General features: G+C 35.8%; 1 protein-coding gene across 1 annotated transcript; it reads right to left on the bottom strand.

Moving 5' to 3' along the window:
- Positions 1 to 1,628: 1,628 nt before the first annotated feature.
- On the bottom strand, positions 1,629 to 39,558 carry LOC115447281. The gene is made up of 7 exons (XM_037436561.1): positions 38,925 to 39,558; positions 17,624 to 17,772; positions 13,924 to 14,134; positions 6,809 to 6,850; positions 2,536 to 2,653; positions 2,126 to 2,313; positions 1,629 to 1,738 (listed from the first exon to the last, which is right to left on the bottom strand). Exons 1-7 carry the CDS (start codon positions 39,556 to 39,558, stop codon positions 1,629 to 1,631), a joined length of 1,452 nt encoding a protein of 483 aa, XP_037292458.1.
- Positions 39,559 to 72,089: the final 32,531 nt, after the last annotated feature.

Here is a 72,089-nt window from a genome sequence, read left to right on the forward strand (position 1 = left end):
GAAATATACATACCTTTTTTCAGTCATTATATATATTTTTCATCCATGTTCAGAAGTACTTTAGCTAGTCCATTTCTATGTTTAATAAATCTCTTCTTGTAACGTTTATTACTCTTGGTAATTTCCTCTTTGACTGTAGGCATCTCTAAGTAACTAGAAAAAGAGGTATTACAATAGATTACACTATAAAACTTGACTAACGTTCATAGACTCTTGACGAGCCATTACGCATAAATGAATAAAAAGTCTCCCCTTAGGTAAAACTGAGTCAAAATTTTTACGAAGTTAGGGCAGTCCGTAGACGTATTTTTTAGACTCTTCAAACTTTTAATTACGTTTAGGCCCAGGCAATCGTCTCTTTTTTATATTCAAAATTGGTTTATAGTATAATTAAATTATATTTTTATGTTAATTTTATGATTGGCTGTTTTTATGCGGTATAGTTTTGAGAAGATTACAGGTACGTAATTATCGTCTTCGGCTCGAAACAAATATGTCCATTTTTTTTTAAGTTCGAGAATTAAACTAACGACTATTCTTCACGGGTCCATCACCCACTGCGTTACAGCGGCCGTCAAAAACATCAAGGAAACTACGTAGTATTCCTTTAGCATGTTGCATAACATGTTACTATTAAACGCGCAACAATATCGGAATATAATACCTTTTTATAATAACTTAATAACTTTAGACGATAGTTCCGTGTAAATATAAACGTTCTATGAACAGAAATAGTTTTTCACCACACAAATGGTGGACGCTACGTGATAAAACAACGAGTTATTTACATCAATAAGAAATATTTACAACGCGTTTGATATAAACTTTATTCTACTTTACGTATTTTATTTATTTACAAAAATGACAATTTACAATTGGTTTATTCTTAAGCGGAATTAAAAAGCGCTGTAAGCGATTCAGCGACTTAGGTTTTGTGCTGGAATGTTAGGAATAAATCAAGGAATAGGCGTATGAGAAAAACAACAACAGAAGCATTATTTCATCGCTTACAGCTCTTTCTTATTAATCTAAAATAGTAACGGCCATTAGATAAATTATAAAATATCACAATAATTAATTTTTATTAAATTAACTCGGTAATTGTTTATTTAAAAACTTTATTATAATCGACCAGTTAAACGTCGTACATATTATTTTCGTTTGTGAAATTGATTTTTATAACATTTTACTAATCCTTCATCTTAATATATTTATTAATAACTTAAATTATATTAAAATCTACAACATTAGTATCGGAGGGAGCTTTTGTGATGTAAAATATTTTTGTTCGGTGTCAAACATTTATAATGCAATGAAATATGCATTTTATTTCTTTAACAATTGATTCGTTATTATTTATTTTAATTTAATTAAACGTCCCATTCCATGCATTCATCTCACAACCCATCACAAATTCTTCCATTAAAAATCTAATTTGCAATCGGAATGTATTATAAAAATTAAAAAAACGTATATTAAACCATAAAATATGAAATAAAAAATACATATAATTTAATTAATGTATTTTGCATAATTTTAACATTCGTGGAAACATTCCAAACTCACACATAATAACGTCGTGCTATGAAACAAAATGCTCCCTCCCGCTCGGCGTGGACTCAAGCCGATCATCTGCAGACGGCAGAGGAGAGCAAGTACGTGACGAGCGCACAGCTGAGCTGCGACGTCAAGTAGGACGACGCTCGGTTGCTCGTCTGCATCGCTGCTGGATGCTCACCTAGGAGAGATAATGGAGTTAGTTTTGGTATCTATTATAGGTCAGTCTAGATAAACTGTTGACTTTACAGCAGTTTGTTAGTACGCATTAGTTACAATTAAGTGGTAACGTCCAGTGGATACATCGCACATTAGAGTACTTAAAACTTTTTTATTACCATGTCTAGTGTTTTTTTTTAATATGTGCTCAGCAATGTAACTCGAATCCACCTGATGGTAAGTGTAGTGGGGTTTAATAGAATGTCGACTGACGAGAAATGATTACCCCTCGACGGTCGACACAATTGTGCAGGCCTTGACGTCATCTAATTTATTAAACACGAAATGTAAGTAATATCTTTATTGGTTGAGAAGTCAGAGTATATAAAGTGTCAAAGAGAAAACAAACCATTGAGCACGTGCACGGACACTGAAGCGGGGTGCGCATTGTTGGGCACGCATGTGTAGTTGCCGGAGTCGGTGAGCGCGGCCTTAGTGACCAGCAGCTTGCTGGTGGTGCCTCCTTCAGTCTTCTCTGTCTCGAGGCTGATGCCACCGCGGGGTGAGTCGAAGTCCACCACTGCGTTACCGTGGTACCTGATTGGTGACATATATTTAGAAAGAGGAGTAAAAATTGGTTGATAAGAAAGAAAAAGAACGAAGAAGAAACTCAGTACTACGCAGGAACTAATTAACTGAGTTTAAATTTGAAATAAAATTCTATAAAAATTGAAACCATTGGTAGCATTCATACTCATATCAAAATAATATACCTTAAGACAAATAAAAATAAATTAACAAATATAGCAAATGACTTACCACAACACCGACGCGCTGGAGGGTGGTGAGGAATGGACGTTAACAGAACACGTGAGAGATATGGTGCTGCCCTTCTTGACGTACACGTCTTGCGAGCCCCATATGGACGCCGCGGCGGCTGCAACAAAACAAACGAAGTTTTCACAAATGAAAATTAAAAGCGCCCTTATCACCTACCGTGATATCGAGGCGATCAAATTAAATTAAATTTATTACCTTATCCTAAATAATAAATTATATGTCTAGATAGAGACAGAGAGAGAGTGGCGTGCTATAATGACACTAAAACAAATAGGCCAACTATTATAAGCTAGAGCGCGTAACAGCTGCATCATAAGCTGTCCTTATGTAATTCTGCTCAAACTATTCGTTGTTTTAGATCGACCTTTGTAGATTCAGCATAATTTAAAGACACAAAGTGACATTTTTAAACATAATTCTAGTTGCAACAGGTGTGAATGCAGTGGTAGCTCGAAGCGCACTGGGCGCGGGAAGAGGGTGAACAGTTCACCTCCATTTTTTTCGACGCATTTGAAGCTATCATTGTCTATCTAGACATATTCTTATAGTAGTTTATCTTATAAACATAAAAAAATATTATGATTATACAATGCCGGTCAGTTGGCAAGAGCGGGTTATGAAAAAGAAACATATAAAAAGACATAGATACTTAAAACACAAATATACAGATAGGTAAAATCGTCATTCGTATAACGTAATAAAAATCATGAAAATGAAATTAATACACATATATTACGATTATATATACTCTTTATTTAATCAATATGAAATCTTTGTTATTGAAAACAGACGAACGCTCTGTAACAGAAACTTTATTTTTTATTGTATTGTGTACCTAAGGTTACTTCCGTAAATATTATAATATTATGCAGAAATCTGACGGTAAAGTTGCATATTTTCAAAGAATTTAATTATGTTTATGGCTGTAGGAGCGATACCTTTGCGTGTTATGGTCTTTGCGAAAGTTAAAAGTCAACATTGACAGATAAATGTCAGTTTTCGCGGTATTATTATTATTTTACCCTTAGATTTTACCTAATTTTCTGAGAATCCGGCATATGGTATATGCATAATTTAACCTTGGAAATGGTTTCGTTATAAGTGAAGACATTAAACCAATTAAATCCATTTATGTACCCAAAATCTAGTTATAAGACATTAAATTGTAACCAAATCATCGCCTATACAGTTGACAGGTCTAAGATTTGATTTCCATACTGGGCTATTAAATAACATAAACCATTTTAACATGCACTCAAAAACAGATATTCACATTAAATAGGTCATAAAGTAGTTATGTAACATGACTTGATACAAGCGAGAGAACAGATACCACTCAATGTGCTGGTGGAATACAACACGGATTAAGTATAGTGCAATTAAATATCACCGTCGCGAATATAACACCGCTGTATGGGGTTAGTTCAATTTGAATCTGATTTACGTGTATACATGTCCAGAATTTAGATTAATATGTATTACAATGACTGTCGGAGCTAGGATATATTTTATATTCGCACGGATAGCTACCATCATACACATGGTGTTAAAACCTACCGTAGTGCCTCACGTAAGTGTGTCGCGTTCCGAGATTGACCTGTGTATATCCGATTCTAATAGGCCGGCATAATTGTGACGACTGCCGAGGGGTATTCTCTCGTCAGTCGACATTCTATTGGACCCCACTCCACTTACCATCAGGTGCAGTGGAATCATTATAGGCACGTATAAAAAAAATGTGTATTCGCTTAAATTGCAAATTTTGGTGTTGATTCTTATTACAAATTTTTCCTTTTATCTCCATTAACGTTCTAAGTTAACATCATAGTAAAACATGCCTGCACGGGTACATAGTATCCGCCTTATTGCCTTTTCAAAGGTAGCAAGCAGAGGAAGGTATCACTCACATTTCGTCAGCTTTTGGGTGCCATGTAAAGTAGTGAGTGGTTAATACTATTTACCGGGCATAATTCTAGGCTCCGGAGCAAATGAGCAAACCTATCGCCAAAGATACATTTTATTTATTTTTATACAAATAAAAGGCGAGATGAGAAAGTTGGCCGTTTGATAAATTCCACTGTCCACACTTCACATAAGCTGCAGCAACGTAAATTATTGAAATACAGTATCTCGCATTGCTATCGTCGTTTAACACATTAGATCACTTTTAATTTGTTCAGTAACTCCGCTATCTACAATATTTACTTTTTATTTAAGAACTCTTTTATTCAAACGTCTAAAATCAACAAGATGGAGTTTTAAATAATACCTTGGCAGTCAGGACCCGTAGAGTCGCCCCACTCGTTTGATTTTATTTCGCATTTGATATGAAATGTAAAATTTTATCGTCTGTCGCAGATTTTTGTCATCACCGACATCTGAGTGCGTAAACTTTGCCACTTTGTTCGTTTGTTTTTCAATTTATACTTGTTTTGTTTTGGATATTTTGTTGAACTTTGTGTAATTGTGTAGGGAAGAGATGCTCGGGTTGCGATGTAGTTGTAAACTTGAGTTATTTGAATCGGAATCGGAGTTGTCCGTGATTGGAATTTGAAACCTATATGACGATACGCTATTATACGCCCGCTGTCCTATCATGGGGCGGAAATAAGTTCAGCGAGGAATCATTGAACTAGTTAACATAGCCACAAATCTACTCTAATATATTTAGAATATTACTCCCTATAACAAGGTAATACATAGGACTTCTAAGGCTATAAAACCATGATAACCGGTTTGAAGAAAATGTTTTATGCTGGACTAATACCGTAAGCTTTAGTTTACAAACATCATGTTCCGGTATAAACCAGTTTAATTCTGGGTAATCATTTTGACATCTAATTGTGTACACTCAGTATCCAGAACGTTACAACCTGAAGTTTAATGGACGTCGTTGCAATTGTTGGCACGTATGTCGGTTATCACAAAACGAACGACATACTCGCCATTATATGTTAATATACAAAAAACGTAATATAAAATAATTAAATTCATGTCAGTCCAAATTGACATGATGATAATCTATATATATAAAAATGAATTGCTGTTCGTTAGTCTCGCTAAAACTCGAGAACGGCTAAATGGATTTATCTTATCTTGGTCTTGAATTATTCGTGGAGGTCTAGGGAAGGTTTAAAAGGTGAGAAAAATTCGAATAATTGCCGGGAAAATCCTCAAAACAGCATTTTTCTATTTCCCATACAAACGTTTTCTAACTAATACGTAGAGTCAATTTGAGCTTTATTGCTATTGTATAAAGTTCACTGTTGTCTAAGCAATGTAGGTGTGTTCCTAACATCAAAGCAGTGTGCGTTGGAGCACAGAATATAATAATGTAATGTCGCGTTCTGAAACTCAACAAAAGTGATATCGCGGACCCGACTAAATTGAACAGTCACAAAATTTAATATATCATTAGTTATTTGGTTGGCTTCACGATATTATTTCTTTTGTTTTACTTTAAAATGCATGTTTTCGTTATGGACAATTTTTGAGCTACTTTTGCATATCTATACTTATAATAAATCTGTAGAGAGGTCAATTCTGTACATGAAATATATTTCCAAAATAACTGGGGGTGATTAGGGATCGATACTGATTTGCCAAAAATGCAATTAGTAAAATTTTTGTCTGTCTGTCTGTCTGTATAACCGTTATAGAAACAAAAACTACTCGACGGATTTTAACTTAACTTGGTACAATTATTTTTCATACTCCTGAGCTGGTTATAGTATACTTTTCATCACGCTACAATGAATAGGAGCATAGCAGTGATGGAAAATGTTGGGAAAACGGGAGAAGTTACTCGATTTCTTAAGCTTCCGTCATTTCGTGTGCAACCTTAATGGTTAAAAGTTCCTTCGATTTCACCAGGATCCCATCATCAGACCCTGACCGGACAATCGGACCACCTGCATACCACCATAAATTAAAAAAACATCCCGACAAATTGAGCACCTTCTCCATTTTTGAAACCCGAAATCCACGCGGGCGAAGCTGCGGGCGGAAGCTAGTATATTAATAAAACATAAACCTTTCAAAACAAACAATGATCATCTACCGTGCAATGAGCCTACACATGCCACAATGGCTATATGAATGATGAACTAAACCCTCGTATACACTAGGCAACATTTGACGCGCGTCACGAGGTAACGGTGCGCGATGTTGATCAGCATGACGCGCAACATAAGATGTCGTGCGTAGTGAATACGAGTCTTACTTAATTATAAAGAGGAGACGAAATCGGTACCTGAGGAACGGGGCGGGGCCGAGGTCGCGGGAAGGGACTCATCTGGAATTCAGAAGACAACATCTTAGGAGGGGCGAGGAATACAAAACAGTATGCCTTATGTATCGAAAGAGTTTAATTCCTTTAGTGGGGTAGTTCCAGTCTGAATTAGTTGGGCCGAATATCAACATGGCTAATAATTATTATCGGAGTTGCCAATACAAAAATTATTAACCTGCTTAAGTTTACATCTAAGTCATGGATTTGGTTACAAAGGTGATTTGAATCATCACTACTTCGGCACATTGGAAATGGTAATTGTTTCGTAATATTAAAAGTTCATTCCGTAAAGTGCAGGTTTACGGAATTAGGTACCTCTTTTGCGTATATTGGACCATCAAGACCAAATAAAAATTTATATAATTGTAACATGTAGGTAGATATTGTAACTTTTACTTTTTGGACGAACACCTCAGTCACCCCCGTAACAATGAAGGCTGAAAGTCTTCGAAATGTCGGGAGAAAATTATTACATAAAAACTGTGATGAAATTCGAAAACTAGTTTTAATTCAATTTCTAATATTGACGTAAACATAAAAAATGATTACACCTCTTTTATTAAAAATTATATCAATGAAAAATTATCATTAGATATATATACAACTACAATCTTAGTGAAAGAGAAGAAATGGAGAGTGAAATTAATTTTACTTTTCAATAGAACGTGCATGTGGGGTCGTAATTTACGTGTATTCAATTTGTGAGTACTTTATCTCTTTCATACTCTTATTAATATTATAAATACGAAAGTGTAAAAATGTTTCGATGTTTGCATATTTGGATATTTGCTAGTAGTAAAATTAATGAATTTACAAATATTGGTAAAGAAACATTTAAAGAAAAAAATCAGACCTTATTAATCAACTATGTACTTACAATAAAAAAAAAACTTGAAACAATTTAGGAATGACATGTATTTCATCTTGTAACTTACATCTACTGCTGAATTTGATACTTTTTTTGATTACATCGACCCAACGTGACGGCCGACTCAATAAGTGATACACAGACTAATTATACATATTATAAGTTCTCAAAAGCTGTCTGTATGTATGTGATTGATTTTCTTAAAATCTACTGAACGGATTTTTGTACGATTATTTACTAAAAGATAGTTCAATTTTTAGGGAAGGTTTAATTTGATAGTCCATTACGGTTTTATGTTAATTGACGGAAATATAACGATTGCTGTTGAAGAGGTCGCGTGGTTGTATAAAATCTCGTGTGTCGGGATTTAAGTGGGAAAAACTTTGTGGTACATTAGTTTCTCCGCGGGCGAAGCCGCGGGCACATATCATATGTAAATTATTGTAATCCACCCCGTACACAACAATCACACAGAAAACTGAGTGAGTTTATGTTCGCATTAGTAAGAATAAGCTGTGTATGTTAAATATAATATTGTAAATAAATAAACGCAGAAACAGCTAAATTAATTTTGGCAAGTTTGACGCAAAGATAGAACATGTCCTGAATTAACAGAAAATACTGTTTTCTTTAAATAAGATGGCGTCGTTTTGATGGCACTGTGAATCACTCATGTTTTAGGGGAAAGGTTTTTCTTTTGGTCAAAGCCGCGAACAAAACCAAACCTTAACTCTTTCTTTCTCTTTTGGGTGAAGGCCTGAGTGGAAATAATACGTTAGGTGCAAATTCAATCTCGTTAGTATAACTTTGAGAATATCCAACTTATGTCCCCGCTAATATCAAGATACTACATAAAATATCTTGATATTTGAACGAAAATACAATGAACAAGTGTCGGATATTTTTCAAATATAACGAGCGGTGTAATTGGCTCAGTGAATTTGAGAGGCAAGCTTGATGTATCCGAGCGTGTACTGACAAATGGGGTACCGAGAGAGCGGCTAAAAAATAGTCGCTCGTTTACTATAACGCTAACAAAGTATCAAGATATTGCAGTTTTACTAGCGTAATTGATTCTGGATTTTGGTTGATTAATAGGTAAATTTGTATTGGGTATTTATTCTGACTTGGCCCTACTTCATTGCAATTTAAACTATTTGTATAATCAACTCGTATCTACAGTAAATTGCGGCCATTACAATTATATAATTTTGTCGTAAGTAAATAATATTAAAGATTAAACCTGAATAGAAACTCTCGACCAGGGGGTAGCAATTGGTCACAATCAGACGTAACTCCGTTTGAATTTTATTACAAATTACTGCATTTAAGTTCACTGCGATCATGATCAATCACACTATGACCTTTATGCGTGATTATGGTCAGCAATATTGTGTATCGCATTTTATTCGACACCAACATCTAAATAGCATAGTGGTAGTATATCTCAGGTAGAAGATTGCGCGGTCGTATACCATCGAGATGGACCGACCAAGTAAAAGACTCAGAGTCCTCTAAATTCTACGTAAATGTTAGAGACTTGCTGGTCAGAAACGGGTGGAGGCAGATCATCCGCTCTAGATGCAACTCTGATACTGACCACAATTCTCAGATATGAGGGACCGACTAGAGAGAGTATATCTCAGGTGTAACAACTAGACTTGATCAGACAACTCGCATACCAGCCTACAATAACTTAACAAAGAATTTCATCAAAACAAAAACAAAGCCATATCACAATTCAAGTGAAAATAAAGCATTCGCTTAACATTTTTTCTCCATTTGGAAAGACAAGAGCTCTTTCTAATTATATAATTTAATTAGCTGAGACCTAATGAGATCCGATGCGACGTCTGCACGACAAAGACTTCCGTGGAATAATTTCTGAACTTAAGGAGCAAGCATGAGGAGATTGTGGAGATAGTTTCCTTATTATGAATAATTAAAATAAGTGAGTCTTCTGATGTAAATCAATTGCTTTTCATTGAACATGTCAGTATCTAACCGTCAATCTTAATAAATGACTTCATTCGCCTTTTTCAAACTATCTGAAAATGGACCAATCAGAACAAAGTGTTTTTTGACATGCGTATGAATGACTTTGATTGCTTCATCCTCGGATTTGGATTGAAGATTGAGATCGAGATCGTTTATTGAAAACCGCTGTGAATCGATCGTAATCTTGTTTTTACCTTTGCCTTCAAACAATATTTTTATACAAATTTTATATTTATGGCTTGTGTGAAATTTATCGTTGTTTTAATCTACAGAGCAAAATAACGGAATAATATTTGAAAATCAAAATTGTGGATTCACTTAAGATTAGCTTGACGATTGTCAGAATTGTGACGGCTTTTATAACTGAATGTATATTGGTCATGTGTTTTAATCACCTATTTATGCAATCGCGTATAAAATATTATATGAGGTGACTTCCCATTAAGTTTTGTGAAATGGTCTAAGAGCATAATTAATAAAATTTTATAATATTCAAATGTTTCAACGACATGATAATGGAAGCTATTGTATTATCTTTATATATAAAATACGTTACGTATCAAAGGAAAAAATTGAATATGTGAGCCATTTCCGGGAACATTAATATTGTTTTATTATTACAAGAGGAAGAGAAAATAAACAACAAAACACATGATTCATATCAATCAAATATTTTTTATACGTAGGAAGTTATATACTTCATATTAACCTTCTGAGAGCAAATGTGATGAAAATAAGAATATTACTTATGAAATACAATTTATTGTTAATGAAATACAATTAGTGACCAAGTCTAGTAAAGCAATGGCAGCCGGTATGAAAGAGAAGCGAGTTAAGTGACAGGACATAAAAAATAAATACTTCGTAGATGCCAGTTCGCTGTTCCAAGCAGGAGCGCCTTATTCATTTGCGTCCTTACTTCCAACAAAAGGTATTCCTAACTTCTCGAGATTAATGTTTGGACCACACCGTTGTTACCAATGCTAGTTGGTATTCCGCCAGACTCCTGTTAATCAGCATGGTGCAAAAGATAAGCTTACATTGTGTTTATAATATGCTCCAAATTTCGATCCATGCAATTTTGAATTTGGTGTCCAGGACTGAAGATTTATTTTTAAGGGTAGTTGACTTATTACCAATGATGTCACAATTAGTTGATCTTAATTAAGTCTGTATTTTTACGAAATTATAATGTCTGGTATGTAAATAACGGTTGGAAGTACTAATTTCCTACCTCCAGCGCATTTTTGCTTCTGTTTTATTAAAAGGGGTAAAAAGATGAGCTGCAAAATATTTTAAATACCTAAATTCTCGTATACCTTCAAAGTAATCAGCGATCTAAATTATATTCTAGATGTTTGTATTCTGTTATCATAATATTTTAGTAAATTTAATGTCAGTAAATATTCCTCTTTGAAATATAGGTAAACTGTTATATTCAGATAGCTGTTCCAAATATCTTCCCCTCCTATTAGTAAACAAAACAAAATTAACATTAATATATTCGATCGCACTCTCCGCCCGTTTTGATTTTACATTAAATTATTCACCGATGGTTGATGGACCCTCTGTATCATTGGAAATGTATGGGTGTCTAATTCTTTGATCGTTCATTACCGGGAGGCATCTCTTTGATTTCGTTGTAATGAAATTCTATTAATATTGGAACAGTTTAACGGGTTTTTGTTTATGTGCTGATTGGGGCTGTGAACTTTGATGGGATTTAGAGCATGAATGGGGTTGAGTTGGATGGGGTATCTTACTAATATTGCATATGCGAAAGTTTGTGTAAATTTTTGAGGGATTGGAAGTTTGTTAGAAGCAATCTCAAAAACAGTTGAACGGATTTGGATGAAATTTGGTACAGTACACCTGATAGGAAGTAGAGTGGGGTCTAGTAGAATTTCGACTGACGCGAGTTGATTACCCTTCGGCAATCGACACAATTATGCCGGCCTGTTGGAACCGAATATACACAGATTTAAATAATAATTATGATTAGAATTCCAAGTACTTCTTGTACTTTTTTCAACTTTGTTTCGATAGTATAGTTACTAGTTAACTCTTCCAGTTATTAAGTTTTCTTAATAAGCAAGCTTAACAAATAGACTACACTCCACTAGATGGTAAGCGTGATGTCGTCGAGATAGATCATCAAATGGCAACAGATGGCTATCTCATGCCATTCGACACAATAATGCCGAGCTACTAAGATCTCTCTTCAAGCTACGGCGGAAAGACCCAGGATTATAGGAAGCAACACGCGCCCAGGCAAAATATTCCAAAGGCTAATGGCGCGGCAAAAAAAAGATGCAGTTATAAAAAAAATGCCGGACATAATATCATGTACATACATTCGGCAAATTATGAAAATATAGTCAAATTTCAATAAAATGTACATTTCCAATAATTGACATTTACATGGGTCGGTTCGAATAAGGTTACCCCACTCATCCTCAAGGGAAACTACTCGAAATAAAAGTTACATATTTTGTTTTAGCTTGAGTGATGGTTCCCCTTTGTTACTGGGTATTAGCCTCCCTCTAATATGACGCGAGATGAATGCGAGATTACTGCGCGTTTTTCACACGTCGGGAACGAAATGGAAGGTTTAGTACAGTAGTAAAATTCGCTTAATTAAGCTGTTCGAAGTTATTTTGTAAATAACGTTTAAAAGACATTTTTGGATTCTAGTAAAACCGGAATAATGCATGTTAATGATGTATTTTAAATTATATTGAACACTAAACAGAACGTTCCAGAACGCAAGTACACTACCGCTAGATCGACGGGGCTATGACATAATATTTTATATTTTATAATTCTTATGAAACTCCTCTGAACAGTATGAAGTATTTTCTTAATTCTTATTCACTTTATTTCTAGCATTTTTCTAGCATATAAATGTAGTCTACAAAGTTGATTTTTACAATTATTTGTTTTCGTCGAATGAACTAAAATGCAAATGCTACGGTAACATTACGTGTGTTGAAGTTTAAAAAATCTGCTATTTTTTGCCTTTCAGTACATTTGAATATATATACTTAATAATTTCGTATTACACTAGTAACTCAACCCGACTACATGCAGTTAATTTGCTGTACATGAGGAGAGAAATGAACAATAATTACTCACAGTGCCACGCATATCGTACCCCCGGCCTCTTCTAAATCATTCTATGTACTCTCTGCTGTAAAACTAGATAATAGTTGTTTCATATGCGAGGTTCTCCGGATAGCTACCACTGCATTGTTTATTTAAACCAGTAGCATTGAAGTGTACTAGTTTGAAGGATGTGGCAGCCAGCATTTATGTTGAAAATGCAATTTAACCTTGTATGTATCAATATAATGAACACATTACTGTCACGCATATAATCCCATTCGCTAGGCTGCTGTTACCGTGCATATCTCATCATTCAGTGCCATAAAAAATAGTAAAACTTCTCTGACATTGACTTTATAGCCCTCTTCCTCTTACTCTTTAAACCGCTAACCTAACGTAATACTAAAACAATCTCCGCGAAGCACGTGGAATATGGGAAACAGAATTTATAATGCCCCATTCAAATGGCACATACATATTTCATGAAGACGAACCTTTTTAAGGCGTACCAAAAATTTTCATACTCAAACTTTTCGCGAGTTCCAACATTATTATATGAAGGACCTTTTTATTAAAATTGTATATGAATAAAAAAGCTATCATAATAGTGTGTTTGCGATGTTTTTTATATATTGTAGTAAAACCTATTTTGCTATTTAACATTTAAGGGTGATAAAGCAATGTTGTATCTCCTAGTACTGGCGTTGTTACTGTTTATGGTGATGCTCACCGTGATGCCATCTGCCCCCTCGCCTTTAAGTCGTATAAAAAATTATATATAATAGTAAATATATTAACTATATCCACCTATGAGGACATTAATATCGGGAAATATCTCTTCAACGTAAAATGATAAATGAATTTAAGGACAAAATTAATTCATGCTTTTTTAATTAGGATAAATCCGAAGGAAAAGTTGCAATTTGCGTAAACGATTACAACTCGTATGACCTCTCTCAAGACATCATTCATAGAAAACACTTTTATCTATCAGTGGAAAGTTATTAGTCTACCTCTTATTCATATTGACTTATGCGAATTCACCTCCATGATTTCACATAATTAAATTAGCACAAAAATATAACCAGATGCACACTGCTTTCACCTTCAACATTCAACACGACGGCCATGTTGATTTTGGGTTCAGTGTTGATCTGGCACTCGTACACTCCTGCGTCTCTGGGTTGCACGTAGTCCACCTTCAAATCCCAATCGTCTGACGGCTCTGGGTGGAGCACGCTGAACCTTGCGTCTCCAGTGTACGTGAAGATGTGAGAAGTTAGGATGTGCAGGTCCCGCTTCCGCATCCAGGATACCTAGGCAAAAAAAAATATATAGGTTATTATTTTTCAAGCCGATATTTTAATAATTTTAAAAACTATCTGTGGTGGCTCGTAATTGGCTTATCTATTGTATTCGTTTCGTCATATATTTGTTGGTTATTGATAGCTGTGAGCCATCCAAATAAAATAAAATTAAAAAATTAAGGTGGTCTAAAATCAATTATTGAGTGAGAAGGACATGCATTATATTATATTTAATAGTTCATTATGTTTCATATATTATTTGGCCTTTCTACAACTGACGTAAACAGGCGGGACATAAATGAGATGTTTAAAGTGTAACCTCTTCAAGTCCACAAACTTATTTGCCTAACATTTGACCAAACACATGCGCTATAATAACTTGAAGCGAACATCTCCAGGGAAGCTAAAAACATAAAGTTCTCATTCCCAGATGGAAATTTTGATGTTAAATTACACGGGGAAGTTCGCCCAACTTGCAGAATGGAGTCGAGATGTGGATCGGTTTTTGGAAAAATCATCTTGTTAGATCTCGTACAAAGTTCTGGAAGGTAGACGTCAAGACTATTTGAGATTCGTTTTACGCAGTTGTTATCTTTGAATTTATTGTGTGGTAGATACACAATGCAGAGTGTAGTTTTGTATTTGGCGATTTGGCGTGTAAAAATCGATTCATTTGAGGTCCCCTTGTTTTAAAGAAAACTAATTTGAAGACAAGTTGATAATGGATTCAAATGAATTGATTACTTTAACAATTAGTCCATGCAAATTTGTTCATTGATAGTACTTTTATAATAAAAAATTTACTAGGTTTAAATATTATTAAATCGACTACAATCCAAATTCTTTTTTTTTTACTAATTTTTCTTCAAGCTTAAGATATCTCTGGAATAAATTAATTTTATATTCAAATTTCATTAGGCTAGCAACGGGGCATCATGTCAAAACATGCCCTCAAAAAGGTTAAAAACCACATTCTGTGTTTCTCCTTGTGACAGAAACATTTAAGTCGATGACTAAGCTTGTTTCGATGGTTCCACTTTTGATAAGGAGAATATTTCATAGATTAAAGATGGACTTAATGTCCTTCTGAAATCTTCCGCATTCTGAATAAAAAGATGAGCGCCGCTCTCTCATAGCCCGGTTGAGCATAATCTGTGATTAATATTACAAGGATAATAAAGCTGTACATTTTTAATTTGACGCTCAGAACAATGAGAAATTACAAAATAAATTTCACCCAACGTTGGGTTTTTGTTTTTGCGCGTAATTAGAGTGAGCGCACTAATTATACGGGACCCTGGGTGCTGCCTGCGCTAATAATAACTTTCTGGGTCGACTATTTGATGAATTAGTCTGATGTGGAGATGGTTAGAATTTTAAGTATTTTGTAAAACAAATGTTTCATGAAGAGACGAGCAACGCCTGCCCAATATTGACACCGTCTCCTAAAGTTTGGGATACATGAAGGCAAATATTTTTCATGGCTTAGATGTCACATGTTGTTGAATTTTTGGATCATACAATGACTTTATCGGTCATTTTGTTTATTACAGTATTATTATCCAGAATAGAGGCGGTCATGTGTAAGGTGTCAATATATCAAAAACATCATGGCGCTAGTATAGCTACATACCTTGGTGGCAAGAAAGTCCGACAAATCTCATTTACAAGGTACTTTTTTACATTGGTTTGCATCACATATTGCCAGCTGTTTGTAACTAAAACCGTTCTAAATGCAAAATGTACCATACATCAAAGAGAATATTTCAAGAAAATTCCCAATTAATTCTAAAAACCTACAAGAACGCTTAATGCCAACCAAACAATATATTATAATGCATCACGGCACACGTCAAATAGCTATTTATTTTCGCCTTGGCACATTAATATGGCGGCCAGTCGTCCGTGCCTGAGGAGGGATGTAGGGGATGAAAGGATGTCCTCATCGACAATGAAAAATTGTTCTTGTGTCAGGTGCGGGATGGCAGCCAATGCTGACGTTCTGATATGATACCGGGTGATGGACGGTGTTCGGTATAGTTTTTAGAATATCAGAAGTAACGTACGCGGTCAGGAGACAGCTAGGTACACCATTTATTATGTTACAGGCACTTCGTATGATTGGAGTATAATGTATACTTGTGTTCAAGTTACAAGCGTCAGTATGTGTTGTATTCTTTGCGTAAGTTAGTTGCCATATAGATATCGTACAGAGAACCCGTGTCATTTGAAAATAAACTTTATTACTCATTGACGTATATTCTATAGACATGAACGTCCATATAAACTATTTGTTTAAAATCTGAACTAAAATGGTAACCAAAACTTCACCGTTGTAACCTATTTATTCACTTGAACAACAAATAATTTTACTTATTTGACTAATGTTTTTTATTCAAATCTAGGTTTACATTTAGGCTCGAGTTCTTATATCATGAGCGCCACTCCATACACAACCACAAGCCGTCAATATTGACTATACTAGTCAGTTTGAATGGATTGCAGTTCAATTCAGTTGAACACAATGAATGTGCGGAACGCCAATTCTAGTACGTAGAACATATATTAGATAGATAGATTAAAAAGGGATATTAGGGCTCTGACGGTATTGAATAATTAATTGAAATTTACGAAAATTTGGTCACTAATTCCCAAAGACAGCAATTCCAATTACAATATGGCTAACGTATTGACTGACGGTCAATAATTCTGTAATTACACCACAAACGGTACATTCAATAGGATTGATGTTCAATCTCTCTACATGCGAACTATAATGGAACGATTTTGATGAAGAGAACTAAATCGGATGACGTTAACTAATTAATGTGTATTGTACAGAATGGCGCAATCATTTCAACATAAGTGTTACAGTGCTGTATATTATGTAGTTTTTGGTTGTCTGAATATTTTATAGAATAGCAGTACGTGCCTAGCAATTTTAATTAAGCAGCATTAGCTTGGTAGTTAAATAGGCTACACTGAATTACTACACGTTGTAGCCTATACTGAAAGTTACATTATAGTTTATATTTCAAACCGATTTTGAAAAATGCAATACCCGAGTTTCTTGCCCCTTCTTTCCTGGTGAGAACTGCTTTTTGAATTGGTGGTAGAGATTGATTGACGAAATTTAAATTATAATGTATATTATTTTACATGTATGTATGTAAATTTTTTCATTTCATTTCATTACATAGATTATAATATTATGCTTCGGGTATGCTTTTGAAAATTATGGATGTATTTATTACTTATATATTATTTTTTTATTATTATTAATACATTTATTTTTGATATATACAATATCGTAAAGATTTAAGTAAGAAATTTTAAGTTCTATCAAGTAAATTTCCACTCAGTTAACGTAAATGTAAATATGAGTATCTTCTATCAGTAAAGAAGCTTATTTCATTAGTGGTATAGAGCTGATACAGTTAATATTTTATTAAATTTTGTTCCTTAATAAATAAAAAAAAAATGGATAAAATTACTTACTGTTCTATTGCCTATATGTTTTGCCCGGCATCGGAGTATCGCGGACTGTCCGACGACTGCCGACACGTTCCGGGGCGACACGTCGTCGAAATAGGGGCGCTCCGGCCGCGACCCCTCCCCAGGAGCCCCTACGCCTGCTAAACCGTGACCTGCAACAGAAAAGCAAATTTTATAATTGGGGATTATCTTTATAAATTACTCTATATTGTGGAAAGTAGCAGAATTCCTGAATGAGAATACAATCCTCGGCGTCAGAGTACACGACGGCTCTTTTTTTTTGTTGATAGGTTCTATGCGGTCCGGGTATTGCCAAAATCATACTTGTTCTCTTCAATCTGAACCTAATCGTTTCTAAATATTGAGAAATATTGGTGGTCACAGGGTGGATATGACGGCTGCAAAGGCTTTGAAAAGCCAAGAGAAAATTATAATATAAAACACTGCAAAAATAGTTTTATTTCAATGTCTAACGATTCTAAATAATTTGCATTCAAAAACTTTTATCCGAGACTTGCATGCCAACCAGACATTTACATAAAAGCCATACGTAACTTGAACCACAATAGAACAGGTCCAATAAGGAAATATTTCCGACCTGTTCCAGCTCCTTCTAGTACCGCCGAACGTTTTATTTCTACCGAAATCGTGCCAGAGTACTTCTTGATATCAAAATTAGATTTGACTAAAATTTTCTCTAAAAAAGTTTTTTTATAGATCAATGAACAGTATTACAAGTAGGTTAAATATGTATGAAGTTAAAATATTTGTGACACTCACATTACTGACCACGGAGCATTTTAGATAATTTGTGTTTAAAAAAAGTTTTTTTTTGGTTATTACGAAATAGTTATCATTAGAGCCCAACAGACAAGAAACATAATTTGATGGAAGACACAATATTTTTAGTATTATCTTACCAGGAATAAGGAAAGGTCGCCATCTTATATTTCATATTTTATCTTGTGATAAAATATTAAACTGCCCGTAATTAAAACAAATAAAAGTAGCGTCTCCAAGGTAGGGTTTTTATTTGTCTCAACATAAAATAAATATAGTATATAAATACAATACAAGGTGCAGTCTTCAACGTTGTAACAAACTCCCTTCTTACTTTCGTTAGTCGACAATTTATATAGACCGGACTTTCCTATTAGTGCAGTCCAATCTGCCGCCAAAAAACAAGCACAAGGGCCAATTTACAGTTTAAAAGAAATTGCAATAAACAAGAAGCACTGAAGACAATATATGGAAGTGCGTCCTGAAGCCACGCGGCAGCAGCTAAGACAAAAGACCTGCCAACCTTGGCATCTACAAAAGAACTATATGCTTGTCATTCTCATTTTCTCCGTGCACCGCACACTTATCAAGCGGGGCTATGGGACCGGCGTGTGATATCGATAGCTTTAGAATTAAGTGATTATTTTTATAAAGCATAAATAAATTATGTCTGATTTAAAGTGTAGACTGCATCGGTGGCGTAGTTGTACTGCATGCGCGGTACAGCACCGCTCAGAGCTCCTAGGTCAGAATCTAGTGTCGGGAAAAGTGATATATGGGTTTTTCCGCTCAGTATCAGCCCAGACTCTGGAATTTGTGTCCGATATGGCGATAGGCCCGCCACTTATCACATCATGGGACGGAACAAACTTGGCGAAAAGTTGGTGCCCTGGTTGCGCCTATGCATACCCTTCCGGGGATAAATGCGTCATGTGTGTTTGTTTTTATTTTTTCGGAGGATCAGTCATATAACGCAATCTGACTGATTGACTTTTACCCGGGATATTTAAATGATAATATTCATCAGTATTGTGTATTATAAATTAAGCCCATGTCTGGGAACAATGTAAAAGAAAGTCCGATTAGAAAAAATAATTTATCTCTTTTATAGCTTTTCTCAATTATATTAATTCCAATAGAAAACTATATTATCAGAATGAAACGTCTCGAGCTAGCTTAGCCATCAAGTCGAATTCCGATTACTGTCAGTAACGACTAGTAAGATCGGCATTATTCTGCCGACTATCCAGGGACGCTACATCTATCTTTGGTTGAAGGTCACTGTAATACTTGTTCCAGGATGGTCCATTTCCCAAACTGGGATAGAAACGTCATGTGATATTTATCAATATAACCTTATTATCCTCACATCATATTTAATCATAAAATATTTAAGTCAACAAATAAAAAAATCCTGCAAAGCATCCTCAAGTTCCAAGCACTACATAGCTCTTATTATTGTGCTCCACTTAATACTTTAAAAATTCAATTTCCTTCACTCATAAAACACTCGACATTGCCAAGTACAAAATAAAAGCTGCACAAGCGGACCGCGCCGGTTTAATGGCCCCACCACAACTTTATATGCTCGCCCGTGTTTCCTTTATAAGAGGGCGGGCAAAGGCTTCGTTCTTATTTCCGGTTCGGCGGGTGTGACGTCACATCCTCCAAACGAACGTACTAGACACTGCAATAAGCGCATGCGGACTTTTTTCACATATACCTGACTCTATTTCCTTCAGATGTATTGGAAAGCTTTTACTTATTGAATTCGTTTGCTTTATATTTTCACTATGTTAATGGAACAAAGAGATTTTAAAGTGCAATTTCCTTTGTAATATTTTCTTAATATATTAATCCACTTGGACGCACTTCTCTATACGAGAAATAATGTTTTTTTTTCTTTTTTTTAATAGTATCGGTTTGAACTCGGAATGTAGTCTCTGCGGACTTTGGACGATATAATACGATTTTTCTTACCCTCAATGAAACTCACATGAGATCTTGTAATATATAAGTTTGTGTATATCTATATATATAAAAATGAATCCCTATTTCCCTTAGTGACGCCATCACGCGTGAACGGGTGGACCGACTTCACTATTTTTTTTTGTTGTGTATGTTATTGTTAGGAGAAGGTTCTTATGAAAGAAAAAATTCAAAAAATTGCGCGGGAAATTAGATCAATTAATAAAACTTAACGAAAATATTAATTTAAATAACTGTTAACTGTTTGAAATAACTGTCAGCGATTTACAGAATGCGCGCTGCAAATTCATAGTTAAGACGGGACAACGTCTGTCGGGTCAACGAGTATTAAGTAGTTCCGAAGGTGACCTGAAACACAAGGTAATCTTAGATCAGGCCCCAGTCTCCACAGATATTATGTAACATTATTTTGAAATGTGCTATTGTAATTGTACAAACTGTGGAGAAATAAATAAAAATTATTATTATTATTATTTACAGTTTTTGAAACCACTAACCAATTGAATTACGCTCGATGGGTATTCTCATCGCCAATATCTGAGGAACTACACCCGGATCCCGGAAAACTCTTTCACGCAGACGAAGCCGCGAGCATAAGCTAGTCATCAATATTCCTTTAATACATTCTGATACATAAATTCACTATTTGCATATCTTCCTAACCCATGGAAATAAAAGCTTCAACCATTAAACAAGTCAGCATTCCGATTAAATAGTAACAACATTGTGTTCAGCAACACCGTCGCGTGACAACTAACACCGGGTAAGTGGCCGCTAAGGAGTCAAATCACGCGAACTGAACGTGTTTATGCAAATATAAGCACTTTATTTTACGTGTTTGATTAATAGTACAGATGTTTCTTTAATGGTGAAGGTTGTACTTTTGGACAACAAGCGACTCAAGATCGATTGGCGACCGTTAGCATTAAAGAAAACACTATGCATAAAAATATAACAATAATATATAATATCAGTCCTGTATTATATACTGTCCCACTGCTGGGCTCGGCTTCCTTTACTTACTCCACCACGGTGGCCTGACGCGGATTAGTAGACTTTACACACCCTTAAAATTCCTACAGAGAACTTCTCAGATTTGCAGGGTTCCTCACGATGTTTTCCTTCACCGTTAAAGCAAGCGACAATTCACATAGAATACATACATAACTTTAAAAAAGGCAGAAATGTGCTCTTGGGATTTGGACCTGCGGACATTCGTCTCGGCAGTCCGTTCATCACCCAACTAGGCTATCAATTAGAATATATGTAACTATGAATTTAGTCTGATATAAAGCTCTTTCCTATATTTCTGTTCAGTTGTAAAATGACCGCACAAAATGGCTAACAAAGTATTCTTCAAGTTATTTCTGTTTTCATTCAGTTTTGAGGACAAAATAATACAATTTTAACAAAATAAGCTCATAAATAATAAGCACTGAAGTGGGTGAAATGTTACCCCCGCTGTGCTGGAGGCTTCCTCGTAATTACTGCAATGAATATTAACGTCCTTTTAGGGTTGGGATTCGCTTTTGTTGGTTTTTGGCAATGGATACTTTTTGTCCACAGTAAAGGAGTCAAAGAGAAAATTATCGAGAAATTAACTTAACTGGTGCTACGTCTCTTATATGTGAGAGTCTGCTTGGGTAGGTACCACCGCCATGTCCATTTCTGCCACCAAGCAGTAGTGTGTTGTCACTGTTGTGTTCCGGATTGAAGGACATTGTAGCCAGTTTAACTATAAGAAAGTGGAATACCAAACAATACTTTGTAATTCAAGGTGTTGGATAGTGTTTCTACTGTTTATGGGCGGTCGCATCGCTTACTATTTAGGCGAACAGCAAGCTCGTCTCGTCATTCAAAGAAATAAAAAAAAAATAGCTCTTGGTCTCAAAATGTCGTTCATGTACTGCAGGCTTAAAGTCTGTAATTTCCCTCCGCTAGAAATCAAAACAATTTAATTTTGCTAAACGAACTTCAACCTTAAGTATTTGTCGCCGAGTTTTAGCTATAGATACGTTTTTTCGACTTTTGATTAATTTGCATCATATTTTTTCGTATACTAACTTTTTTTTAATTTCCTTCACTAATACCTTTATCCAAACATTTTTAATGTCTTCTAATAGCCTTTAATACTTTCAGTCACCTTCCCACGAATACAAATTGCGTCTCGGATCAGTTAATTGTAAACTATAGCCAGGTGCCTAAAACTTGTCTCCAATAGAACGCTCCGCTGTAAATGTATTTCGTTAATAAAAAAGTACGGGACAGGTATTGCCTGGTTTCTATTTTATGTTTCCGAAAATACGTAAATTCAAATTGAAACAAAATAGGTTTTTTTATAGAAATTAGCGGAGGTATGTGATTTTTTTTGTGTTATATATATGGCGGCCCATAACTATAGCAATATTACTCAAAGCTTTGAATTACTAAATACTACACGGTAAAGTATTTCGCTCGTAATCATTATGATGTATAAGTCCCAATGCCCAATAATAATGTACTATAAAACTCTTTCAAAGGGAGTAGAATAGTTTATTTCTCTAGTCGTCTCTTGCTCATAAGTTATAACAAAAAATATATAAAGTTGTGTCATCGACTCAATTTCGTTAGCGGAGTGCTATAATTTCATGTATTTTTTTCTGGTAAATAAATGACTTGGATTTAATGGTAACACGTAGTTCTAAAATAAACAAAAAAAAGACCCCAAATCGACTGCCCTCCTATTAAATGAATGTATTATGAAGCCAACTCCGCAACGCGACTTTTTGAAAAAAAGTCAATGTGGATGTTTCTGCACCAAAAGTTAATAACTATTATTAAAAGAAAAGATTTTACTTACGAGCGTATTTAATACACATTTATGAAAATTTACCACCACCAGACGGTTATGTCATTGGATTAATTCTCCCTCATTCTGCTACAATATATATGCATATGTTATTTCCATACAAACAGTTTACCAAAAATATGAGCCGTGATTCAATGTTTACATTTATTTTATTCGCAGTTTTGGCGTTAACTTGTGAGAGGTTTACACTAAATGTTTTTAAAAAATGCGTGAAATATTTTCGTATTTTTTGAATTTGCAACTATCGATGGGTTTTAAGTTTTTATATTTCGTTTTCGATTTTCTTAGATTGTTTTTTCGGTGTTGTTTATATTTAACAAAAAACGTGTAATGTTTAAGTTTGGTAGATGTTTTAATTCTAATTTTAAGTACTAATATTTTATTTATGAAAAAGCAAAAAAATCATTTTCATTTTATGCAATAATAGATCGCATTGAGAAAGATTAAGATGGAGCTAGTTTCTGGGCTAAAAAGTGTTATGATATATAATGTACACAATTTTTTATGAAGATATTTTTTTACGTTACTCCCCCCCCCCCCCAACTTTAGGTAGAAGGTAATCCTTTACAAAGTACTAGTTTTTGGCTCCGGCCTCCATCGGCGTGACAAAGATTTTGTTGGAGCCCTATATACACATGCTGATACCAGAACGCGACATACTAATATGGGCCATTATGGCGGATTTTAACACCTAGTATACGCTGGTCCCTATCCGGCCGGATATAAAATATATCCTACCACCAATAAAACTTATTACGTACGTAACGTATTTGTACACGAGACGGTTGAACATTTTGCTAACTAGTGTTATTACTGTTTATACGCAGTACTCATCTCTAGGGAGATCTGTCTCTCTCGTAATTCACTTAAAAACCTATTCATCAAGTTACTGTCTAAGAATCCCAATCCCACACATTCGCGATAAGCATCACACATACACACACAAGTGTTGGCCCTCATCCACCGCCTGTCTCTGGGCAAAGAAAAAGGCAATTTCGTTATCATCTTTATTTGCCTTACGGTCCAGTGTGACGCCTTTGAGCCTCGCATTTGAATGTTGTCGACATCTTTCTGAGAATCCAATACTTTCTTTGACTGGCTGATTTATCAAAAGAAATGTTGGTTCGATTTTCGATATTTTCTGATGTATTTTTGGGTAACTGAATATCCGAAAGTAATATCCTATTGGCTCATTGGTGTCATAGCTGTGTGCTTGGCTTAAAAATAGGCTGGTTTGGATGCCAAGAAGATTTGTGTTGCCTTGCGGTAGTGTTCAAGGTCTGTTGGTCTTAGACTCTGGTTAGTTTAAGCGAAGTTGTACCTAATATATTTGGTTGGCTTGGCATCTTGGCCATTACGTGACAAAATGGCCAAGATACCAAGCACAGTGCAATGACTTGCAGTATTGTACTGGGTAAAGTTTTAATTGTTTATATATAGGTGAAACCTCTACTGCCCGAAATCTAAAAACTTATTTTATCTGAGATTAGAATGTTATATTTTACGGTGGTTCAATTTTTTTTCTATTGTTCTTAACTCTATTGTATTTAGCAGCACGAAAACTATTGACTGTCCACCATAAATGATTATATCAAAATGAACATATATAGTTGGATAAAAGCAGCGATAGCAAAAAGATTTGAAAGAAACCTGTCAAATCGAAAAGAGATTCGACGAGATTATAAACCGATTTATAAATATAATTTCATAAAAATATATTTTCAAAAATATGACTCCCAGACCTACACTAAAATATGTCTATCCAAAGAAGCAGAATAAACACAACATCAAAACGGCTAAACCAATTTTGGTGAGACACTTGTTAGGAATATATATATAACACCTTTTCACTAAAGGGTCACAACATATCCGATAATCTTGTACAAGGCACTTTACCTTATGTACGATCAAGTACTTACGCATTACATCTGATATCACAAGAATCCTGTTCTAGGGTTTCATTAGTTGAGACCTTAAATATATAATTATAAGGTATAGGCGACACGCAAATAGCTGATCGCAACTCTGTACGTAATTTGCGTGTACTAAAGTATTATATTAATGGTGTGACAGGTGGTGTTTATGCGATGATTAATTGTCGTACGTTAATGGAACTTTGGTGGATTAATGTGGTATAAGCGTGGTAAAAACGTCCTTATTAACATAGTCGATTGTGGGTGGAATAACAATAATCGGCTGAGGAATTAAATATGTTGAAGTGTACTCGCTGGTGGTAGGTAGGTATTTTATATCCGTCAGGATAGGGATCTCCGTACACAAGGCGTTTAAATCAGGCATAGTGGCCCACGGAAGTGTGTCGCGTTTCGGAATCAGCCTGTGTATATACAGTACCAACAGACCGGTATACATTGATTCCCCTCTGCTACCAAGGACAAATAAATATTTCGAATAATTTTAATCATAGTAGCAATATTGATATGTTAAAGCATTGTGTAGAGCAGATTTCCATTTTGTGCATAAAGTAATTTTAAATTATTTCTTTATTAAATAAAATATAATGAATTATGAAAGATTAGTTTACTTAATATTCAAAACATAAGATTTTATGTAACATGAAACAGGCCACAGTAAAGATTACCTGACACAAGTTGCTGCAAGCAAATAAAACAAATGAGTCGGAATTTCTGCGGTAGTAAACAGGTGAAGAAAATAATTTGAGGTTGAAAAACTACTTCAAAATACCTGTGAAATAAACTTTACTTAAATTTTTGAAGTAAGAATATATTATTTAAATGTAGACTATAATTTTCTGCAAATCGCACCCATTCTGTTTCTTAGACTCCATCTTTACGCCCCAACTGATAAATTCAATTCGTTTTTATAACTTTAAAAATCTTCATAGAGTGGAACATAAAGGGTTTAATATTATTTGCTTTCACGTGCCAGCCTTTTGAAATTTTGTTTGCGAAATCACTCTATCATATTTTCACTTATGAGCATTATAAATAAGATTTTTTGTTTAAATATTCTCTGTGAAAGCTTCTTTTAGGATTTAAAGTGTTTTATATTTTATTCAATAAAAAAGAACATGAATATTTAAAAACCTTCGCGCAATAGAAGAAGGTTACATCTACATATGGTCCACAACTCTCTAAAAATTTTTGAACCCTACTCCACTTATCATCAGGTACAATGGGGTCACTCTGCCGTCCCCATATACAACAAAATGTATATCAAGCGAATTATACATATAACTTTGTGAGGTTTCACCTAAGCCAGCTTGAACAGAGGTATTTTAACACTTCCTATCTTATGTTGAAATATAGGCAAGTGACACAAACATTAACCTAGTTGCGGATTACTGCCTCTCGTAACTGCCTACGCTATAAAATTTATATTCTAAATTTGACGCTGAAAACAATTCCTTACTTTGCACACGTGGTTTACGGAATAAAATGCGTAGAAACTAACATATATGTATAATAAAACACATTTTCTCGAGTAACAAACATTTTATTACTCCACACGTGCCAGTTATTGCAATATACAATTCCCGTAGCGTCTGCTACGACGTAGCGCACTCGTAAATCGTCCATTGTCTAAATTTGAACCTAGGGCTGCAGTATGACGTCTGTGACCGTAAACTTGCTAAAACGTGACGAGATTTAATATCTGTAATACAGTTATGTTTGGTTCGGTACGTGAGGCCTCCGCGCTCGAGTGGCTCTTGATTCCTAGAGGTACCTTGTTGAAAATAAATAACGATTTTTTTAAATCATCTCAAATTAACTATTTAATTTTAGACAGTATTTTTTTGACTGTCTCGGTGGCCTTATTGTACTGCATGCGCGATACGGCAGCGCTCTGAAGACCTGGGTTCGAATCCCGGGTGATGCAAAGTGATATTTGAGTTTTTCTGCTCAGTATCATCCCGCACTCTGGAATTTGTGCCCGATATGGCGATAGGCTCGCCCCCTATCACATCATGGGACTGAATATACTTGCCGAAAAGTGGGTGCCATTGTTGCGCCTCTGCATACCCCTTCGGGAATAAATATGTGATGTATGTATTTGTTTTTATTTTTTAAATAAATTCAGTGTTATCAAATCCAGATAAAGGATAAAAACAACCAAAAAATGTTATAATAGTATACGATCTCAAACATCTTTTACGATGTAGCGCGACGTATATAGGCCGATTATGTAGCTACATGTCTACGAGATCCGTAGCGTTGTAGCATTGTGCTACGCTCGCAACGAGTTTTCCGGTAAGTGTCCCAGTTTATTTATGGCTCGTACTTTGCATGTTATGGTAACTTTGAGCATTAAGGTTTATGGGGTAAAGCTTTGGAATATCACTACTTTTCGAGTCTGGCTTTAATTTCCTTAACATTTGTATAAACGATTTGAATGTGTAGCAACGTTTACTTCTACAGACAGTTGAAATTAAGCTGATATTGAATTTGTTTCCATTGAAATTATACAAAGAATACAAATGCGGGTCGATTCAAAACATTTGAAACTAAATGCTAATGTGTTCTTGACAATTATTCGCTTACAAAATTTATAAATAAGTGTCTGTGTCGTTTGTTGCTCTTAGTTTGTTTTATAAATTTAGGTTATAAAATACGTAACCAAATATGTTCCTTACTGTTTTTTTTATTTAAGTTAATGTACCGCGTATTTTATGGGTAACAATAAATCAGTATCGTTAACTGACGATAAAAAACTCTAATGACATGCAAATTAGTCGTCATGTCATGTGATGGAAGTGGTGATATGGAGGAAGAGGTGGTGTGTTGACTCTGCGTTTTATGGGGAGTGAGAGTTTTCCATCAGACCATGGTACTCTACCATCGACTAACCATACATTCTAGATAAAATTATTAACCTCATGACTCTACCATTCGTTATTCAGAATTGGCAGAACCACCACTCAACAAATCCATAGTCCCAGTATAGGAAACAAGCCTGCAGCCGCTTGTGATATAATCCTACCTACGTAGAGCTATGAAGGCCTTCAATTCCCCCACAGCCTTTGAATCACGTATACGATCACACAAATCACTCGAACCTCTAATCATGTTTGCGAATTGCCGTCAAATAACATCAATTACTACGATAGGGGTAATTTCGATTCTATTTCTTAGGCCATAAAGCTCATCCAAGACGCGTGTACATCATTTGACGTGTTTACTTCGTTGGGTAAGGCCGGTTGTCCACTGCGAGGGCTCGTGATAATAGGATGGACACTAAAATAATACAATCATCAAAGTCACAAACATAAGTTGACTACAATATATAATATAATATCAGCCCTGTATTATATACTGTCCCACTGTTGGGCACGGGCCCCCTCTACTACTGAGACGGAATAGGCCTTAGTCCACCACGCTGGCCTAGTGCGGGTTGGTAGACTTCACACACCCTCGAAAATTCCTAATAGAGAATTTCTCAGGTATGCAGGTTTCCTCACGATGTTTTCCTTCACCGTTAAAGCAAGCGATAATTCACTGAGAATACACGCATAATTTTTTAGAAAACTCAGAGTTGTGTGCCCTTGGGATTTGAACCTGCGGACATTCGTCTCGGCAGTCCATCCCACAACCAACTAGGCTATCGCCGCTACGTACGACTACAATATAAGGTGATGCTTAAAAACTTTTCTGACATAAATTTAATTTCGTGACCAAAAAACCCATGCGTCTCTTTTTCAAAAATCGTCAAACACAAAAACCATATATTGGTTTTAGATTCCACCTCTTTTTTCTTAGTTAGCAACTAAATCAGACATTGCCTTGTCGGTGCCTTCACGTCTTCTTCAGTGAGCAACCTGCCTTAGAAGATGTTGGAGTGTTTGCTCATCTGTCTCAGGAGGACAATAGTTCGTGGCGTATACAAGCGGGTACAGTAAGGCAGTTTTATGGAAGCATTACCCGTTGAGTGAATTAAGATGGGGTTGATGTCTTCGGCATTAAGGGTAATGTTGATGTAGAATGAATTGAAATTTAGTATCATTTTGTGCAATTTTATTTATCGTTGTTGTCATCTATTTTATTTGTGAAAGGACCACAGTATAACCTTATCGTATAGTTGATGTGAAGCGTGGTAGAGTTTATGTTGCACTTATTAAGTCCATGGGATTAACCAGAGGCCAATTATCATTTCCCATTCTATTACGATGTAGAGTTTACCCACACTTCTCGTAATATTAATCTTCAGCTTGGTAATGATCATACTTTATTTATTTTTGGCTGAGTGTATTTTTGAATGAATCTTTTTAAATATTACGAATAAGTTAAGAGCTTATAAGATAAAGTCCTGTCAGAAGGGCGTTAACATAAAAAATATAAGTTAATCCGTCTCTACGATATAAATAAAGATTACTTTTTAAGCCCGATTAAGTTTAAGCACTTACAAAAAACAACAAATGAATAAAGCTAAAGCAAAAATAGACACTTAATTAGTAAACTCAGTAAAAAATATGTATTTTATCAAATTTAATGTTTAATTTTTTACTTAACCAAGTTTGGTGCTTAAAATTAATGTGCTTTCTGTACAGGTCTCAATCTCAGTCGCAATCTTTATACGACACTAGTTTTAGCTCCCGCCTCTGCCCGCGTAATATTTTATTTCTTACAATAAATATATCCATGCAAGTCTTAAACGAATAGATGTCATATCTCGCCCATAAACTATAATTATGCAAAGTCCTATGTCCTTTCTTTCGCAAAATAAGAACAAATCAAGAAATATACTTGCGCATTTATAATACCAGTAAGCATTTACTTAAAGAAGATTTTATTCTTACCTTTTTTAATATAGAAGCTATTTTCTATTATTGCTTTAAACTTTGCTCTGGTTATTGTGTGCATAGGGAATTGTTATTAGTTTATTTTTAATAGGTATTATATAAAGAATTCAGAAGTATTTGAAACGAAAACTATTTTTCTTTAAAAATTTCTTGCAGAATAAAATATAAAAATATAATCAGCACTCTACTTAAATTATTACTCTTCAATGAACAGGAAATCTTGAAAGTTATTGTTAATAGTTTTATTGTCCGTTAGTAAATGGAACATTAAATGAGATAGTACTGTATTTTACAACAAAACGAGCCAACTGAACCTACCGTGTCCCCCCTGAGGCAATTCTTGTCCGGTCGGTCTTCACGCCGAACGCACGCCCATGCATGAGGGACCATTTGTCGCGGTCCTAGGCAAACAGTTAAGCGTGTATACCTCAAGGTTGTAACTACATATTGAGGCCTATGAGGGTTCGCGAATATTTCCCGGCCTTCTCTCCTCCGCCCATCCTAAGGTGCCTTTTTCTTCCCCAGATATCCTCCAAGACCCTGCAGTTGCTACGGCGAAGGATTCTAGTATCCCATTCGTAGGTTTCTCCCGCTGTTGACTGTAGGGTCCGATAAAAATAACCTACCGCTGTCTTACAGAGAAATGGCATGACGTGGTAACATTCAGTGGCGAAACGTACATACAACGCGATTCCTACCGGCTTCCCTTTTAGGTTCATTTACTATTATTATAGTTTAGGTTTTCTGTTAAATTGGCCGCGATATGTTAACGATCGTAATTTTTTTACTTCGTGTTGTCTTTTGAAAAATTTTACCCTTCGCTACTGGTAACATTGCTGTTGCCTATACACGGTGGGTTTTCCTAGAAAGATTGCCATTAATTCTCGCCGTTCCTGCTTGATCAAGAAACACCCATATCCAACAGTATTTTTATATTGCGTACTATCAAACATTGACTTAAACGCGCCCTTAAAGAATACCTTACCTTTACCACATACCATCCCGCAAATACCACATTTAGTTGCGTTACTGTTCTATCATACACGTCAGCACGAACGCGCGGAAGTACATAAATCAGGGGTAATGGCCCGTTCGATGGGCCGGATAGAGAGCCGATACGGTGCCTATTTTGTATAATATTCTATTACCCCAATGCCACCCATGAATGTAATTTAATACCGCCATGAGTTCACACAGTTATGACAATAATAACATCCTGCAAGCAATTGGGTCTGAAATGTTTGGTTCAAAGTTTGTGATAAGTTGGCTCTCTTGCCGCAATCGATGTAGAGGCCGTTAGGGCTGAGATTTGGTTCTTGTTATTATGTAATAACCTTATGGGATGTAGTTAACATAAATAAGTTAGGTGTCCGTGAAGGTGGAAACGATGCGGTAAATAGCGATCTTAACGTCTTATTTTGCACAAAACTTCAATTTTCTATAGGTTAAAATGCTAATTATATTATACGTTAGTTCTAAGCGTTAAACCCAACAGTTAATTATTCAAAGGCATTGAAGCTAAGAGATAAAAAATCTTAACACAAAAAAACTTAACCGCATTCAAGGAAAACTCTACCGAAGTTACATCGGCGAATTCACTCGTAAGTAATCAAATAGCAATCAACATCGCCTAGGTTCAATTCCATATACGGTGCTAAGCTAAGAAAAATGTTGAAATTCGACATTGCCTAAATCCCCGCCGGTTGCGAGGGAGCGATAACGAACCCGCGAGCTGAACTCGCGGAATAGCGCCGAATCATTTTTCACGACATGGGGCGAAGTATATCGGTGATCGTATTTTATTTAATGGCATTTGAATAATTTGTGAATGGGGGGTATAAAAAGGTTATTGAATTAGAATAAAACGCTACAGGGGGTATTTGAGTTATGCCGTTAAGATTTACTATACATTGCGTTTTTTTTTAATTTTAAGGAATTTATTCGAAAACAAGTATATTAATAATACCCAATCAATACAGTATTTCTTTATTATACTCTATATATACATACATTTAAATAGGTTGAATTAATACCTTAGGCATTATGTATTATTTTACCGTCTCCCTCTAAAACGATCAAAATATTGCGTTGGGTTATATAGAGATAAGATGAAGCAGCATATTATGCTGTGGTTATTAATATTTATTAATGAGTATATTTTACCATTCAATCCTTAGTACGAACAATGTGTAAGAATCAAGTAGATAATATCTAAATTGTAAACCGGTTATATAAATTATGAAGGTAGTTAATATTAAACAAATATGACATTTGATAGTTGACTTGCTTTGAAATTGTCAAGGCAGAGCTCAGTTGGTCACCAGTCGCCGCAGTGAACAGTCTAAGTCAAGAATTATTATTGTGGTACAAATATACTTGAATTTAATTGCGAGGAACTTTTTTCCGCGGGGTAAAAACGTGTTATCGCACTACTACTTGAGGGGTGAATAGAACGGTTATGTTGGTTTCACCGGTCTTACGGCCCGTTGTTCAAACTCGGGAGTATAGCATCATCCGAGCAGGCATTGGAACGAGTCCCTACACATAGCAGTCAAAACTCACGGTGGCCTACATCATCGCATACAGGCTATCTTATTGCACTGAGATAGCTGCGCGGAACCGTCCCTGCAGTAGAGTTAATCCTTTCAAGTGATAGAATAAGTATTCCCCCGTTTATTCTAAGAACGTAACTTCTGCAAGACTGGAAGAACATGTAACTTGGGTATGGTAAACATTGTATCTGGCTACAATAGCATTTATCTTTCTTACTTTCTTTGTTCAGTGCATTATTTTATTACAAATTAATTTATTATTTCTTGTGTTTATGTGAATATTAGACATTAAAATTAAACTACTTTTCGGATTATATCGAGGTTTTTATATTTAAATTTTTATTATTTAAAACTTAAAATATTAAATCTGTCATAAAATCCGAATTTTATTTTTAATTTTATACAAATTAATTGATAAAATCACTAACTTTATACATCCATTCATTGTATACAGTATTTATTTTATCGTGGGACCAATGTGTTTACGCAAAAAAAAATAGTAATGACAGAGTACACCTTAATAAATATACGTAAAAGTATCTCCGCGCGCTAGCTACAAGTTGACCTATCTTATCTGTCTTAAAGTATAAATATAACCTTTCAGTATGATCCGTTTTACCTTAATACTTCAAACCTAGTACCGTTGGCAAAAAATCCTAATTCCTAAAATTCCCAAACAAAAATAATCTCACATATTTTATATATTTACGAGAAATAAACACTGAATACCCTCCATAAACAGATTGAACAAGTCGTCCCTCGACTAACCAAATTGTATAAAATAAAAACAATACCTTTTTCATTAAAAAATTCAATATATGTATCAATCCCAGTTTTATTAAAAATATAAGCTAAATTATTCAAGCGTGCTACTGTTCCCGTTACCCTGAAAAATACAGACAAGTCTATTTTCAGCAAACAGGTATATTTTCTTTCAGCGAATATCACATGACGCTGAGTGTGGGCGGAGATTAAATTTCATACTAGGTGGAGCTGCGTACCGTAAATCTACCAAAATGAGGCCTTACTAACTAAATCTTTATCAGATTTCAAGACTCCACGAACTTTGCTATCTTAAATCTTTATCAATTGAGTTAGAATAGTATTTTTAGTTAATACCTATTAAGTTTATATCTTCATTATATCAAATTATGTACGCGTTGCGTTTTAACCTTTCTAGACAGTAGATAATAGACTAAAAACGAGGTTTCTTTTGGCCCCGTACATTCTTACTATATTACTAAACGCTACATCAAACCACTTTTGTTTTATCAAACTCTACTACCCCCCAATCAATTTTGCACAACCATGTTGTAAACACAACTCTATGCTTCTGGTCTGACATCGCTCTAGCATCCTTACACTACACTATAAAATTAATAAAAAGCGCCTTATATTTCTATAGACTACACAGCATGTACATTATATATGTACATGCTGTGTACACACAAACGCAAAGTATTAATAATAATAAACTTCAATTTAGCTATCAAATGGCCGTTGGGTCAGAGGCCAAATGCAGAAGGCGGTATAGCTGGACACGGCGCGCATTGGGAGGAGCTCACTTTGAATTCCTGACCGCCGGTGGCTTGGGTCTTGAGCTTCGCCATCGGAGGGTCATTCATTATTTTATATTTTTATGTGCATGTTTTTTTTTAAGAATATATATGTTAAAATGTAAAAACAAACCTTTAAAATAAAGAGAATAAACTTCAATTTAAATAATAATAAAACATGTGTGATGTACCGCTAGATTCGTATAAGTGGCGGTCAATATAGCGGCATCAAGTCCCCCGCTCATCGGCGACACTCGCGCCGACCGCACGGACCACTCACAAAAGTTATATCTGACAAGAAACTAGTCATATCGAACGTGTTAGTTTTCGTCAAGACGAAACACCACTTACGCTAATAAAAGGTCAAAACAGCAATAAAATAGATATATTTCGAGCAGATTGCTTGATACTGACCGCCTGGATTTAAACAATATCAAAGTATTTTGAATAATAAAACACCCCAAGGTAGATGGTACACTGCGCTCCATGCCACGAGGCGATAGATATCGAGACACATAATTCTAAGTTATTAGACTGGTACCTATGTTATTCGAATCAAAACAAAACATTTTCACAATATTTAGCGACAGAATTTGAACGAAACGGTAGAATTTACTTATCTCTACTCCAAAACACAAGTATGGGGCGTGTGTGTAATGTCTAGCGATTTGAATTTAAAGTAAAAAGTATTACATTATATCAAACTCCTTATTTGATTTATTTCCATTTACCTTACCTACAATTTCTTACCTTTCTCTGTTATACATGAAGCATTTCTACGGGGTTGTGTGACGTCATTTGTCACGCCACACCCCACGCGAATGAGCGCTCCGTTTGCGGGGAGCCTAAGAGCTGCCGTTGTACTGTATATGGTATTATTATTTTAATGCGCCAGATATTTATGCGCATAACAGAGATACCGCGAGATATTTTTTCTTGGATTCCCCTGTATATTAGAGATGTGAGAAATTTTGAGTATAAGATAAAATAGGAACAGTTTCAGGTCAGACACACGTCAGATTTACTTTGAGTCTAATGATAAGTAAAGCGTAGTCTGAATACTATTTTGTACTATCAGTTGTGTCTCGAAGGTCGCCAGAACTATCTACATTGGGCTGTCTTACTAGATGTATATCGGCTGAACTCGGAAGACCAGTAGAACGAGACTTACAGGTTTTTTATCATGTCTATGATCCATTTAGATGAAAAATATTATATCCGACACCCTCCTAGCAGCAAAACCAGTTAATTTTTCAAAAACATGGTGTAAAAGCATTTCGTCATGATTTCCAAGAAAACGAAATCAACGGAAAATAATCTCTAAAACGTTGCCTGTACAATCTTGTTAGCGGAACTACAAGGGGAAGTCGCAAGTCGTCTGTCGCTCGTCAATCGAATGTAGGGTTGCCACTTGCCAAACATGGAAAAAACTGAACATGGTGAAAGTTTAAACTTGTCTATACGGGTTTATTATTTAACTGCATATTTTTTAGTTTGAAATTAATGCAATACAACTTAGTTTACAATCATTATGAACCTGTTTACGCCATGATATTCCTTCAAATGGCTAAACAAATCAGCTTTACGATGTTAGAACCTGGCAACCCTAATCAGGAGACTGTAGGCACAAATAACTCCCCTTGCTGTCGAGCCTCCTTTTAAGTATAACTTAATTTCTGCGCCATTACAGCTTAATGGGCCGGCACTTATCGGCACATCTGAATACGCAGAGTCGAACATGTTGCTGGTTTTAGGTTTAATTGTTGAGCGATTTTGTTGAAGAAACGGTATACTAATCAACTGTTGGTCAGTTAAATATTGCTTGAAGTAATCGGAAACTTTCTAGTATTTTTATAGAAATAAATATATTAAAATCAGTATATAAATGAAATATCCGCAACTCATTGCTATTTTGTGTTGTGTAGGTGATGCTGCGGCGAAGAAATCGAAAGTGTCCACACGAGTCTATAAGATGGAGCCAAGATAAAGCCATATATATAAGCAACTGGACAAACGTATCTATGGTACCATTATTTCATAATCTATGAATGAATATTGCTGTATTATAAGACCGCAATTGTAAATGGTTTTTCTTCTCATTATTTGCCTAGTGTCGAAAATAATGTCCGGTAAATTTAGATAGACTTGCCCCTTGAAAGTGTTACCGGTTTTTTTATTGTTAGCCCCGTACCGATTATAATGCCCGGTAAATGAAAATAGGTTTGCCTTATTATGTGGAACCTATTACTAGAAATATCCCTATTGGTGGCGAAATATGGGTTTGTTACACTTCTGCCTACCCCTGAAAATTTAAGAACAGCGTAATACTACGTCTATATTTTATTGGATTGTTGGACAGCTGAAATATGTCTAATCACCTCTCAAGCCCATTTTATAGAGTTCCACGTAAATGCTAATATTTTAAAAGTATGACGAGGATGAGATACGAGGCACTAAAAACGAACACTAACAGAAGTACTATCACGTAAATGTAAATAAAATGTTTCAATCAAACGTGATTGAATTAAACTCACAATATTTGCTGTAACATTTGCTTTCAATAAAAAAATATTCTATTCCAAACATTTGCATAACACTTCAACAGGCACAGTTTGTGGAATCTCAAATAAAAACAGACAAAGTATATATGTACCGAGACCCTTTTCTTAGCAATTTATAATATTAAATTCAAAATGTTAGTAAAGAATATACCTAAGATCTTTATCGCCCTATGAAAACTGAGGGTCAATTTATTTTTAATGTTATGAAAATAATTTAATATTATAATAGCAATATGCGGCTCGTAGACTTTTAAACTGACCTTGGAAACAGAAAGTGGTTCTCATGTTGTCTCTTATTATTTTACGAGCCTTTTACCTCGTATTTGGGGGGTCGACGTCGTCTGTCAAAAATATTACATTTTCAATAATATTGCAGAAACGATTTGGCTAAGACCGACTGTGCCCTGAAGTTAGCTCTTCCAGACAATCCCGGCTCACGAAAATGGTATTGGAAAACCCACACAGTATTACCTAACCTGAGAATAGCATCCAAAACTTCACAGTTGACTGCGGAAGTATACTATCACTTGATGAATGAGGATTTCTTTAATACCTATCGTATTAAGCCGAGCCGCACCTACAACTAGTCGATTATGTAAAGAATATCACGTAGCATTCCCACCCCCGGTTACCATCCCCTTATCCACCCTTCGTGATATTACCCGCCTCGGCAAGCGATGTAATGATATACAATATTGCCGCGACACACTTATTGCTTCCTACTCTTGCATACTAATTGGCTACTTAACACCTAAAGGAACGACGGATCGGTTTGTACACTTGCCGTATAATATTATCAGGTGATTCGGTTTATTTGGTGTGTACATGTAGTAGGATTTTAAGAATAATAGTTAACAAACCCTAAAAATGACCTTAATTGCGTAACATCTTTGGGTGCGGGTGCATCCACAATGGCTTTAATTTTGTTAGGATCCCAGATCCTAACATGCAGGATGCAGGCCGTGTTTATCAATAATAAATCCAACATAGTTAATACTGTCCTGTTAAACCGGCCTCACGTAGTCTTTCAAATAATGCACGTAAATTAGATATATGTTCCACGGTATTTTTACCCGTGATTGCTATATCATCCATGAACACTGCGACTCCTTTTAAACCATTTAACGTTTCCTCCATAAATTTTTGTAATTTTTCTGGAATACAAGTAAGTCCAAACGGTGTACGCGCATAAACAAACGTCCCTACATGAGTAGTGATTGCGGTACACGCTTGGGAAGCCTCATCCAAAAACAATTGTTGGTACGCATTCGTGAGGTCAACTTTAGAATATTTCTCGCCACCACTTAGAGCGGCAAAAAGTTCTTCAATTCGAGGCAGCGGGTACGGTTCGCGGATTAATAACGGGTTAACAGTCACTTTGTAATCGCCACAAATGCGAATACCCCCGGATTTCTTAATGACCGGTACGATCGGTGTTCCATAATCGGAATATTCCACCTTTCGTATAGCACCCTCTGCCTCCAATCGCTGCAGCTCACATTCTACCGGCTGACGTAAGGCCAGGGGCAAAGGCCGCGCTTTAATAAAAATTGGAGCGGTATCTCGTAATTTTAGTGATAATTTCTTAGTGCAAGTACCGAGGCCGCGAGCAAACACTGTTGGGAATTCACGTTGCAATTCCTCAACTAAATTGGATTCATTAATTTTAAACAAAAACTCGTTAATTTGCACGCTATTAATATTTAATTTTCTTAACCATGTCCTTCCCAAGAGAGGAGGTCCTCCATTTTTAATGATAAATAACTTAAGATTATTCGCGGAGTGTTTGCCAACAACCACGTCCACTAGTATGTATCCGATGGGTTCAATTATTGTTCCTGTATATGAACGTAAACAAATATCATTTGACAAATATATCATTTTAAAAATAGATGCTCGGGAAAATTTGTTTTGGTAATCAGACAAGTTAATAGTAGATAACTTACTTCCCGTATCCAATTCGAACTTAATTTTGCAACCGTTAACCTGTGCCAACACTTGAAACGGACGATCATTGCTACCGCACACATTGAGGTTATAAAAATCGCACTCTGATTCATCATCACTGTCAATATAATTATGCCCACTACGGGTGTTTTTACGCCACTTCCGCCCTTCACAGTTTTCCTGCCCAGAACTTTGTCTACACATAGCTTTAATGTGGCCCTTGTTTCCGCACACATCACATGAATAGTTTTTAAAACGACACGCATCTGGGCGATGAGCACGCCCGCAACGCCAACATAGCCGCGCGGCTACGACGGGCTGAGCGGCCGCTACTCGGTGCACGGGTTCGGCGCGCGCGCCGCCGGTCGGCGCCGCCACCGCTGCATTCGCCGTTTTATCCCGCGCGTAGCCAGAACTGCTCGCCTGCGCATGCCGATCTGCTGCCTCCAACGCCAATGCCAATTCAATCGCTTTCTTATAAGTCAATTTGGGTTCAGCAAAAAGTCGAGACCTCATTTCCTCACTTGCTAATCCTGATACAAATTGATCCCGTAGGTTCTCTTCCAGAGAAGTTTTAAATTCACATGTACTTGCCAAGTGCTTCAACACTTGTAAATATTCGGAGAGATTTTCGCCTATATTCTGACGCCTCTGACGAAATACATGTCGTTCGGCAATTTCCGAACGTTTTGGCTCGAGATGGTCGCCGACTATCTTCACCAAATCCTTAAATGTTTTAGTTTCGGGGTTATCAGGCGCACATAAATCGCACATCAAGTCATACGTAGCTTCACCTACTAACACCACTAACGTAGCCACTTCGTGTTCACTTTTGATTTGATTTAACGCCATATACTGTTCGACGCGTCTCACGTACGCCGACCACTTTTTGCTAGCGAGGTCGAATTGTTCGATTTTTCCGATAGGCATTTTGTTTTAAAAACTTTACTGATACTATGGAACAATTAAACTGATAAGTAATGTGGCTTCCTCGTCGCCAGTAGGATTTTAAGGTGATTTAGTGCAGAGCGCAAATAATAAGACCGAGTCTGCGACACAACTGACTTTTATTATTCTACCCACTATACATTGATATTATAAACGACGTTCCATATCTCACACATGTATACCAGTTCAGCTGGGTTACCACGGCAATGTCTGCTTCTGCCGCCAAGCAAACTGAGCAAACTCTGTAATGTTATTGTTTTAAGAACTCTGTAGCTGTTTGTAGGATATATTTTATATCCGCCCGGATAGTGACCACCGTACACAATGTGTTAAACCTGCCATATTGGCCCATGTAAGTGTGTCGTGTTCTGGGATCAGCCTGAGTATATTCGGTTCCAAGTTCCAACACGCCGGTGTAATTGTGTCGACTGATAAGCGGTAATCATCTATCGTTAGTCGACATTCTATTGGACCCCATTTCACTTACCATCAGGTGCAGTGCGTTCACTTTACCGTGTACGAATAAAAAAAATATAATATTATTAAAACTTACGCGAGACATATTAAATTAGTCAAAAACAACACGGTTTTACTCACGTATACAAAAAGTAGTCGGAATCGCCGACCAGTTTCGACCTATTAAGTAGGTCATCCTCAGGGGCGAGTGCTAAGAGGACGTCGCGTCGCGGAGGCCGGAGGCGATTCCGACTACTTTTTGTATACGTAAGTAAAACCGTGTTGTTTTTGACTAAAAAAAATATAGTGTGATAATCGTAATAAAATCTGATGCCACAGTGATAAGCTTAATGCGGTACCAATATTTTATAATGTATTGTATTAATTTAATGTTACACTTTGAATTAAAACCTCTTTTACGGATTTTATGGCGGTTTTTATATAATAATTTTCTCCCGACATTTCTAATACTTTACAAGCTTCATGGTCACACGGCGGACTAAGGTTCTGGTCATCCGAAAAGTCAAAGTTACAATATTATAGATATTGTTTTTACATTTGTTATTTTATCTTTAGCGGCCCGATCAACGCATAATAAGCTGAATGTAAGTAATACCATTACAATTTGAATAATTTAAATAATTCATTTACATGAAAAATTTAATTAGCAAATGTAAATTATGAAATAAATCACACAACGTAAAACAAAACTTGTTACGATCACGAAAGAATTGGGTAAAAAGTGTCTAATCACGAAACTTGGAACAAAGGTCTTGAACTGAATGTTGTTCGAGTAAAACAAATGGCTCTTAACACGAGACATGACGGTTAATAAAGAGCTTTTTTATTTTGTCGTGTAATCCTCTTAATGTAAGAATTATTGATCAAGTCTGGGCTGTCACCAATTTAAGTAAGATATTGTAACAAAAAAAATTGGTGTGTGGAGATACAATTAGTATACACAACGCCATCTCGTCAACATCAATGGAACTATGAAAAGACCGATATGATATTGACATAATTGTAATGATAACGCACAACAAACACGCTAGATGGCGAGAGACGATACTGACTTACGATAGCAGAATTTGCGCGACGCGTAGCATATATTATATACCACCTCTGAACCGTCGGAGGGGCCGCGGCCGGTCATTCGCAACATCTGCCTGACTGGAAATCATTCCCTTCCATAGAGAAATGCAACCGTATGTTCCTCTACAGTGGCGTCAACCTTACACCACTAAAGGAGTCTTCATTTAATGTCAGCGTACTTGACTGTGAAACCGGTAAGTTGAGTTCAAATCCTAGGTCATAGGAGTAAGATTTGCGGATTTTAACGATTTGAAATATAACCATAGACTCACCGCATATATAATAGGGTGGACGTAATAGTAAACTGGAGGTATGCCATTCAATCTTCTGTGTACAACTTCATAGTAAAGATGTGAACTTATAATCTGCATATGATTATGTTTGAAACTCAATTTAGTGGCTCTTTTGTCTAGATAATTTGTTTTGTAGCATAACAGAGATAAATTTATTGATATTTCCAGAGGCTTGAGGAATAAAGCATTTTTTCCTTTTAAACATGAATACTTACAACGCTTCTTCAATTTAATTTATTTTTACTCTCCTTTCTTGAATGACTATTTAGCATTTGGCCGAACAGCTTGTTTGGTTCTATAAAATACATTCCCGTTGATGGCAACATTGTACCACACAAACCGTGAAATCTAATCATAACCATTCTAATTCGCGCAAGCAAATCTACTTCGCTCCATAAAATCTAGAATGATATTATTTTTTAAGGTTACAGCGTTCCAACATCCCGTTTAGTCCCTCGCCCTAATTACAAAGAAATCATTACAAATTGGTTACATAACCGCCGAGTCACTCTTCCCACAATACTGATTACGCTTAAAAGTATATTAAAGAGTTATGAAGTAATTAAATATTTTACAAGCGCATTGCGTAAATGAAAATGAGGTCTGTTTTGGACAAAGTTGTCTGGGACTTTGTGATCCTGTAATAGGATTTCCAGAGGAGGTTTACAGGCAGTTTTTGAAAATACGAGCTAGATGATCTCTGGGACATGCCTGAAGTAGTGTTTTGTAGTTCAAATTAGATAGGTATTAAGAAGAGGCTTGCGTGTGTAAAATTATGTCATTACATCCAGTAAAGGTGTATGGCCCTATAGAAAGCTCACCATAAAAATTACAGAAGCAAGGTGTTACTTTAATTATTTTTTCCTTAGTAATAAATACACTGATGGAGCCGATCCTTTTATTCCAACACAGTATGTATATTGTAAATCCACGTCTACAAATCTTAATATTTCTTTTTGTTGTTATACATGGTATGTTCGTACGGACTATAGAGGAAGCAATATTTATTTAATCATAAAACTTGGCCGTGACCTTCTGTGTCTTGCGATAAATCAATTCATATATGATATTAGATTGCACGTGTATAGGAAATGACCTTGTGCTATTGTTTAATATAGGCCGGAAATAAGCAAGAGGTTCTGACGATTTCGTTCGCTTCTAAACGTCAAATTTCAGAATTATGGATGCCCTAACTTGTTTTAAGGATATATAGGGATTACAATTAAAAGGATCGCCGCCGCTCATGAAGTATTCTAATACACGTGATATTCATCAATGTTCACAGAAACAACATACCCTCTTAATTTATTGCAAAAAACTTGAGACAAAGTTCCAATAGCAAACCCGCCCAGCTCTAGTCATACATATTCTAATGAAATGTCCACTCAAACAAACAAAAATAACGGCGTTTACTACAAGGTCGCAGTGGAATGGCCATAACTTGCCCCAGTGAAGCACAATAGCCACTTGGCCACTTGTATCCCCCCTCGTCCGCTTATTGACAAACTTTAGCTATATAATGTTCATTGTTTGCCGTTTTATTGGAGTATTTATTTTGAAAATTACTGTCACTGAGTTTATAAATAATTTCTTGGAGTTTATCTCAAGAGCGATTTATTTCTTAGGACAAATTTTGTTATTTAGTACAAAACATTTTTTTATGGGTTAAAATTTATATGATTTAAAAATCATTTATTTTATTTTCAGTAAGTTTGCAATGTACTTGATGCACATTTTTTGAAAAATCATCTCGGGATGTATTCTAATAAATTTACTTTTCACTTAAGCTGATGCCATCGTGATAGCTTTACAAATCTCTTTTGATTTATTTTTAACGTATCCTGAAACACAACTGTTTTTTAACTTTCTTGAAAAAATTGACATATGAACGAAAGTGCTTTAGACGAGCAAAGCTTTGGAACAAATAAATTTTATTAAATGAAACTAAAAAGTAATTTTTTTTCGTTTCGATTTTCCTGGAAAAGCTTTGAAAATTTGGTTTCCAAGCACCCAAAGTAACAGATAAAGTAACGATAAATCATATCAAGTATCGCGCCCACTTTATCGTTTTAAGGGGAAATTATTTAAGTGTTGCCAACATCAACGACCATTCCCGAGTTTTCGGAAGGGGAATATATATCGTTAACTACGTTATTTACCGGACAAGATTTATTCGCATTAGGGTGGGTTTTTATAGAGATTGTACTTTATAGTTCCTTAAAGCTTTCCGTGTTACGCTTTTGATGGAAATGGAGACTAATGGTTTTAGGACGTATAATGTTTTTTTCGGCTGGCAATAAATCGGTGGCGGGATTCGAAACGGTTGATATTTATTTTGGAATGTTCGGAAGGTTGTGTAAATATAAAATGGGTTTGTTACTTTCGAATTTGAATTTTACAGCGAGTTTTTTAGTTGGTAAAACGTATATTTGATTACGTGTGACGCAAATTGATCGTTTAGAATTTTTATATTAGTGGTGTAGTTGTACTACGGACTACAGTGCTAAGGTCTCAGGTTCGATCCCCGGGTCAGGCAAAGTGATATTGTATTTTTCTACTTACTATCAGGTCGGGGTAATGAATATATGCCCAATATGGACTCACCCTCTATCGCATTATGGGATGGAATGTACTTACATGGCAGAAAATTGATATATCAGTTGTGCCTCTTCCTACTTCTTGGTGTAGAAAAGGTGTCTGTAGCTTACTTTTAATATCACGATTTTGTACTTGCGACATCGTGCGTGTAAAATTGTCGGAATAAAAGTAATAAAATAAAGCTCATATGCCTCATTTACAGTGCAGAGCTCTATAAATGAAAGTATTATTGATTTTTTTTTGTAATCGGTTCAGTATATCTGTATTTAGCCTTTACATTTAAACTTCCAATTTTCACTTGTTTTTAATATATTTATGTACCGTCAAAGAAACCTTAATACTTGTGTTGAGAACGAATCATTCGCTTTTGGCAATGTCTTCCAGACGACCTTGGGTTTCCATGGTAACGTGAAGCGAGAGCTAGTAAATTTAGAGATAGGCACGACTTTCACCCTTATTCCCCTTTTTAGTAAAATACACCTGAATCAATGCGTGAATTCATATTGTAGAAATGTAGTGAATATAAGGTTCACAATGTCTATTCTTAAACATTTATAGTTTTAAAATACCTGATGGACGAATTTAGCAAATTGTCACATATATCATTAACTAGCTGTGCTCGCATGGAAGTCAGTGCGTCACAAACGTAAATACCGTCCCACGAGATTTTTATAACCATACCTTTTTAATAGTAATCGTTATATTTCTGTCTATTTACATAACGCCGTGGTTTACTATTCACCTAAACTGTGCTCAAAAATTGCTCTATCTTTTAGTAAAAACCGTACAAAAATCCGTTCAGTAGTTTTTGAAAAAATAGATCACATACCGACAGACAGCTTTTTGGGTCTTTGTTTTATAATATGTATAGATAAATTTACGGCTCTAGGTGTAAATCCCAGAGAGTACTGTTTTCATAGTCTTCGATGTCCTGTTAACTAATATAATAATATAATCCCTCAAACTGAGTAAAATGGAATATCTATGACATTAAGTACGCTCATACATTATCATAAAGAAAGTATAAACAAATAAAAAAGCAATCCATTTCCGAAGAAAATGCAAGCATTAAGACCGTTATAACCTTTGAAAACCCATATTCTAACGCTGAACTGGCGTCGGAACAAATTCAAAAGAAAACATGGCTCATTTGAAATATTAAAACCTGAAAAGGAGTTCGAATAGTGCCCTGGGGGATATAAAATATAATAGCTAAGATGCCTTCATTTGCGCAGGATCCACAGGTATCTTATAATGTATGTTTGGAAATAATATCAGGCGAGTATTTAGGGGCCTTTTTGGATTATTAGCATCGTATATGAATTGCGAACCTTGATACCGAGGTTGATTGCTTGCTTGGCTATACTTTGTGTGAGGTTTTATAACCGCTTCGACGAAATAATAATTTTATTTTTGTTTTTTATTCAGTTTCTGTATTATACTGCAGGTGGAGAAGATATAAGGCGCAAATTCAAAATTGACGATTAATTTGCAATTTAACGTGCAGTAAAAACTGTTCTCTATAACTTACCCCGCTTGCTTGATGTTCTTTTAAAATCCGACTAGAGACTGGCGTGTGTGTTATAAATACTAACAATATGAACACGTCAAATTTCGCACAATCACATATCAAAGTAAACGACGTCACTTTCATGAATATCTTAAGCAAAGAGTAATAAAAAGTAATTCCTTACCGATATTTACTTGGTATTAAACACGGTAAGGAAAAGTACGTAAAGCCATTCGTTTACCTCGCTGCTGGCGTTATACGAGTAGACTCCACACGTATTCAAAAATAAATAAATAATAAATCAAATAACCAAATGCATAACTCAAAAACTTATAGACGCACTAGTTTCACAACTACAATACTCTATTTCACTCTATTGCTGTTGAAATTGGATCCTAAGTGAAATAAAATTTGAAATGTCCACTACTATTTTATTTTAACGAATCTCCTTCGACAATTGCTTGGCAAGTAATAAAAGACCTCAATAAAATTTGAACAAGGGCCCTCAAGGCCGTTGAGATTTGCACGAGTGCACATTTTTGCTCCCTCTCGCACTTGTCAGCATTGAGTTTTTCTCGATTATCATATTCATGCTGAGGCGATGACCTACGAACTTTTAACGGTAGATTTCTCGTCAGTACTTTAGTTAAAACTCGACCGTAGAATGTATCACTACGATTATAATTACTTAATCTATATACTAATATATAAACTACAAAACCGATTTTTATTTTTTTTCAATAATAATAAGCTATACTCCTAAGGGCTATGAGCTACTATAATTCCCGAGAAAATATTTATTCCGTAAAATTTTGTTACACGAGTGCGGCCGCAGGCAAAGCTAGTGTCATAAAATCAACGTATAGTGAGTTGTTATTTTTCTTAAACATTAATTGCCTTTTAACTTCATTGGCCGTGGATATTATTTTAGAATTATAATTACTATCGTGATTGTCAATTATCAAGTAATAATATTATACCTGCATAAACCTGGCAACCATTCCTAGAACTTTGCCGTGTTCTAGTTATGCGCTGATGCGAATAACAGCTACTAATTCACAGGTGCAGTGCCAGAAATGATTGTTTTCGTTTCAATATAAGATACCCTAAAAATACCTTTCATAATCATACAAATATTTCTTCATTCAACAAAGTCTCATAACTTTCCTGTATGTAAAAAACATTCCTATTTCCTAATGTTTCTGAAGGAACAAAAAATATTTTTCACAATTACCCCATGCAAGTCCCAAAAGCGACTCTTGAAAAATATTCCACCGAACGTATTAAACTCGAGTTACGTCCCCAGGAGCTAATACTCATAATCTTTGCAACTTTTAATAGGAGAGCCGAATTTGACGGTCGTTATTCAGCGAATGTACTCCAGGGCGGGTGGAGGGGAGACGGTAGGGGGTAACCCATCTGTGAAACTTTATTCGTATTATGCCACGAGTTTTTTGTGATGTGGGTTTTCCAGCTCTGTGCGCGGTGTCATATTGTGTCCTCTTCAGTCGGTAAGTACTTTTTTAAAACTTTATGAGGGGCTAAATTAAAGATGGAAATTCCTTATGAGTATTTTGTGTTTATTTTTATTCATATTATCTGGTACAAATTGCTACATATTTAGTTTGTCGTGGATATGAGATAATGAGTAAGTGGGTTATATGATGTTTCATTTATTATTGTTATACCAGACAAATTGTTAGTGGCTTTATGTTTGAGGTATTTTTGGCAATCCCACTAATTACACGAAATGTAACACATAGCCTTTGTTTCTTAGAAGACAATACTAAAGGAGGTTGAGCAGAGGTAATCGTGACAAATCCAAATGAGCGGAAACGTTACCTTAACAATTACATAATAACTTCTAGTTTTAACGACTGTATATATCACCTTTAAAAATGTTTAATTATAGCATTAAGTATTTCCTTTAGTGTGTTGTTAAATCTATATAATAATACGTAAAGAAAACTTTCTACCCCTTTTTGAGCGCACTGCGCACATTGAGGAGTGTATAATTTAGAATAATTAAAGTTCTTACAGAGAAGGAGTAGAGAAAAATTTATATTATGTATTACATGTGTTACACTTATATTAAATTTGATGATCGAATCGATGAACTAGTATATACTTATAATACTAGCGAATATACTTAGGAATGCAACGCGTTTCATTGGTTAGCATGTAGCACTTACTAACAGATGCAACGTAGTGACGTGAAATAAAAACTTTGTGTAGTCGGAGATCTGTAATCAAACCCATTCTAGGTATATTATAGCTACTTTAACTTCTAAAATAGACAAACTTTATTAAGCTATTTAATATTAGCTCCGCTGTTTGCTAGAGTTCTCTTGGGCATCATTATGCAGTGTACGAAGAATATCTTGTTAAATAAATAAGCAACAGCACTTAAAAAAGTAGTTTCTCGACCAAGACCATTGCCCCGGTCTACATTTTATAGAGCCAAGAAAATATTTCGCATTAATTTTTTTAATCTTTTATACTTTAACTGTGAAACTGAAGTCCTAGTGATCAGGTCGAGCTCTGTTAGTTTTCGGATCGCTTATCTGTGATTTTCAATGAATGTGTTTAAACTTGGAGAGGTTCGTTCAAGTTACGGAATATTCTAGATTAAGAATGGGTTCATTTGTACTCTGTGTATCCCATTGCAGTCCTAGGAATACTTTCAAACTTCTATCACAATAGGGGTAGGCAGAGGTATTCAAATACCCTAATGGAAAAACTAATAGTTCAACTGTCTGCCTGGCTGGCTTCTGACCCATGGCAATTCTTGTCTTATAGCATCCAAAATCTTCATTTTATTTTCTTAACCTGCGCATCGAATCGTCACGACTCATAGCTTAATATGCTGCCACTATCCCAACAAGGTGGCAAAGGATTGTGTTTTAAAAATACTAAATTAGAATTAATTCCGCACGACTCCATCAATCTGATATACCAAACTTAAATGATATGAAAATTCAGTTTAGAACCCGGGAACCTAATTAAAGTTCCTAATTAGGCATAACGTGGGTGTGTTTGTGACATCTGTTTATGTAGTTAATAAACTAAATCTAGATAGCGGTCTAAATGTCGAGACTAAACTAATAGCGGGGTGTCTGTAGCTAGAGTAAACATTTATTTTTGTAAATAAATAAAATATTTTATTACTTATATATACAACATAATTACACAAATAAATATCCATGGAAGCTTCCAATGGAAGATAATTCCTAAGTATAAACAAACGAATAATATTATGTACATTATATAAGTTTAAGGGGAGGCTATTTGTATATCATAATTTTGTCTATTTCTACCGCCTATTAATCGAATACAAGTCGGTTTACAACTTGAAAGACATTTTAGTAAATGACATTTTAGACCATTATTTAATTAAAAATCTGAACTCTCATGTTAAAGAACTAAGGGCGAGAACTCAATTTTTAGTTCAATACCGAGTTGTTACTATTCATGAAGTCACGATTCTTAGATCTCTCAAGGTACCTTGATAAAACTAGGGCAATTCCAATCTGATAAGCAACTTGCTCTCCTCAGCTAACAACCAGACCGTAACTACAAAAAAGTGTTTGAGTAAATCATTTCAAAGAAATATTCATATAGCCGAGAGGCACAGAAGGTAGATTAGTAACAAAATTGCGTTTCAACCTAATTCAAATGTAGACGCGTCACATGTCTGTCTGGAGCGGTACAATTATATTGTACAGAGGTTTGAATGGAATAAATAAAGTAATTCCATGTTGAAACGTAGCTCGTTGAGTAGTGTGGTTTTAACAATATTTGTTAACTGTTAACAAAGGCTTTACGTACTCGCATTGTTGTATTATAGCTGTATTTCAAAGGTCGTGATTTTCCGGCAAAAGCAAAACAAAAATATATTACCGCTATATTTCAGTAATGCTTGTTTTTGAAATTGAGAAAGAATTGTATTTAAAGTATCATGGTTCCGAAGTTTTTCAGCACAGACCAAAATAAAAAAGAGAAATCCGATATCATAACAGATAGTATAAAAAAGAGGGATCTGTGATTGCTAATAGACGAAAGCATTGATGAATAATAATAATATTGTTCGGATAAAAAAACATTGTGAAGATATTTCAGTTGTATTGACCAGTTATAAAAGCCAGTCGAGATGTCAAACTAGTAGTAGTGAGTCTATGAAAAGGGTGCCGTATTGACATGGAACGTAATCTCAATTCAATAGCAAATGATCGTTGACTCTTGTATCAGTCGGTTGGTGACTTCTTTATGAAAGGATATCTGTAAAATCAATGCTAGATCTTTTTATTTTAACCAATATCGCTCCTGTTTCCATCAATATATCTCTTGCATCTTTGCCCTATTTGGACATATAAGCATAAAATTTTGTATATAATGACCTTTCACTATCCAAACTGACGTAAAGAAGCCATCAGTATTCCGAGACCTTTTGTTTCAAAAAATGTGTTGTACACAAGAAGCGACAAACAAAATTGATGGATGACCCTTGATGGGAGCCCAGACGAAAAAATACGTAATAGCATCAGAAGTTAAAATATCAGTGGATAACGCACTGTTCGACCCGAGCATAATCACTCTTGATGAGACAGGATTCAAATCTATACGTAAATTTTATAAATGTGAAATTGTTTGTTTTCGACGTGACTTTTTGTATATTTTATTTTTACATTAAATTAAACTATTTTTCGGTTTTTATCGCAGTTTTTATAATTTAATTTTCTCCTGACGTTTCGAAGACTTTGCAGCCTTCGTCGTCACGTGGGAGACTAAGTTTTACTTTAATTGGAAAACTATAGAAAAAATATAACATATATAGATAAAAATTAAATAACACATTGTCCACAACAGTTTCCACGGATTACGATATCTTGTAAACAAAAACAAATGTGGTGCGGCGCGATATAAGTACGCACCTACACCCAGAAACCAATAATTAAAATTCTTAAAATTTCCCAAATACATTTAGTTATAATTTTTTCTTGTACTGGGGTAGAGAAAGGTGAAAGATATCGATGCAGTTAGTATCCACAGATGTAATATTATTGTACAGATACTTTTAATACTGGATACCATATAATTTGGTCTCAAAAATGATGTCTCATGCTAGCGAAGCCGCCATATAACACTAGTGCCTGAAGATTTTAAATCAATGTCAATTGCGTGAGACGTCTCGAGACGATATTTCAAAGAAATTTGTGTCTCGAGTATTTTTTCGCTAGTACTCTGATGTTGACAGCATTTCCTGTTTTGCCAACTTAACGTGTTTCCATCGTGTCATAAAAGTACAGTTACTTTGACATAATTACGTGTAATCAGAGGCACTGTTGTATAAAAATAATAAATTATGTTTACGAACTACAAACTTAAACTTTCAACCATATTCCTCTTTATATCTTCCGATGATAGCCGACGCGTATAAATACTAGGAACAAAAACATAATATAGTCGAAGCCCTTGGCGTGATAGGAATCAAACAATATATGGCACAACGTGTACGGACCTGTCAAAGGGGATCACGTGAGTTGTCAGGAACAGAAAACATTGCATTTTTATATGAAAGCGATTACAATAGCAGTGCCCGGGGCTGTCAGTAACGGTCAGTCATAAAATAAAATCATTTTAACAGAAAATTAAACCGCCTTCAATAATCACTCAAAACCAAAAAATAATTTCACATAACAGGTATATACTAGACACTAATTTTGGAATCGGTACCTAATTAAAATTGCTAAAAAATATTCACGCCGAATTGATAATCTCCTCCTTTTTTTGAAATCGGTTAATAATACAGAGCAGTCACTGAATGAAACTTGTGATGCATTGAACAGTAATTTTACTAAGAGATAAGATTTCTTCTACGCGAGGTTTCGGCGTTTTCACTTCGTTTATTTTTGACGTTAACCGGCAACTTGTAAGTGTCTCGAAGTAAGAAACACCATTCAAGACTAGTTTTTAATAAATTTAAGTTGTATCTATAATAAATAGCATTTAAGTCTAGGTAAATGACATCCCGTAATGTAACTCTTAGTGAAAAATTACATTAGAGCAATAGTCCTGTAAATAAGAACTTCTTTAATTTCTTTTTATAACGTGCAAGCTTATCGTTCGTCTGAACTGTGGTAACCGATACGACCGCCCATAAACAGCAGAAACACCATCCAACACCATGAATAACAAAGTATTGTTTGGATTCCACTGCGCTCGCCATCCTAAGACATGAGATATTACATTTTATTATGTCCAGTAGTTACACTGGCTACAGTGTCCTTCAAACCGGAACACAACAATGACTATACACTGCTGCTTGGCGGCAGAAATAAACATTGCGGTGGTACCCAGGCGGACTCTCGCATATGAGAGACCTACCACCAGCAACGTAGGCACGTACAAGCAAACTATAACTTTAGCATTAATACTATAGGCTAGAGATAATAATGTCCGTAGGCCAGCGTTACGTCTACAATTATTAACCTGTTTATTCTGAATACGTGAATAATAGCTGAACTATATATGAATTAGGGCACGTCGTGCCATGTTGATTGTGTTATTGGCTTTATTAGATTTTTATTGCGTTCGTGAGCGGAGTTCAAACAGTCTCGGATCCGGGCATTGTTTTGTGATAAATATGTATGAAATAGGTTAGATATCCTACATTATCGGAAAAGAATGGGAGTACAATGAAAATACACACTCGCACCAGAAATCAAATAAGAATGTAGAAATAATGCTTTCTTATGTTTACGCGAATTTTAGTCATTGAAATAAAACAACATTGCGGAGGATATCGCGGTTTTTATATTATTTTTTCCCGAACTTTCGAAGACTTTGAAGCCTTCGTGGCCACGGGGAGGGGGGGGGATTGAGTTGTTAATCGCTCGAAAAGTCAATTACTATATCTTTAATAGTTTTATTTCAATACGTTAAAATAATAATTATTGACTCTGTTTAATGATTTCATTTTTCTCAACATCCTAAAACGGTAAAATAACTTTGTTAAACAGAGCTAAACACAGAGATGGGTTCTACCTAGATTCTCCCAAATGGTATTAAACATTTCATCCAAAAATGTATAAAAATAACGTATCGTAAAATATATTTGCATCCCGCGTACAATTCGCAAAAACAATTTTCCGCACCATCAACGACTGCCTTAGTGTCTGCCTTAATACGTGCTTCAGCCGACAATTTTGTTTGCGTCAGAGCAGTCTGTCTATTCATTGTTAGAAAGAGAGGTGTAGTAAAACTAGCTCATCTCGATTTTTAAAAATCCGCCAGTCCGAGTCGGGCCTGCACACCGAGTTTCCGTAGCTCCAAACTTTTTACTTTTATACTTTTTTAACATATCTGCATAATAAAAAAACTGTAAAAAATCAGCCAGTTACCTATGTCGGTTCAAAAGATAGATCAATTTAAACATCGAACAAAGAATCGGTGTGGCGAAGATTCAATAAAAATTTTACCGTCACCACTTTTTGTCTACGGAACCCTAAAAGGCCTGTTTGATAAGCATTTCATAGGCTGATTATCCCTTTTTATTGGTAACTAGCTTTTGCTCGCGGCTCCGCCCGCGTTATAAAGTTTTTCAGGCTAAAGTTTTCCGTTATAAAAATAGTAGTTTCCCGGGAGCCTATGTTCTTCCCAGGGTCTCAAACTGTCTCCATACCAAATTTCATCTTAATACGTTAGGTAGTTTTTGAGTTTAACACGTTCAGGCAGACAGATGCAGCGGGGGACTTTGTTATATTATTTAGAACTTTTTAAGTGAATCAATCCCGTCATACATCATTGTTGCATAAATTTAACCGTTTACGCAGCGCAGGCAACGGAAGCTCTCAAAACTCATAATTTTCCCCGTTTTTGCAACATGTTTCATTACTGCTCCGCTCCTATTGGTTATAGCATGATGATATATAGCCTATAGCACTCCAGGAACAAAGGGCTATCCAACACAAAAAGATTTTTTCAGTTCAAACCGGTAGTTCCTGAGATTAGCCATTACAGCTCCGCTCCTATTGGTCATAGCGTGATGATATATAACTTTGAGCACTCCACAAACAAAGAACTATTCAACACAAAAATATTTTTTCAGTTCGAATCGGTAGTTCCTGAGATTAGCCATTACTGCTCCGCTCCTATTGAATATAGCGTGATGATATATATACCCTATAGCTCTCCACGAACAAAGGGCTATCCAACGCAAAAAGAATTTTTCAGTTTGGACCGGTAGTTCCTGAGATTAGCCATTACTGCCCCGCTCCTATTGGGTATAGCGTGATGATATATAGCATATAGCACTCCACGAATAAAAGGGCTATCCAACGCAAAAAGAATTTTTCAGTTTGGACCGGTAGTTCCTGAGATTAGCCATTACTGCCCCGCTCCTATTGGGTATAGCGTGATGATATATAGCCTATAGCACTCCACGAACAAAGGGCTATCCAACGCAAAAGAATTTTTCAGTTTGGACCGGTAGTTCCTGAGATTAGCGCGTTCAAACAAACAAACAAACAAACAAACAAACAAACAAACAAACAAACAAACAAACAAACAAACAAACAAACTCTTCAGCTTTATATAATAGTATAGATATGTTTGCGAGCAGTAATTTCGGAGTTTTATGGGGGAATTATTTTATGATCCTATCAGATATAACGCGGTTTAGAGTTTTCGAGATAATATACATTCTTTGAGTACTTGATGGGACGTTAAACATTATGGGGGAATAGAGTTTTAAACTGAAGGGACGAGTAAGTAGCTCGCCTCTGTTAGCTACGTCATGGAAGACATTAGCGAACAAAGCTCAAGGTAGTGTTGCACCGTATTCGTCGCACATGGACCTGTGTAGATATGTTTTTATTATGGATTAAATTTGCGCCCTACGTAGAACTCTCTATATAAAACCTCCAACTCAAAATTCTCTTAATCGTTTTTGATTCACGATAGCCTAGTTAGGAGTCAAACAGACTGTCGAGACGAGTGTCCGCAGGTTCAAATATCAAGGGCACACACTTTTGACTTTTCTAAAAAAATATGTGTGTATTCTTTGTAAATTATCGCTTGCTTTAACGGTGAAGGAAAACGTCGTGAGGAAACCTGCATACCTAACAAATTCTCTATTAGGAATTTTCGAGGGTGTGTGAAGTCTACCAATCCGCACTAGGCCAACGTGGTGGACTAAGGCATAATCTCTCTCAGTAGTAGAGGAGACCCGTGCCCGGCAGTAGGACAGTATAATACAGTACTGATATTACAGTTCCTGACTTTTTTTTGTATTATCCAACAAATACTATCGATAGAGTTTTTTACCTAGTTTTCTTTAAGAGAACAGTCGATCAATGTGTCGTCTATACAGTCTTGAAGTTCTAACACCGTATGATAAAGTTTGGTGGGTAAGACCCGAAATCCGTGTAACATGTTAAGCCGCTAGGCCTTGTTAATAGCCAGAGTTGTTAAAGCAGAGACTAACCTTAGGTATTTAGGCTTAATATCGCCCTTGAGAAGTAAGGGCTGAGTTTAAGCGATCGGATAAGAATTATAGTACTTATAGTTTGTAGATATTTAGGTCCGAGAGTTTGTAGGCGACAATTAAGCCTAATTGTTTTTTGGAGATTTATATCCAAATGTTTTGAATTGAATTACGTGAGGTTTTTCACAGTATATATATTATAATGGAGGATATTATTATCGTAAATTACGTTTCCCTATCTTTACTAATATTTAAAACTGAACAGTTTGTTTGAGCGTACTAATCTCAGGAACTACTAAATCGATTTTGTTTTTTTTTTCACTAATAGAAAGCTATCCTGCATGCTAAAGGCTTTTTATTGTAAGAAAATATTTATCCCGAAAATTCATGCGGATGGAGCCGCAGCCACAAGTAAGTCTGCTATAAAGTTACGTTACAATACAGGAAATATCCACTACTTTAAACCGTTGTTTGGGCTAGCGCTACCATATTTTTTTTATTGCTTTGAATAAGAAGACGAGTTTACCGTTCGCCTGATGGTAAGCGATATAACCGCCCATATGCAGTAGCAACACCATCCTACACCTTGAATTACAAAGTATTGTTTGGTATTCCACTGCGCTCGCCATCCTGAGACGTGAGACGTTAAGTCTTATTATGTCCAGTAGTTACACTAGCTGCAATGTCCTTAACAACGGAACACGACAGTAACTACACCCTGCTACTTGGCGGCACAAATAGACATTGCAGTGGTACCTACCCAGGCGGATTCTCACGTATGAAATACCTACATACCACCAGTAAATTATTCACGTTATTTGTCTTGTTACTCCATTAGTATTCGCTGCAATAAAATCTAAAGCCATTCATAAACACAAGTCCCCCGTGTACACATAATAAATTCGTTATAACCATCCTTTACGATCGAGTGTAAACAACTACAAAGTGTTTTGAAATTCAAATCTGCGACGGTCTGGACTGCGAAGTTCTAGTCCCTTTACGGCCTTCTAGGAGAGTTTTGTCGTCATTGACTGGTATACAATGATTAAGTAGTGTTAAATAATAAATATATTGACTTATTATAAGTGCAACTATGTGCGCCTACGTATGAGTTAAGTATTTTATTTATTTTATTATATTCTGCTTCTCAACAATAATCATCTAGTTTCTCAGTATATTTATAAACCGCTCTTTAAACAAATTCCTTCAAAAAACGAAGAGTTAATTGATAAAAAAATACAGTTTCACGGTCCAAAAATATTTTCATTGTAAATATTGGAACAGTTAGAACTACGTTTGACGGAATAGCAGTAAAATAAATCCTTCCCCGCAAGAATAAACTCTGCTCCGAGCGCGTTGAAATATACCGAAAAAATACATAAAGTTTTTTAAAAAAATATTACAGTCCTAAACCAATCGGTTGAGAAAAAAAACGCTCTGCCAGTTTCAACACGCAGTGAAGTCTCGTGAGTTGCTATTGCTTCCTGGTTTAAATAACGTTATTTAATTACTCGCAAAATATCCCTTGTTAAGTGCAAAAGTGCACCACATACCTTATTCAGTTTCTAAGGTAGTGCAATTGTCAATGTTTAACCATGTTAACAGTCCGGCAAGCATCCTGTTCCCCTGATCGTTCAGTCACATAAAAAATAAAGATTCCACCCCTCTCACACCAATTACTCCGTCTAGATATATCTGACTTACTGTATGCTTATGTTGTGGTATATGTGTGCAGTATTTGACACAAAACTGACGGAATCCTTTTAAATCGCAAAATAAAAATTGTCAAACTAAAAAGATTCGCTCTTACGTGTACACTCTAGATCGGAAAAATTGCTGCGCGACAGTTTTCCGATGGATTTTCACGGCGGTAACTGAATTTTCCGCGATAGTGCGACTAACAATGCATCCGTGGATTTTTAGTACACAAGTAATTGTTATGTGCTTATATTATTTTATTGTGGTTGGTGTCAAGTTTTAAATTCAATTCATTTTTTTTATTACAAACTTCATAGTCTCTTAAAACTCGCGTTATTAGTCTCGCAATGCCTATTTTTATGTCGAGTGTCATATAAATATGATGATTATTTTTAACGATCATACGAGATTTGAATAAGAGGTTTCTAGTCACATTTTATATTTAAGAGTGATGAGACGAAAAAGTCTGCCACACCACGCCCGCCTATACAAGTAGAGGCAAAATAATACTAGAACGCACATCCATTTTGTCATAATATTAAAGTTTATAATTAAAAGGGCATTTAACGTCCTCCAGTATAATAGTAGTTTGTTATAAGGTATACAATATAATGTTAATATAAATGGGAGCAATTCTTTGCTAAAAATGAGCTTATTGCTTGCACAGTACAAATGTAGGCACGTATTTCAGTGCCCTTGGCTCTCATATTGGCATTCAATTACACGCCAAATTGCGTCTGTGTGACGTGGCATGATATAACGCAAAAGGCACGCACAACACAATCGGCTCTTTGTGAACTTTGTATTGGATATTCTATATTCAAAAATGGAAACAATATTACATTTATTTAAATTATTGTCTATGCTCATTGATCACACATTTATTGGATAATTGAAAGTTACAAAATAATTTTAAAATAATAATATTTTACTGATTTTATCGCGGTTTTTGTACTATAATTTCTCTCGATATTTCGAAGATGCTGATGATGATTCGTGGTCACGAAGCGGACTGTTTTATTTCAACGTCTAACATTCGCGTAAACATAAGAAATCATTTATAAAATGTGAGTGTTTTTATTGCTTTCTGAAAAATTTATGGACATCATTTATACATATTTATACATTTATCACATAGCTCATGGATGTAATAATTCAAAAAATTCTTGGATATCGTAATGGTGTCGCTTGGATATCGTAGAAACCATTCGGATCTACAAGACCTAAAATTCAACAGCAGTACTCAAGTTTTCTGTGCGACAACAGTACTCCAATCCCACTGATCCCTACAAAATACTCTGTCGAACAATATCATAAAACATTGTTGCCTACAGAGCAACATCCAACCCATGTAAAGTTACAAAGAGTGAAAACAATACCGACACAATCGTAACTTCTGCCACTCTACAATAACGCTGCCAAAAAAGTTAGTAAATCCGCAAAGCGATGTACATAAACTAGCTAGATCCAAGTAAACTGAGCGGTAAAGTGGCTGGAAGTTGACAGACATGGGACCCTATCCGTAGGGTTGTAATGACGAAAGTTGATAGTTGGCGCGCGCCGGCACGGCTCCCGGGGGCGCGATGTGCGCGGATTGTGTCTACCGCGCGCCACGCCGTCCCTCGCGCCTCTCTGTTATGTATTCAAATTTGTTTTTATATAGCCTTTTGGATACAGAGGTAAAAACTTATTAAATAGTCTTTTTGTTGTATTTTAGGAACTTAAACATGGATTGCAAAGTTACTTACCAGAAAAATGTTTAATGTTACGCGAAGCTACATCGAGGTGTCAATATTTTTTTTAAATGGATGGCGCTGGCTTACTTTATTTTAGAGACTTTTGTAGAGGGAGAGAAAAGCCTTCACGCGGGCGAAGTCGCAAGGAACATTTAGCATACAATAAGTTAGCAGCACGATAAGCTTAGGTGCAACTGGTCTAAAAACTGGCTACTTCACCATACATTATAAGATAAAATTACCGAATTTCTTTGCTTCTCCCCAAGGATTAAAACTTCGCAGTTCTCTAGCTATCTTGTTGCCAACTGACCTACGAGACCGTAGAGTATATAAAACGTTAGACAAAAACTTGAATAAATAAAATCCAAACACTTCACAAAGAAAATAAACTGAATACCTGAGAGGCGAACTTATTAAATAAAAGTATTATCCATTTTCGAGACGGCGCAGTTTCGAATCAACAATATTATCCTTTTGACATCAACAACTCTTGAGACAGGACTCAAACAGTCCGGGGACTAGACTCATAGCTCTTCATTTAATTATCATTTATATTTCATGCTTTTTTGGGAACTCAGGACATTCTGAAGATATATTTTGAGCATAAGAAATAATAATCACCAAAACTGCAGCTGCTAATCATTTAATTAATTTATATTTTTATTAATTTACGCCATATATGCTAGTTTATATGGCTTAACAGATAAGTAAACTGCATATGAAAGTACTTTAGTTGTTTTTCACATTACGAACTAAACTAACTATTCAATAAACTTATAGATTATAACATCAAATAGTGTGATTTTTAAGTATCCCATCTTTAAGTTAACCGAGCGTGAAGACTATACAAATTCAGCGAGTCGCTACGCTGCGTCAATATTCGACGCGACACGCTTTAAACTCTTTCAAATTCCACACAACGTAGAACGCAATTTTACATGACGTATTTCCCTTGTCTTATTAGCTTCAGCCGCACAATTTAGATAGAGTTTTGATGCTGTAACTACTTTCTTTAAGACGCCGCGTTACGATATAAACTTGTTGCGGTGACAGGACACAAAATGACGACACAAACGGTCTTTTTTTATTTAATTATTACGTAATTAACTGTTGATAATCAAGCAAATTAAATTCGATATTTTCTTCACACGTGTTTCATTTTCGTTTTATCGACTTACTAGTACGTATGATGTGCAAAATCTGGCAAAGCAATTAACATTATTAAAAGCTATATATTTTTGTCTATGAACACTCACTACTTACTAACCTTAGGCGAGAGAATCTGTCTGGTCATTCAGCAATGTAAAAAAGTGGCGACTCTTTGCCTAGCGACTACTTAAATAATCCGACAGTCCAAGCCGGCAAATCCGTAAAACCGCGCAAATTCAAAAAGATCTCACAATTGTGACATTGAAGTGTCCTTACATGGGTCGACGCTATCCAATTTGAGACTCCAGTATTTGAGAGCTCGTTCCATATTGTCTGATTTTTTAAATTGTTCAAGAGATCTTGGACTAATGAAGGCCAGGCAAACAAGAATGTAGGTTTGAAGAAATCTTCAACGAATAACATAATGTTACTTTGAATAACTTGAAGATCATTTTGTATTTATTTTATAAAAAGTTTTGCATGAGCACCGCCCGGGTATTTTTTATCCTGCTATAAAATTAGCTGTGTGCTGATTGAAGACCAAAGTAACTATTTAAATCGAAATATAACATGACGCACCTATGTGTATCCAAAATCCCCGGGGCCATCCTGTATGCGCCGAAGAAGGCCACCTTGGGTTTTGGTTGGTATGCCGGTGTAGGGTATACATGGGTTACGGACTCGGTCCAACGCTCGCTCGGATGATTTTATACCCCCGAGTGCGCATTGGGCCGTAAGACCGGTGAAACCAACATAACCGTTCCACTCACCCTCCAAGTGGTGGTGGCGATAACGAGATTTTGTTCGCGAAAAAAAAGTTGTATCTAAAATATTCTTTGAATGATTTTTCGTTGTTGGCTCAAAAGTACACAGATAATATATTATATACAAATTTAGACTTAAATTATTATTATTAAAGATATAAGGGACCATATTGTAGTACAAAATGTTTAATATTAATAAAGCATATGAGTGCTCAGCAATGTAGAATTGTCTGGGTATACTATAATTTTGTATTAATAGCTGTAATGGTTATCATAATTGGCTTAAATCAATAGTACGAAAATCAAAAGATTTTTTTAAAATTCATGATCAATTCGAACGCCTCAAAGGGTTTACAGAAATAAATTGAAATCAGTTTAATTGGTAAAGTTGGCGGTTTCGCGCGGAGTTTTGTTGTAATTAGTTAAAATTTTCCTATCGTTATATAATTATCTGGTATTCATCAATGTTCTCAAATTCTTAACATAATTTGTGTTTTAGTGTTGTAAATTTTGGATTAATTTCTGTTAATACTAATGTAATTAATTTATTTTCAATAGTTATGTTCAGCGCATGTTGAAACGCGGCGATAGCCTAGTTGGGTGTGGAACGGACTGCCAAGACGAATGTCCGCAGGTTCAAATCCCAAGGGCACACACCTCTGACTTTTCTGAAATCATGTGTGTATTCTTTGTGAATTTATCGTTCGCTTTAACGGTGAAGGAAAACATCGTGAAGAAACCTGCACATCTGAGAAGTTCTCTATAGGAATTTCGAAGGTGTGTGAAGTCTACCAATCCGCACTAGGCCAGCGTGGTGGACTAAGGCCTAATCCCTCTTAGTAGTAGAGGACTCCCGTGCTCTGCAGTGGGCAAGTATATAATACAGGTCTGATATTATTATTATGTTTAGTGTAACTGAAGATAACTATGTGCCTTTTTTATTTTATGTACAGGCACGAACAGAGGACGTCGCTGCACCTGATGGTAAACGGAGTGGGGTCCATATAGAATGTCGACTGAGGACAGGTATCCTTCGCCAGTTGACATAATTATGCCGGTCTGTTTGGACCGAATAAACACAGCGATGGTTTATAAATAAAACGAAGAAGGATTCCAGGATGAACAGATATATTGCGACTGTGAAACAATGTTACAAGAGCCATGGGCACAGACAGAGAGAGAGAGAAGAAAGCTAGTGACGTTTTTTTTTGTCAAATCATCATTAGTGACGTGCTTGTGTTCTATTTATATATTTTGTTTACAATATTTGCCCAACACACAAATTGATCCCGGAACGCGACACTATTACCTGGCCAATATGGCAGGTTTTAACCCTTTGTGTACATTGATCTCTATCCGTGCAAATCACAACATATCTGCTTGTCGTCAAAAACAGACTAAATCCATGAAATCCCGTTTTTGTTAGGCCTTTTCCAATCCGTAAAAACAATGTCATTCTAAAAATATCAAAGGCGATGTTCGCACGTGGCCGGCGCCGCGGGCTACTGTTAGTGGGGGGAGATTCGGGTCAGTTGTCCCGCCGTGCCGGACCGTTATTTTTATAACTACGCGTCTATTAACGTGTTCAGTGCTATAGTCCAGTGACGTCAGAGGTTTCTTTGATACTATTGAGGTGCGTCATTCGTAAGTAAATAATTTGAGATGATTAAATTGTAATTGTGGTAATTAATAAATCTGTGGACTACCTTTGGACTACGAGTTAATACCGCTTTTTTTAAGTAATGTGTAAAACACATTTACTGTTGTCTCGTACGATTAGAATCTTAGAACCTAGTATACTTAGGATTGAACGACTGCTTTATCAAAAGTGTTCTTAAATGGCATGATTATTTACACTTCTGTTCTGTAAGCACCATAAAACTCAGTGATGTAAACTCCGAAGCGTCTCTCGCAATATCCCTGCAATACACTTTGTATTTTCGGGTGGCGTATCAAACTGTAATCACGTCTATTAAACTTTTTACATTTTACTCGCAACAGTCCAAAGTTTGAGCCGTATTGTACAAATCGCAACACAAGTTCCTCACTCGACAATCTACAATTGCAAATCTTTAGTTACCAGCAATAACGGCGACTGTACGCCGTATTGGAGGGCTGCTTAAAATCGAATATTCAATTGGTTCTGAATACATTACCGGCTCGGATCGCTTTATATTGCGGACGTTTATCGCCCGCCCAGAAATGTAAAGTGAAATTTAACCGGACGTCTGCCAAGAAATATATCAAGTGATACGGATAGTGCCAACGTTTCGTTTTGTTATTACTGTTTTAAATTTTCTTTAGGACTTAAGGATCTTAGTTACGATAATACTAAAGAGCTATCATGTTTATTGGTCACTATCAATATTATTTTCGAGCTCGTTGTCATAGTGATTTCTAAAGTTTCCTAAAATCTTTGGTTCACAATTCAACTTTACATGTTGGTGAATCGTATTGCGTCATGAGATGAGGTTGCATTGATTAATCATTAAGCTCATTAGATTTACGTGATGGTTATACACTGAGCATCTTTTTTACGCGTGGACAAAAACGCGTTACGCTACCACCACTCGGAGGGTCAGTAGAATGGTTATGTTGGTTTCACCGGTCTTACGGCCTAGTGCGAAACTCAGGAGTATAAAATCATCCGAGCGAGCATTGGACCGAGTCCCTAACCCCTGTATACCCTACACCGGCATACCAACCAAAACTCGCAGTGGCCTTCTTCGGCGCATATGTGACAGACCCGGGGTATCTTGTTGCACTAAGGTAGCTGCTCGAAACCGTCCCTGATAGACTGAGCACATAATGCGGGGAAGTTCAAATTAACTGTGCAGGTCAATAATTTATAAGTTACACAGGCAAGAGAATTTTTAAAACAAAACGAGTGTCCTGTTTCTTATAAAATTACATAATACTGTAAGTTAAGAAACTACAGTTAACTTTGAAGTTCAACCACTACAGGAGCCATATTAACTTATTATTATTCTTTTAATAACTATTTTAAACCGTTGAGACCACTTTTTTGGCTTCATCATAATAAAGCTTAAACGTTTCTAAACCAATTTTATTACTACAAGAATAATTTTATATTTATCTACTTGATAAAGCAGAATAATTATTAAATAGCGTGATTAAAATTGAACAAGTGTACACTCACGCCGCGCCGTTTCTTCCCGAAGGGGTGGACAGAGTTGCTACTAGTAAACCCACTTTGCGATGTGTGTATTCAGTTTTATTGTGTTATAAGAGTTGAACCTATTGCTATAATTTATTATATATATTTACGTAACTTTACGCTTTAATTAGAACACTACAGTCTAGTGGTGAGTGCCACCATTAGAATACAATGCATTGTATTTTCTACCATCAAATTTACCAACAATACGTAACCAATTATTCTTCTACTATCCCATCAGATTGCCATGGAAGTAGATTTCCCCACTGCACCCTTACTAGCAGCAGCTAGTCCTTAACCTATGCTTTCAAAATAGAACTCAATTATAGGTGAATAGAGCTCCAATTTCGTTGCACAGGGTCCCGGTGACGGTGTAAAATCCATCAGGGGTAACAGGAACGGTCCATTCGGTAAAAAGAATGAGCCGCGCCGAAAAAACAGTAACTCGACGTTAGGCTTTTAAAAAAGATTGGAACCAGTTACTATTTTTTTAAAGTGACACTTCCATTCCCTATTTTCATTGTAATAGCCAGTTGTTTCATAGTGGCGCTTCGCTGGTCTGATGGGAGTGTATTTATGGAACAGCAAATTCAATTCCTAGGAAAGATAAAATTTGTGTTTTAGATTAAACACAAAGATGGGTACAAGTCACTCATTACGGTGTGGAAAAAATATAACACATATAACTCTATTAATTGGAAGCAATTATGAATCTTAATTTAATTTTAATCCCAATTTGAGTTAATAACTTTTAGTGACCTATAATCCGTAACAACAAGATAATCTAAATATACAACAGTATAATATCGACAGAATATTCTTGTTGCACAAGTAGTGTAAAGTTATTGCGCTCTGTTTGCTCATTATGCAACCGAAACTGCTTCCAGGCGGCCATTTGTCGACCGATGCTATCGTTACGGGCCACACCAGAGTCCCAGCTTGGACTTTATCTTAATAGCCGGACGATATGCGGTCCAGTTAGAAAAATCCTTAAACCTAAATATAGTAGTTTTGCTGGTTTATGAAAATGAGTATATAGTTGATGTGTGTATAATTTTATGAATGAAACAAAATGGAAAATAGTATTTTAATTTGTATGTTTTTTATCATTTATTAAAGGTTCGGGTGTTATCTGTATGTTTTACAAGAGAAAATTATTTCTTTTAGTCACACAATATTATTGTGGAGTTCTGATCAACTATATATATAGGCAATTTGAAATGAAATGAAATTTCACAGAATTTCATTGTTCTCTTCTTTCTACATACTAAGCATTATTACAACAAATATCATCGTTCAGTATTATTTCTACAAATTATTACAATACACATAACGGCAAAATCCTTTTAACATATAAAAATAAGTTATGCAAATATAGTTCAGACATTTTTTATTATTATGTACAATAATTTATGGGTAGAATTATTTTAGTCTGAGATTTTTTATTTGCGAGTTCTGCGAAATCCTTTGACATACTTTTATATTGGTATATTTTACACAGCACCTTGTATTCAAACGAAAGCCGTTCGTACCTCGATAGTACTTATATGGTTTCGACAACGCATGCCGACTCAAGAATTATTGCGGGTGCTTTGACTACCTTAAGGGTTTTAAAACACACGTAACACGTAAAGCCGTTGGTCTTGCGCCTGATCTCTCTCCGGTAATGTCGGCTTGCCGTCTCACCGAACTATGAGAGTGAAGGAACAGAGAGTGCACCTGTGTATTGCGCACACACTATAATATATCTTGCGTACCTTTTTGGTTTCGCTGAGAAAGTCCCTTATTACTACCGCCCAGCCTTCGTGGGGGCGACTGAGCAGTTATGCTGGGGTAACCGTGCCTTACGGCCCGGCGTTGAGCCGCCCGGATTTGATGGTGACCTTCGGGCGACCGCCGGGCCGAGTCCCTAACCCTATATACAACTTAACCTATGCACGGCCTACCAGCTAAAACTCCGCGGTGGCCCTCTTCGGCGCATTAGGGACGGCCGCGGGCTTCCTCTGACGTTGAAGTGTCTAGTCTGCGACCGCAGCCGCCCCTGCGCGGTGCCGCCTTGCGGCCCGTCTCCTATGGGGGGGGGGCTCAGAAGCCCCGCGCACCGAAGGACGCCCTCGGCGTCTACGGCAGTGTGAGGCCAACAGCACACTGCCGTCCATCCCGGGGGTCAACCGAAAGATGTGCAAAAATGCACTAGGGCGGACAGCCCCCTGCTGCCCGCCGACGACCCCCTTCGTGGCCCCTATTAGTCGCCTCTTACGACAGGCAGGGGATACCGTGGTGGAATTCTCCAAATGCCCCCATTCCACAGGGCGGATATCTTGCGTACCTGGCTGATCTCCGTTAAGATTGGCCGCCGTGGTTGAAATTCGCCTAGAAGGAGGTTAAGGGGTTTAAAACCTTTAGAGGGAACTGAAGATAAAGACAGAGGATATGTATTATAGCTTCCAGCAATGACACTGACGACACTAAATGCACCAGTACTGCTGACTTACCTACGGTTTTCTGCACAAGAGTGGTTCCGCGCGAACAAATTTACCCGGCCTATTCATATTGTGAAAAACTGTCTACCTAAGATTATGAAACGAAAACCTTTCCTCCTAAAATATAATATTGTAAACAAGATGAGTCTAAATGTAATAAAATAACAAGGTTTAGTTCCAAGATAACATTTACAACGATGTTTATTACAAGACGTTCTCATTTTTTATTCTTTTAGTTTCTCATCTAATTTTGTCGAAACAAAATTGTAGGCAACGCAATTTAATAGTTCTTGTTTTACCTAGCCTATTTACAAATTACGACATATTATAATGGCCTTGAACTTATGAATACTAAAAAGAGGTTTATTATAAACTATACATAATATGTACTTGACTTAGTCAACTTTATCAGATAAACTCATGTCTTCCAAAATAAAATAGAAAATATCAAATCATCAAGTATCAGTAAGTAGACGGTATTGTGTTCCAGTTTGAAGGTTATTGTAGCTAAATGTTCAAAATCATGAACTATGGACTTCAATAGAATTTGTAATTATCCTGCATCCAGCAGACGTTTCTAGTAATCCAAACTTTGAATATCTAATTTCCACGCAACTAACACGAAAATCGAACCTGTAACTAGCAAAATGAAACTTGCCATTGGACATTAACTCGCACATGTTGGCACTCTCCCCGGTATACGACCGCTTTATGTTTAGTTGGCAGTAGATTACGAGCGAGTAACGGCGCTGCTCTGATCATTGTTCTTGCTGATGAATAGATTAGTGCGGCACGGATCGGTGTGTGCTCATGTGATATCAATAAGAGGTCCATAGTAAGTTATAGACTTATTAATTTCCACTAAGTCAGCATCCAAAGATTCAGAAAGTATTTGCCTCTTACTTTAAACATCATTCATATTCCCTTTTATTTTTTATAGAAAAGTTAGGAAGCGCCCTATTCAGGGCCAATGCGGTTTACTGTTAGGAGTCGAGCTCCTGATTATAAAAGATAATATGACTGACAGCTCGAGATATATAACCAAGATAAAAGATACTGCTTATCGTGCAATCACTCTGGTCAAGTTAGCGCATTTTTATAGATTTAGTTATGAGGAGGCGTGGGGGTTTATCCTTTTCTCCTGTAGGTAAAGCTGAGTGGTGTTTGGCAAGCACGGTTTATAAAATTTCGTGTTTGTCTTCTTTCGACGGACTCTTGTTGATATCGAGGACCTAAGCCGTATATATTTTTATTATCGCCAAAATGAATAAAGCCTCCACTTGTGCAATTCAGTTTTTTTTATAGCTTTGAATAACGTGACGAGTTTGCCGTTCACTCGATGATAAGCGATACGACAGCCCATAAACAGAAGAAACGCTATCCAACATCTTGAATTATAAAGTATTGTTCAGTTGACCTATCACCAGTAAAATGGTGGGAGATCTCTCATATACAAGAGTCTCAGTATCATGGCAGTGTATCAGTGTTATGGCAGTCTGGCCAAAATTCAACAATTTTTTGCCGACTATAAATAATTCCATGGTAGATTGCTCATTTAAATGGTAAATGTGGCGTAACATCCCAAAATATCTTAAAAGTAGCTCCCTTTTAATGCTGCCCGACTGCACCGTACACTTTGCTTGTCTTCAGTAGTTTCTTAAATTTGCATTTCGAACCTTGTTCTTCTGTCGATGAGCTTGGCTTGCTCTAGCTTATACCGTTATGTTTTCATCAAGTATATTGAAACTAAACTATAGATATTATCATGAAATCATTTTTTTTCGGTATAAAAGTACGTAGACACATTTGTCTTGTCTATACATAGATCAAAAGAGCAAGAGTGAGTAATAAGATAGGCTTATGAGATATTGATATTGTTATATAAAGCCGTTAAAGAACGTTTAGTCCTGCGCTTGATCTCTCTCCAGTCATGTCGGCTCGCCGTCTCACCGGACTATGAGAGTTAAGGAACAAAGAGTGCACCTGTGTATTGCGCATACACTTGTGCACCATAATAACTCTTGCGTACCTGGCTGATCTCCGTTGAGACTGGCCGCCGTGGCCAAAAACTCAGCTAGGAGGATTAATTCATTATTATGTAATGTATTATGGTGACAAGCACAGTAGCAACATGAAGTATTTTGTGATTGAAATACTTTATTATTGCTAATAAAAAACGACTGACATAGCGCTTTCTGCCAAGCACTGCACCACATAAAAAAATATACTCCAAAACCATCAGCTGTTTACTCCAGTCCTAACAACATAATTGCAAGTGTAATTCGCACTCAGCGAGCGCAGAATGACCTGATGCATGCATACTTTAATGTAATAGTTATTGTTAGCAATAAACGCGTTTGCGCAAACGTTCTAAAACGGACTTTACCGTTTATCCGATCGTTTTTCGTGCCTCTATTTGGAATATGTGCAATGTTTTCGAAATAGACCAGTTCTCGCTGGTTTACTGGTTTACTACTGTCGCTTTTATAACTGTGTACCGATTTCTGTTGTTAATATACTTTGTCCCTGTGATAATATGTTGCGGAGATAAGATTTATTACATTATTATAACTATTGTCCAAAGCGCCAAAGGCAACGTTTGATGCGTGACATATACAAGATTGCAATACAATGAAAGTCATGCTAATTCAATTTGTATATCATGTCATAAAATCATTTATCGTAATAGTTAGGTATACCAAATTATTGAAGTTTTGCTAAAGGGACTACTAGTATTTTATGTGCTTTATTGGTTTGTCTCCTAAATATAAGGTTTTACTTGTGGCGGTATAATTAGTACACAGCGCCATCATTTCATCATCTCGGAGTCTAGTATAGTGATGTTTAGATAATAACCACTTTAGAGGAACAGATGTTTGCGTTCCTCTATGAAAGAGAAAGATCTCCAGTCAGGCAGATGTTGCGCCTGACCGGCCGCGGCCCCTTCCATACATGAAAGCAACCATCCGATCCTCTAGAGTAGCTACTACCTATACGTCACTACATACTAATTATTGATAAAGAGATTATTCAGAATTTGTCTCCGAAAAAGTGTTATTGTATTGCTTTCGGGTTGTGTCTTTTTATCAAACGTTTTAAACGAAATTTATATTGCTTTCTAGATTTGTTATACTGGTAGATTGTGCATATTTACCATAGTTTATTTCAGGTGTTATTCACGTTTCTTACCTGCAACAAATTTATGATTTCAAGGTTAAAATAAAATCATCCAGAATATATTTGAACTTACGCTCGATCTCGTAGAAGATAGGAAATCCAGCGATGGGACTCGTGCACACAGTGTTTGTCGAACACATTTCCATTTTAGAACGTAAGGTTGAATTTATTTATCGGTTTCAAATTGCAGTCAGTACATGAGGTTCTTGAAATTTAAACACATTAGTTTTGTGCCCTGTTGCTTATGCACCCAAGGAGTAACCGGTTGAACAGTATTTGCCCAATTTTGATCAATAAAAAAAAATATTTCATTAATAAAATTTGTAGACAACAAGATAGTAAATTGAACTGACGTTTAATACCGTTTCACCTTATTTTTAATCCAATAGCACTAAAATACCTTTGACGTATTTCAGATATTTCTGAAAAAAATACCTCCGGGACGGCGTCGGGTTTTGTCCTTTTTTGCAAAAAGTAGCGCTGGCTGGCAAGAGGTTGCCGAACCCATTATTAGCGTTCCGATGTGTCCGTACTGACTGCTTTAGTGAGGGGGTGACATCGATAATTTAATGTCAAATCTGATTGAATTCAGTATTGAAGTCCAGTGTATTGAGTTGTTCGTCATGTTAAGACTCCTTCGTGGACTTCCTTTTTGAACAGTTTTACTTTTGGTTATAACTGTTGCAGTATTCCAAAATAAAAAAAAATTATGAAATAAATAATTGATATAAAATCGCCAGACTAAAGTTTTGGCAGCGTATTTGTGCGAAACTAACGTTTTCGGTCTGATTCGCATGTATGTAAGAATTTGGATATAAGTAAGTCGTTTGGATTTTAATTTATGCTCGATATGGGAATACGCAGTTACTTAAGGGTCGGAAATAAGTTTGGTAATTAGTGGCTGCAGTTTTTCGTATCCTAATAAGACTGACGGAATTTATTTAGTAAAATATACGCGTTTTAAATTTAATCTTAATTTTATTAAAAACTACACACAGATGTGAATACAATGTATAGTTATCGATAAAAAAACACTCAACACTACCCATTCCAAATAAAAATATCGGAGATAGCACGAGTAATAGCCGTCACAGTTCCGCCGTAAAGCATCCTCTGTGCCACAGAAAATACAGTTTAATATTCGTTAACAACCGCTTCGACTACTTGAACTCTGTTTTTTCAGTATTATATTTTAAACTGCTCATTGAAAGATCGTTTTCACCTCAATTATTCACACACACTTGGTATAAGAGAAAATAAAATAAACATTTTGAAAAGTAGGTCAAGTATTTTACACATGGTGTTTATTTTTAAATAAGTAACTTTATTTTTATTAAATTAATTAAACCCTTTATTTTCCGTAAAAGAAAATGCATTCATTACATAAAAATGTTACAGAAAATAAGTCGCTACAAGATCTTTATAACATAACCCGTAACCGTTTCGCTACAAACAAACTATATTCAATGGTTTCATATTCAACCCGTTAAGAACTAAAAGTTGAGTGAACTAATTGCCACTCGTACTAGAAACTAGAACGCAAATCGATGCACGAGTAGACGTTAAAATGATGTCCCTGTCAAACGTGGCCCAACCCGCCACCGACGCCCGGCGGTCGCACCGGCCCCCAGCGTCAACTGACACCGCGAGAATTGTCTTGTCACTTCATATTTTCAGAACGCTGAAAAGGTGTTACGTAAAATGGTTGGACAAGAAAAATCCTTTCAAATTGAAAGCCGATCCTTATGTCTATGAAGACAGAATATCGTAAAATTATCGAATAATAAACAAGAGGGGACTTTTAGCACCATCATAAAATTTTAATTTATAGTCATTTTGTTTATGAAGCGAATTGATAAAGAGAATTTTCCTTAATAAAATTGAGAACTGATGTAACGAAGTGAGTTTTTGAGTGTTGTTCGAATGCTTAGTTTGTGGGAGCCTTATGAATATTTTATTGAGTGGTTGATATTTAAATGAATTATAAACAAACTTTGCTTATTTGGTTCATTAAAGTTCGTAATTGGCAAATTATTAACATTTAGAATAACTAACAAAGCGATACTAAATAATGTTCCAATATTGTGATTAAAGAGAACTTAATATCAGCCTTATTCGTATTTCCATTTCATAGTAAATAAAGCATTGTTTTATAAAATCAAAATGATCTAAATACGTTATTCAAATGATTTTGAATAGTTAATAAATGAAATGGACCTATGGAAGTGGAATATTTTTTCTATTTCAATATTTTTAATCGTACATCAACAAAGCATCTGACAACTATGAAACACCATTCCAGTATACGTGACTTAATAGTAATCCGGAAATAAAACTTTGAACTGAATTGTAATTCTATAAATTCATCTCACAATAATTTCCTCCTAAACAAAACTGCGGCGTCAGTTGTGGTCTGATCGGCCTTCCGCACTCGTCCGCTGTCACCGAGCGACACCAGCACCGCAGGGTTTTTGACGCGACCAAATTGTGCCTGTCATTTGCGACTGGGCGCCTGAATGACAATTAACTTTTCAAATTCGCCGGATCAAATGAGTGGTTCCAATCGACGATATTGAGATTTTGATTTGAATTGGTGTTGAAATATATTATGTTTATTTATTTTTCAAACGCAATATTGCATGCAATACAACGTTGAAACAAAATCACGTATCTTTTACTTCGTATTTTATAGATAGATGGCGTTGATTGCCAATTATTACTTTATTTTTTTTTATTTTTATTTAAACTTTATATACAGTAAATGTATACAGGTGGACTTAATGCCTGAGGCATTTTCTAACAGTCAACCTTTGGGTGATGCAGAGATGAGACAAAGTGGGTGTAGGTATATAAAAATAAATAAGACAATACATATATTATATAAAACAAACATTC

Source organism: Manduca sexta, chromosome 8 (assembly GCF_014839805.1).
Source record: "Manduca sexta isolate Smith_Timp_Sample1 chromosome 8, JHU_Msex_v1.0, whole genome shotgun sequence".
NCBI classification, from domain to species: domain Eukaryota; kingdom Metazoa; phylum Arthropoda; class Insecta; order Lepidoptera; family Sphingidae; genus Manduca; species Manduca sexta.

Coding starts and splice junctions, on each gene's coding strand:
- LOC115447281 (XM_037436561.1), bottom strand. CDS start 39,558: ATGCCTATCGGAAAAATCGAACAATTCGACCTCGCTAGCAAAAAGTGG. Junction 17,773..38,924: donor CGTCGTAGCCGCGCGGCTAT/GTTGGCGTTGCG, acceptor TTTCTGTTGCAG/GTCACGGTTTAGCAGGCGTA. Junction 2,654..6,808: donor GGCCCCGCCCCGTTCCTCAG/GTACCGATTTCG, acceptor GTTTTGTTGCAG/CCGCCGCGGCGTCCATATGG.